The sequence below is a fragment of the Vombatus ursinus genome, unplaced genomic scaffold (assembly GCF_900497805.2).
Source record: "Vombatus ursinus unplaced genomic scaffold, bare-nosed wombat genome assembly UNPS02014779.1, whole genome shotgun sequence".
NCBI lineage: Eukaryota > Metazoa > Chordata > Mammalia > Diprotodontia > Vombatidae > Vombatus > Vombatus ursinus.
In genome coordinates, this window is record NW_020954557.1 from 21,900,769 (window position 1) to 21,972,857 (window position 72,089).

At 37.5% G+C, this 72,089-nt stretch overlaps 1 protein-coding gene across 5 annotated transcripts; it reads right to left on the reverse strand.

The window, feature by feature from the left end:
• Positions 1-692: 692 nt before the first annotated feature.
• Positions 693-58,182, reverse strand: NAB1 (NGFI-A binding protein 1). 5 transcript variants are annotated; one of them, XM_027865880.1, is made up of 8 exons: positions 57,980-58,182; positions 36,832-37,666; positions 30,652-30,785; positions 28,120-28,171; positions 15,803-15,919; positions 9,683-9,845; positions 6,899-7,021; positions 693-4,292 (listed from the first exon to the last, which is right to left on the reverse strand). In XM_027865880.1, exons 2-8 carry the CDS (start codon positions 37,648-37,650, stop codon positions 4,204-4,206), a joined length of 1,497 nt encoding a protein of 498 aa, XP_027721681.1. In that variant the 5' UTR covers positions 37,651-37,666; positions 57,980-58,182; the 3' UTR covers positions 693-4,203. The 5 variants fall into 5 exon arrangements, with proteins under 5 accessions (XP_027721681.1, XP_027721680.1, XP_027721679.1 ...); XM_027865879.1 differs by lacking the exon at positions 57,980-58,182 and adding an exon at positions 57,410-57,666 and having other exon boundaries at positions 6,899-7,018; positions 9,683-9,842; XM_027865878.1 differs by lacking the exon at positions 57,980-58,182 and adding an exon at positions 57,410-57,661 and having other exon boundaries at positions 9,683-9,842.
• Between the last annotated feature and the right edge of the window lie 13,907 nt (positions 58,183-72,089).

Genomic DNA, 72,089 nt, shown 5'->3' on the forward strand with positions numbered 1-72,089 from the left:
TGACACTAACATATCAGTTTTATGGACCTGGGAGGGAATTTCATAGCATTTTGTCTTTATGATAATATACAACCAACATCATTTCCCCAATGCATGGTTTCTAGTTGATTTTATGAAAAAGCTGCATCATTTGAAAATTTGAAGGGCCAACTCTGTTTTGAAATAAAGACTGTATTTGCTCATTTAAGAATGAATAAGAACTTCAGAAGATCTTATTCTGGGTAGATTGTACCAATTTAAAGAAACAAATCATCTGCTCTACCATGCAATAAACTGTTTTTAGATGCTTACTGAAGCATGAAAATTTATCAAGTCCAAAGGCATCAAGGGCAGAGAGAGGCATTCCTTTACTGAACAGTACTTAGGGGAAAAATAAGCAGGAAAAGGAAGGATGGCAACAAGAAATTCTTCATAAGTGGATATTGAAATTGAAGTGAAGGATTCATAGAACCGTGGTCTTTAAGTTGGAAGGAGCCTCAAGGATCAAGCTGGTGCCACTACTTCACTTTATAGATAAGTAAACAGGCACAGGGGTTAAATAACTGTCCAAAGCTTGAGAGTTCAGAGGCCCTCTAAAATTTAGCACTCTCTCCCCTGTACCATACTAGCCTCCTCAACATGTCCATTATTCACATGAATTGAAATAGAGGGGGAAAAATTTTTTTTATTGCAAATGCAACAAAATGCCTTAATTCTTGGTTAAAGGAAGTGTTTATTTGGCATATTAGAAGACTCAACCTTCAACATTTTGGGATTAACATTTCAAAGGTAAATCCTCTAAGCTAATGAATACTTATTCTCTGCCCTGGCCCCCTTCTTTTAGAGGCCAGGTAAGAATGAGCAAAAAAAGACTAAGGGAAGATAAGAGGGTTTAAATGCTTTGTTACTCTATATATAGCACATCCAAGAAAAGGCTCTGGCAGAGGCAAGCCTTTAAAATTCTTAGCTTTGTCTCTTCCCCATTGTGAAGTGCTGGCAATCTTATAAATCCACTAAATGAGTAAATGGTTTGGTTTAAAAATTAATACATTAAAAAAACTTTTAGAACATAGTATTCTACTTTTTGACACTTCAAAAAATTTCAGTAATAATGAAGATAGTTTTAATCAGATGCCCATAAGTTGACAAAGTTTAAATGAAACAGATTTCCTAAATTTCTCACATGCACAGGTGGGACATACCCTGATCTTTAGTTAAGCAGCAGCTACCATCTTTGGTCATATGCTTCAAGCTGTTGTAAATACCAAATGCTTGCCAAATTCTTGCTAACTTTAGCTATTTCCTACTTAATGAATCTGTATTCTTTAGCGAACAGAGCTGCTAGTTTGTTACAGGAGTGCCTTAATGGAATGATTCACTTCTGAAGATGTAGGTGCAGTGTTCAAATGAAAGCAGTGTTCAAATGAAATCATGACCAAAATCAGTCTAGCAGCAAAATTACTCAACAGAATTTACTGAATACCCGTGGTCAACAAAGGCCTATACTGGGAAATATAAAGTCTGCTGATTTTTTTTTTTAAAGGAATCAATCTCTAGATACTATGAAACTTACTGCTTGGAATAATAGATGTTAAACAGATAACTAGGAGTTGGAAAGGCCATTTGGTGAAAAATATTCAGTTTGTCTTAAAAGCTAGAAATACACGAAATGCTAAAACTTTTTTTTTTAAAACTACCACAGGAAGCAAATGTGCTCCTGGACATCCTCATTCTTTTCATCAGTGGACAGGCTCAATAAGTCACAGAGCTACAAACTTCACATGGTAAAGCATCATATATTGGGGCACTAACCCTCTTGAGTTGTGATACTGAAGTAACCAATAGAATTTGTTTGGAGAAAATATTCTACAACATAGTGAACTTGCTAAGACAACTGAATCATATTTACAATTCAAATAAAAATATATATTATATGCTTTAATGTATAGCAAATTTAATACATTAGTGTTTACAAAATAAAAATTATATTTTACTGAAATTTTTCTTGTGAGGTGTTCCCCTCATCATTACTTGAAAGATTAGCAAACGAAGCTAACCAATCATACATATCTATGTATTCAAAGATAAGTCTTTTGGTCCATGCACATCTTTTGATCACAGGCACTGTGACAAATATTAGAGGGAAGATTACTGCATCTTTAAAAAAAATCTGTTGCTTACTGTCTATAAACTTGAACAATAATATTCAGGTTTTTTTTTTGTAACCTCACAAAATCTCTCAAACATATTAGAATACGTGAAACGTTTCATGAAACTACTCAGATACTAACCAGTGCTAATGGCTAATATTAAAAACTGAAGAAACATTCTATTTAAATCCTACTTATACTATTTACACAAACAGTGAACAAAGACAACCATATCTGCAACCTCAAACTAGCAACAAAGTTGAAGCATACATAAAAAGCTTGGCCAATGGCCAAAACACTACATACAGTACAATGAACCATTTAGGGAGGAAAAACCACCTTTTAATAATAGAAAAGTTGTTGACTGGTGTTTCCACTATAAAGCTGTTCCACAAATCAAAAGTGATAAAACAATTATACACATTTACAGTGAGCAGGAACTACAGTGCAGACACCTCATTTAACACTGGGCTGACAAATTTTAGTATGACATACATGATGACTGAGTAATTATTACATATCTACAATGCAGAACTGAACTAGAGACAGAAAAGGTGAATTTTGTGGAGCATGTCACGTTCTCAACCAAGAGTTAAGTTACTCTGTAAAAACATGGAGATCTGCCCATTACCCATGTCCTCGTTACTATCTCTCAAAGCAATGGAGAAAATATGTTTTGGAAAAAGCCCCATTTGCATTTTATCATGGGGGAAGGATTCAAATGTGAAATTCTTATTCTTACATAGATAGGCATATATATGTTCTAAGCATGTGAATATGCTATATATATATATATGCATGCCAAAAGCCTTACATGAAACAGTGGAAATTAAAAACAGAAATGCATTCAAGTTATTATTACTCTCAGGAAAAAAAAGCATTTGAAGAGATGAAATGTATAACAAAAACTAAATTGCAAAATAAATAACAAATACAGGCACCAACTAAAAGCACATGTAGAAAAGAATGTCTGCACAGTGTCTCCAGTGATTGGTAAAAACATAGCATCATTTGGGCAGGAGGGCACCTCCTATTGGCATCTAGTCTCTCACATACACCTCTGCAGACAGAGAAAGATTTCAAGATACAGAGGAAAGTTGTTTCAGTAATAGTATATGGATCTGGCCATTATCCATCATATCTTTATCACCTTCTAGATGAACTCCTTCTGTGATCCACATTAGTGCTCTGAAACATCCATACTGAAACCAGACCATTTGCACATCAGTCTATCTGTCTCAAGTTTTCTGTCCAAGGAAGATATTCCAATCTTTTTTTTTTTTTTTAAATGCCTTAATAGTTAAGCTATGCAAAGGCCAAATGTTGTAGGTCATGTCCACATGGCAGCCACCATATTGTTTCTGGCTTTTCCCTAGTGCTTGATTAATATTTAAAAGTACACTGATGAAACCGGTAAAATGACATTACATTAATAAATGTCATATATATATATACACATATATATCTCCTCTAAAACAAGCTTGGCTTTATCAAAGGTAATAGCCATTCAAACTTCATTAAAATATGAAGTACTTGTTTTCTATTTTCCCAAATAAAGTAAACTTGCTGTTTACCTGTCACTTTAATTATCTTTCTTTCCTATAATCTCATAGATTTCTTAATTCTGATGTATAACAATCATATTTATGCTAGATACATTTAAAGCAGACGTTGAAATTTCAAGTAAAATAAACTGTATCCACATCTACTGGACTGAATACATGTTTCAACACCTAGAGTTTACTTTTATAAGTTATACAAATACATTTTACATTCTTAAATAACGGATGCCTACAATATTAATTTGTAAGCATCCCCACATAATGAAACAACTTATACAGGAATGTGTATTTACTGATATTACTGTTCTAGATTGTGATGTTTTTGTTATCCCTTCTCCCCCCCACCCTCCCCACTCAGTTTCCACAGACTAATGTACCAGTCCTTAAGCTTTGGCTATGAAATCTGTTTGACTTGAATGAGGCAACATTGGTTATTAAGGCTTGTTTTTGTATTGTAGCTTTATCCTCAGATCTGATGCCATTTTTTCCAAGGTACAGTGAGAGAATCATGGCTATCTTGTATCTTCAGGCTCTGTTTTTATGACTTTCCTTTCTAAGTTAAAAGCTGAATGAGGAAAATCTTTTAAAATCCCAAGGCTTTCTGCATGAAAATAGAAACAAAGAAAGATGTTATGAGTATTGGGATCAATTAATTATACAATAACTATATACACAAATTTTAGGAAAGAATACAAATGCTTATATCAGGATTGTCATGAAAAATACAATTGAATAACAGTTGTTTATATGACACTTTAAAGTTCAATGGATCATTGATTTAAGTGAAGTCTAACACCCTATTCTACAGGTGTGGAAATTGAGGACCAGAAAGATTAAGTATCTTTGCCCAAGGACATCAAGGTAAAAAGGAGCAGAGGTGGAATTTCACTCCAAATCCTCTAATCTCAAATTCAGCCTCACTCTTCCCAGTGTACCATACTACCTCTCACATTTTATACACACTATACCATGGGAGCATCATCACTACCCTGCAGGGGTAGGTATCTGCACTTTACAGATGAGAAAGTTCAGTAATTTGCCCAAGGCCAAAAAGGTGGAGAGTGTGAGAGGTGGCATTCAAACCTAGGTTAGCCTGACTCCAACTTCAACATTCTACCCAATCCATCATGCTGTCTCTCTAACCCATGATCTCTTTCATTTCTCTAACAGGCTATTTTCTTAAAAAAAAAAAAAAATACAAGATATAATAAAATCGAAGGGTAATATACAATTACAAAGTTTCTAGTCAAAAAACATATGGGAAAGGTTGAAAAAATTGTGAGAGGAAAACATTTTGCCCAATGAAATACAGGAATATTTTTTGGGGGGGGCTGGGCAATGGGGTTAAGTGACTTGCCCAGGGTCACACAGCTACTAAGTGTACTCCTGACTCCAGGGCCCCTACTCTATCCACTGCGCCACCTAGCTGTCCCAAAATACAGGAATATTTAAAAGATTTTCCTAACTACACAACATGAAGGTGAAGGATCTAGAGAGGCCTCTCCTTCCTTTACTAATTAAAAAGTAAACCTAACAATAAAGCATTCTATGGAATAATATATACATAATACACTTCACATTTTACACAAAGATAAAATGAAATCTTTAATTTAGTACTTAATGCTATTTTTGTTTTGGCTTACCAAGTATCCTAAAAATCCCAGCAGAAACTAACAGCTACCTTAAAATCATAGAACTCACCTTACAGAGTTTTCTGGAATATACAGGGGCTTTCCAACGGGTCAGTAACTCCTCTGCTTTGTTCTCTATCAACCCCTTAGTACAATTACGTCTATGTAACAAGTATATAAGTACATATCTATAAGGATGCAAGACATACCTAACCAAAGATATGTGAACTGTTCCTATTTAGAAAGCTTTTCACATAATGGGAATTAGGGCAAAATGTTGAGGAAAAAAAGAAGTTCTTTAAAGAAAGCAATATCATTCTTAAATGTGGTGGAATCCATGAGGGTAACAGGGAGAGAGTTTTAATCTCCCCAATTTCCTTATGGCATTCCCAGACTCTTATTAAGTGACTTACTTCCCCTCCTCCCCCAAAAAAATCCAAGAAAAAATTATGAACAGAAATCACAGCATTCAGAATTAATTAAGGCTTTCTGCCTTACCGATATCTGCTTATAGTAAAGTAAATGGCTAACCTCTCAATATCAACTACTAATAGCACACCATACAGGTATACTTAACTTTAAGGAACATGGATATTACTGACAAGTTAGGTGTAACTCTTAATTTCTGTCCTCTTAAGCATATTCCCATCCCCTCATTAAGTCACATTATAATCGCCATGTTATGATTTTTCTGAACCTCAGTTTCTTCATCTGTGATATTAAGTGTTGGAGTAGGCCAATTAACCAAATTCAATTTGCAATTTAACTAGATACTTTCTCTTTTTCTGATGGATCTTCAGTTAGCAGTGGTTTCAACAGCTATTTTAACTGTTTCCCCTCACTAAATAGTCAATAAACTCTGACATGAAAACAAACACGTGTACTATCATTAATTAGCAGTTGCTAATTAAATAAATTTTGGTACTATGAACATCCCATTTTTATTAATCTGCTTGAGAAGTTTAAATTCTTGTATACTGAGTTTTCTTAACATATAGACACACATGTAAGTGTAGTCAATTCCATATCACTTTAAAGTTACGATCCACATAAGCAGAATAATTTATTTTTGATTGGCTCTGTGATTTCATCAATATAGGAAGCTCCAGGTTAACAATTCCTTCTCAGTGCAAGTCAGCACCATTTCAGCAATTTGATGTATTAGAGAGAGTCACCAGAGGCTCTGAAAGTTTAAGTGATTTTTAACCCCAGGCTTCCTAACTCTAAGACTTGCTCTCTATCTACTATTGTCTCTAAAGATACAACATTAAAAACAATGAAATTAATGGTTAGCTTATCTATGTATATAACCATCACCAGAGAGCAGATGCAACAACACATAAAAACTGTTAACCTGCCATGTCCTAAAATCTTGTCTCTGCTATATATGTGCCCTTAATTTGGAAATGCCAATATGTAAGAATGTTTTATTATACTTGACAGACTTCCAGAAAAAAAAAAACTAGCAAAAAATCATGTGATACTTTGAGGCACAATTCTGGTTATGATTTTTTTCAAAGAAAAGAACTTAAGAGATAAGTGAAGTTCTTTCTCATCACATATCCTGTATTCTTACCTGATGACTGAGACTTGGCCTCATTACTGGAATAAAGTCTGCTCAGCTCCCCATCCATCACAAAATGTGGAGGCTGTCTATTTTGTAAACTGGACATTCGGAGATTCAAGGGTCTTTCTCCTACTGAAAAAAAGAAAACAAACCATATTAAAAATTATATTATACAAAACCAGGATTCTTTACATTAAAAAAAAAGTTTTAAGAAGGAGAAGTAAGGTGTAGAGCTACAGCAGTTTTTTTTTTTAAGGAAAAAAGTAGCACCAGAAACTTTTTGACAGTAGTTGAGAAAAAAAATCATAATTGTTTAAAAGGGGGGGAGGGAATCAAGTTCATGGAGCATAGATAACTTAAGAGCTAGAAGGAAATTTAGAGGCAACTAGACCAACACTGGGCAGGCAGGTGGTGAGGTGGATAGAGCGCCAGTCCTACAGTTAGGAGGACGTGAGTTCAAATCTGACCTCAGACACTTTGTAGCTACGTGACCCTAGGCAAGTCACTTAACTCTGTTTGCTTCAGTTTCCTGATCTGCAAAATGAATTGGAGAAGGAAATGGCAAACCACTCCAGTAACTCTGCCAAGAAAACCCCAAATGAGGTCATGGAGAGTTGGCCACAACTGAATAACAACAATCCAACATCATCACCACCACCACCATGTAAAAGTGAGGAAACAGGTCCATAGAAATTAAGTTACTTGATCTTCTTTATAGATAGCAGGGCCAGGATTCAATCTCAGGCCCTCTGATTCTTTTTGCTTGACCAAACTGCCTCTTCTGCAGGATTTTACTAAATTTTGAGAAGTATAATTCTGTTCCATGTGCTACAAATTACTAGATTTTTAACAAAATTCACAACAAATGAGCTAAAAATTGAGATTCCCAATCCTTATTCCCACTTCATATTAAAAAAAAGAAAAGATTTCCTACTTAAGGCATTTTCTTGCTACAGCTCTTGTCAAAAAGGTGTCCTAATTTTTCAGTGTATTGCAAAGTACTGCAAGTGGCTTCAAGCCAAATGCAGTTTTAAAAAAAATACCAGTTTGTTACAGAGAAAGACCACAAGAATGTGCATAAGAGAATGAGAGTCCAGAGATATGATTGAAAAATGGTACATTCCAAATTATATATATACTCCCATAAATCAAAACACATTTGCAATTCATAATACTACATTTTTTTTTACTGATTTTTTTTTTCTTCCAGAGGGGCCAACAGACTACCCATGAAAACTAAAGCTTTCTTTTAAGCCTCTGAATAGATGCTTTCCATCAGCAATGAAAGTTCTTTCCCATACTATTCCTTAACCTCATTGTAAAAGGGATTCTTTTCATTTGGCTACACATGACCTCCACATGCTGCTATCCTTTCTTCTGGGATTCTCTCTATGGATATACTAAGTTGGAAGCTATGTAAGTGTGTTTAATTTAAGTCTACTCATTTATTTTAAAAGCAAACCTGTTAGGTCTAAAATTAACAGTTCTCAAGGAAAGTAATTTTTGGTTACGGCCACTAAAATATTCAGATCTCTGACTTCATACCAATTCCTAAATTTACAATTCTTCATAAGTCTGCCTTCATTGCATATCTATTAATATTAAGCCCGTGACAGAAAAGAGAGACACGGGGAGACTTCAATGAAAACCATTTTATAAAACACAAAAAACAGAAAAGAATTTCTTTCCTTCCAGCTTTAATGCTCAAATCCTCTTCCAATAATATGTAGTGCTTTGTTTCTTCTTATTGGACTAAAACAACAACTGTGGTAGATGAAAGTGTAGTACTGATAGGTTCACAAAGAAATGATAATGGCTCTGAATCTTTATGGGGAAAGGACAGGGAAATGTAGTACAAAAACATAAATACAGACATGAGCCATTTCTCTCTTAGGAATCCTCTCCCAACTTTACACCCACCCCCCAAATCCCACACTTTAGTTTCTTTTTGAGAAAAAGAAAAAAAAAGTCCAAATCCTACTCTGATTTCTCATGATAGGGTCTCTATAGAGTCTAGATTCTTCAAGACCAGCCTGGCCACAGGGTGATAATTTTTTTCTGTGTCTGACAGCCAGTGCTGATAACCATTTATCAGGTCTAATGAGGTTATGATCATATCATTGGAGGGAGTATCCACACAGATGAAATCATGAATCTTTAAAACATGAAGCTGTATACTACATAGATCATATTTTCAGAGGACAAGTAATTTTATGTGTGCCATTGAATAAAACCTAATTTGTCCTTTACATTTGTCCATTCTAATGGAGAGGTCATACTGCTTTGGAAACAGCCACCATTACTTCCTGAGAAACTAAATACCAAAACCCAACAGGTTTCACTGTTGGCTTTTTTTTTTGAAGTCGAAGTAATACTGCCCTTTGGTCCCTCTTAGAAAAATGGGCATTCACTCTGGTCAACAAATCTTTGGGGGAAATAAGGCATCTCATTTATTCTTATTCCATTCATTAAGTCTCCCTTTTCCACCCACACATTTTACAAGATCTATGTCAATCACATGTGTCAGATAAAATTGGAGAAGATCAAAGGAAACAAAGAAAATTTTCCTATCAATAAATAAATGAATCCTAAAAACCTAAATGTCAAGCCTTTATTAAGCAGCTTTTTCTTTGTCTTTGTAAAAATGGAACAATTTATGAAAAATAATTTGAAGTAAAACCTCTAAGACACCATTTGGAAAACAAGACAAGCAGAAATAATATTCTTGTCCATTTGTCTTTGAAATTCATAATTACTCCTGGTTGTAATACCATGGCAGGGTAGCACTTCTACCTTGTCCGTCTGAATTATCTGCTAGTAAGCCATTTGGACTGTGCTCCTCCGAGCTCTGCCGATAAAGCCCTGCAGACAATCGCCTCTCTGCATGTTGTAGTCTCTCATAACCAGCTTGGGCGCAAAGGAACTCCATCTGTTTTGCCATCACCTTTTCAGGCTGCTAATAAAGCAAAAATAAAATCAGTGACTAAAAATGTCTAGATCAGGCTCTTGAAAGGTTTGAAGGTGCCAATTTAAGATTCCAAAGCAAATATATTTTGCATTCATTAAAATAAGTTCACACTTTCATATATCATACACACGCTCCATAAATATGCATGCATGCCTATATTATCATGCTACAACACCAAATGGATTTTTGGCAACCAAGCTGTCTTCCAAGGTCTATAAAAAGGATTCCTCTCTCAATTGAAAAGCAAAAGGTCTTGGGGATTGTGGTACAAGCTACTTAGTCCCCTTTAAAGATTCTTTTCCTAAGAAATCTAAATGAAACAGCAGCATCTGTTAGGAGCTTCTTCCAACACAGAGGGCGATATCCTGGCATCTTTATTTTGGGATACTACACGGATTCTGAAAATAGAGGAGGACATTATGGCTGTAGAGAGAAAAGGTGTAAAACTTCCATCTACAAAAATCAGCCCAATTTACCTCTCACAGAAATTAAACAATACAGAATGACACTGAACAACTTCCACACTGCAAGAGGATATTCCCTTTCTTTATGGAGCAGAGCAGGACTGAAGCATTTCCCTAAAAACTAATAATAGTTCAAATCTAAATAGCACTTTGCAGTTTGCAAAGTGCTTGACCTCAATTTCACTGGATCCTCACAACAAGCTTGTTAAGTAGGGGGCATATAGTTTCCGTAAATGAAGAGAGTGAGTGCTTAGCACAATGTCTGGTACATAGCAGGTGCTAAATAAATGTTTATTGAATTGAATTGTTCAGAGAGGTTAAATTATGTGCCCAAAGTCAAAAAAAAATCTTGAGATGGCAGAGCTGGGGCCCAAACTTAAAACCTCTGATTTCAAATCCCATCAAAACACTCCGCTTCCTAGATCAAGGTAAAATGTGTAATTGTTTTGCTAGTATATAGAATCATTTTTCCAAATGCTTCTTCAGCTTTTCTTCCTGCACTGTCATAAATAAAAACAGGCTGAAGCTTCATGAATTATGTTCCAAGTGGTTTATCTTTGATGTTCTGCTGAGGAGGAAACAGCTAAAATCAACCCAATATGAATTTACCTAAGATATTGAAATTAAATGAAACAGTGCTACATGTGATATAATATTTGTAAATGATGTGCTGAGTAATGAAAAGAAGTCTTGGTTTTCTTTTTTTTTGGGGGGGGACAATGGGGGTTAAGTGACTTGCCTAGGGTCACAAAGCTAGTAAGCGTTATGTGTCTGAGGCCGCATTTGAACTCAGGTCCTCCTGACTCCAGGGCCGGTGCTCTATCCATTGCGCCACTTGGCTTCCCCCAAAGTCTTGGTTTTCAATACAGAAAATACACAGTTGAAAGTCTTGCAGAGTTTTGTAATTTTTCTCTGGAAATTACTAAATGCCTTCACATAAGATACTAAAAAAAACTTCAGAAATGGAAAGCAATAATTTTTCTTTCTGTCTATATTACCTCCTAACTGTGTAAGGCCACAAGTATAAAAATATAAAATTAACAAGTAACTCAAAAGGAAAAACATACACTCCAAACAAATATATTCATATACCTGGAGGGAGTGGCTCAATAGGTAGAAAGCTGACCTTCGAGCCAAGAAGACCTGGGGTCAAGTTCTTCCTCTGATGCATAATGGCTGTGTGACCCTGGGCAAATCAATTACCTCTCAGTGCTTTGGGCAACTTTTTAAAAAATAATATCTTATTTCCCCTTCAATTACATGTAAAAACAATTTTAAACATTTTTTTTTAAAGTTTCAAGTTCTGAATTTTATCTCTCCCTCCCTCCTCTCCCCCTGCCCTAAGACGGTAAACAATCTGATATAGATTATACATGTGCAATCATGCAAAACATTTCCATCTTAGTCATTTTGTGGAAGAAAAATAGAAGAGAGAGAGAGAGAGAGAGAGAGAGAGAGAGAGTGAGAGAGAATGCTTCAGTCTATATTCAAACTCCATCAGTTCTTTCCTTGGAGATGGACACCATTTTTCATCATGAGTCCTTTGGGATTGTCTTGAATCACTGTATTGCTGAGAATAGCTAAGTCATTCACAGTTGATCATCTTACAATATTACTGTTACTATGTACAATGTTCTCCTGGTTCTGCTCACTTCATTTTACATCAGTTCATATAAGTCTTTCCAGGTTTTTCTGAAATCATACTGCTTGTCATTTCTTATAGCACAACAGTATTACATTACATTCATATCCAAAGACTTGTTCAGTCTAGGCAACTTTCTAAGACTCTCAATTGTGAAGGAAACTTCCTGCATTGGTAGAGGGAATTTCCACACCTGGGAGTTCCCTTTAACCAATGTAATCACAGGTCCAAGTCCTTATTCCTATCCTATTCATACATTCAACTCACACCTGAAAAACAATCTGCTTTATGATATAACCAACAAGTGGTCGCATACTCTTAGTTTGAAGTGTATCTAGGAAAGGGGAAATCATAACCTTCTGTGGCCGTCCATTCTATCTGTGTATAGTACTAATTATTTGGAAGTTTCTCCCCAAATCAAGCCTACATCTTCCTCTCTGTAACTTACACACACCTTCGGAGGCCACGTAGAACAAGTCATGTGACACTTTTCTACATGACTGACCTTCAAATACTTCAAGATTAAAATCCTGTTTCCCTCAAAGTCTTCTCTGCTCCAGATTACAGATCCCCAGATCCTTCAACTGATCCTCATATGATATGGCAACTAGATGGTAGAGTAGATATGAATGTGAAACCTGGAGTCAGAAAGACCTGAGTTCAAATACAGCTGCCAACATTTAACTAGTTATGTGATACATGATCAAGTCACTTAAACCTTTCTCAGCCCACAGTTTTCTCATGGGTTAAATAGATAAAATAACAGTACCTACTTCACAAGATATATACATTTATATATAGCACTTTGCAAATCTTAAAGTGCTATGTAAATGCTAACTATATAATATCTTGAGGTCATTTACCATCCTGACTGCCCTCCTCCATTCTATCTTATCAACATCTTTATTACAATACGATGCCCAGAACTGAACATAGTATTTCAGATGTGGTTGGACCAGGGCATAATACAATAGGACTATCACCTCCCTAGTACTGAACACCATACCTCCCATAATTCAGCCTAAGGTCACATCAGCTCTTTTGGCCGACATTTTACACTGTTGACTCATATTAAGCTTGCAGTCTACTAAAAATCTCATGTTTTTTTCATATGATTGTCTTGCAACTATTTTCTTTAAGATAAAAAAGCAGAGTATGCAACACTAAATATGGTCCATCAACATTTCAATGGAGGAAAGAGATCAAAGAAAAAAGAAAAGGACTTATATGTACAAAAATATTTAGAGCAGCTCTTTTTATGGTGACAAAGATTTGGAAATTGAGGGGATGCCCATCAATTGGGAAATGGCTGAATAAGTTGTAGAATATGAATGTGATGAAACACTAACATGCTATAAGAAATGATGAGTAGGATGGTTTCAGAAAAACATGGGAAGACTTATGTGAAATAATGCAAAGTTAAATGAGCAGAACCAAGAGAATGCTGTACTTGCAACAGAATAGTGTATGATGATCAACTGTGAAAGACTTAGCTGTTCTGATCAATACAATGATCTAAGACTAATTCGAAGAACTCAAGATGAAAAATGCTATCCACCTTCAGAGAAAGAACTGATGAACTCTGAGTGCAAACTGGTGCATACTTTTTAACTTTCTCTACTTCTGTTGCTTTTTTGTGATATGGCTAATATGGAAATATGTTTTCCATGATTTCACAAGTATAATTAATATTGGACTGCTAGCCTTCTCAATGGGTTGGGGAAGAGTGGGAAAGAGAGAAGGAATTTGGAACTAAAAATTCAAAAAAAAAGTTAAACATAAATAATAAGCTTGTTTTGAAAAATAAAAAACTAATTGACAACAACAATTTCAATGAAGGATATTTATCATTGTCATTGTGATAAAACATATTGATTTCTAAACCCAACTTGGAAAAATTATGTTCATGTGAAATGTCAGTTCCACTAGAAACACCTCAGTAATTTAAGAACAAACAAATACATGAAATAAGATGAAATAATGACTAAAATTTCCCCATCTTTTGACCCAGAGATCCTCCTGATAAGCATATACCTCAAAGAGTTTAAAGACAGAAAGGAAGGTCTTATATGCTCCAAAATATTCAAAGCCACACTTTTTCATGGCAGAGAGCACTAGAAACAAAGCAGGTGCTCATTGATTTGGGACTGGCTACCAGAGGTGGGGAATCTGCGGCCTAGAGGTCACAGGTTCCCCACTCCTAGGCTAAATAAATCATGGTACATAAATATAATGGAATATTACTGAACCATAAGAAATGATTAATAAGATGAATTCCAAGAAACATGGAAGATATATATAAAATGAGGGCGAGTAAAAGAAAACAGGGCAGCTAGGTGGTGCACTAAATGGAGTGCCAGGCTTGAAGTCAGAAAGACTCAAAATCCTGAGTTCAAATGTGGCCTCAGACACTTACGAGCTGTGTGACCCTGGGCAAGTCACTTAACCCCATTTACCTCAGTTTCCTCATCTATCAAATTACTAGAGAAGGAAATGGCAAATCACTCTAGTATCTTTGCCAAGAAAACCCCAAATGGGGTCACAGAGTTAGACATGACTGAAAAACAACTGAAAAAGAAAACAGACCTAGGAAATCAATATATACAATAATGCAAAAAGAAAAAAAAACCAATAAAACAAAATTGAATACAATATAATTAAAATGACCAAGGCTGACTCCAGAGAAGAGTTTATAAAATGCACCTCCTTCCTTTCACTGGAAAGGCAGAGGCCTATGCATGTGGAATGCTGCATACGTTGTCAGAAGTGGTAGATGTGTTAGTAGTGAACTAGTTTTCCTTTTTAAATCTTTTTTTTTTTCAAGGAAAGGTTCTGGGAAGGGGAAGGGGAGAAGGATACACCTGCAAATGAACATGATATCAAAACAAAAAGTATCAATAAAACAAACATCAGTACGACAGGTACGAAAAGAATCTACTATTTCATCAACTTGGAGGACTCCTAGTGTTGGAAACTCTATTCACCAATGCAAATTGCAACCTATGAGAATGGGGCAGTGTGGTATATTGAAAAGAGCTTTGGATTTGGAGTTAGAGGCCCTGGCTTCAAATCCTACCTCTGTCACCACCTATGTGACCCTTGGCAAGTGACTTTACCTCTCTGGGCCTCGGTTTCCTCATCTATAAAATGAGGTTAGACTAGATTACCTCTAAGATGTCTTCCAGTTCCAAATGCATTATTCTATGATCCTAGGAAATGGTTTGAGGCACAAGCAGTTAAAGAACTTGCCTAGGTCACATAACTAGAGTAAAGATTTGAACCCAGGCCTTCCTGACTCCAAGCCCAACACTCCATCCACTTTGCTACACAACCTATAAAAAACCCAGCATCATATAGGCATGTTGTAGTACTTGCTCTTCAACAAACATCACTTTAAAATTGTAAAGTACAGTCATAGTATTTACTGTATAGTTTACAATATTTTAAATAATACTATTATTGCTCTTTGTTTTTCAAAGTTTTAGTGCATGCAGCCATTGGAAGCAAGTGACTGTTTTGCCTTTACACAGCTAACAGTAGCTTGACTTTTCAGACTCTTTCTTCAGCCATGAATCTTCAAAACTACAAAGAATGTTTAAGTAGGACAGATTAGATTCACTTCATAAATTTAACCAAACTAAAAAGGATGTGATAGTTATCTTGTTTATACAGCTGTGGATCGGGGTAAACTTTAGAGGCAACCAGAAATCATTTCAGTCATCAAAACTTTAAAACCAAAATTGACTGAAGCAGTTACTTATTATTATTATTGTTTTTTACAAATCATCATTTCTAGGGAATGAAAAGTCAATGACTTCCAAACTGGTGGTTTCCATTACCTTTGAATTAAGTGCTGCAAATTCTTCACCTTTAGCTTTGGCCAATGCTAACTGAACTTTTACAGCATCCTGCTGGAAAAGGGTCTGCACAGTATCCTGGAAATCTGGGAACCCATCCTATTAACCAAAAAACAAACAAAGTTAACAGCATGCTTCTTTTCCCGGAAAACATCTAAGGGCTGTTCACAGAAATTTATTCATTAATTTCTTGTTTTTGTTTTTTCATCTTAGTTCACAGATTGCATTATGTATGGGGCACAAAGAGCTTAAGTGAATTTCTTAAGGTTTTAAAGTTGTAGTAGTAACTTGGAAGAAACAAAATAGAATAAGATAACAATACAGTTTAAGTATTAGTATGGCATTTTAGCTTATTTAGTGTCCAGGTTTCATCCCAGGTATAGTCTAATAGCTTTAGACATGAGACACCATGTTAAGTGAAACAACATCATCCAGGATAATTCTACAAGAATAATTAATTAATTTGCCTTGGCCTTCCTGATGCTACAGTGGAGTTTGGCTATAATGTATGAATGATATACAATGGATGTGATTGATGTCAAAGAAAGAAGTCACTTAAGATAATCATAATAAATAAATGAATAGTAGAAAAGCATTATGGTACAGTAGAAAAAGTGCTAGATTTGGAGCCAGAGGACTTGGGTTCAAATCTCACCTCTATCACTTACCACCTGGCAAAACTTGGCTAATTCAGTTAACCTCTCGAATCCTAAGTTCCATTAACTGTAAAGAGACTGGACTAGATGACCTCTATGACCCCTTTTAGGTGAAAAATAAATTCCCAAGTGACCCAGTCACCACTAAGAATTCCAAGAAAAAGGAAGCAATAAAAGAAAATTTCCAAAAAATACTGGCACTCAAAGAATGGACATCTCAGGATAAGTAGGCATTGGCTATGGAGAAAGCACTAAAATAAACACACCAAGATCAGATGTATCAATGACAGCAATACTGTAAATGAAAAGAGCACCAGGAGTTTAGTCATGTGGATTCTAGTCCAAATTCCATCATTAATGACTACATCAAATGTGTAAGACATCTAATCCCTCTATTTGGGTTTTCACAATGGTAAAATCCAGTGATACCAGCCTTCTTACTGCTCCTCAAACACAACACTATTTCCCATCCCCATGCCTTTTCACTAGCTATCCCCCATGTTTGGACTGCTGTCTCTCTTCACCTCTACCTCCTGACTTCCCTGGCTTTTTTCAAGATTCAGCTCAAATCCTACCTTCTGCAAGAGGCCTTTCCTGGTATACTTCCATCCCCAACTTTGTATGTATGTAGTTGTTTACATGGCGTCTTTCTCATTCCCTAAAAGAAAAGAGTGTGCTTTCGCCTTTCTTTTTATTCCCAAGGCCTGGCACACATTGTTTTTGTTTGGTCGTTTTCCAGTTTTGTCTGACTTCATAACTGTATTTGCAGTTTTCTTGGCAAAGTGGTTTACCATTCTCTTCTTCAGCTCATTTTACAGATGAGAAAACTGAGGCAAACAGAGTTAAGTGACTTTCCCAGGGTCACTTAAGGGACTTAGTAAGTGTCTGGGGCCAGATTTGAACTCAGGTCTTCCTGACTCCAGATCTGGCACTCGATACACTGCACTACCTAGCTGCTCCATAGTAAGTACTTAATAAATACTCATCAACTGACTGATTCTAAAATAACTCACCCTCCCTACCTCACTGCGCTGCTGGGAGGACCAAATGAAAATGATTCTAAGAGTATTTGGAAATGTAAAATTGCTGTTCAGGTGAAATGTGATATTATCATTAACATTACTGCTCTTTGGAACCCTTACTTTTCCCTCTCCACTATTATGAACAAATCTACTTTCATCTTATTCCTCTTCCTTTTGTACTCCTTCTCTTCTGACATTCATGGTGACTTGGCTTCCCTCAGTAGACACTATTCTTGGCTGTTCTTTCAGCTACTGAAAAGACTCTTTCATGCCTGCTAGCACATTGGTATAGGGAAAGATGGCATATTCCTTGTTCACCATTGTGAACACCATTCTTCTTCTATTCATGCTATTCAGATTGACTCTATTAAACCTACATGTTACCTAATCCCAACTGTCCCCCTTCCACTGCAACAATCCTTTTACTCTTCTCTAACCATTGCACTCTCTTTAACTATTGTTCTAAACCTCCTCTTCTTATGCTTGTAAGAACCTCACTTTACAGTTTAAGGAGAAAACAAAGTCCGTCTGCCATGATGTCTCTTTTCCCCTACTCTATACCTCAAAATCCCTTGACATTATCTCTTATTCTCTCTTCCTTGATTCTTGTCTCTTATGAAGAGGTGACTCTTCTCTTTACCAAAGCCAACCCTTCTACTTTTACCTTTTATCATATTTTCTTCCATTCCCTCTAACAGTTTGCCCCGTCAAAATTCCCTCTTATCTTTGATCTCTCCCTCTTTCTTTGTTCCTTCCCTGTTCCCTATAAACACACCCAGGCTTCCCTAGCCTTAAAAACTTTCCCTTGACCTTATTATCAAAACCATTTCTTCATATCATTCCTCTCTTTCACAGTCAAACTCTTAAAAAATGTTGTCTACACTCATTGTTTCCACTTCTTTCTCAACCCTTTAGAATCTTGCTTCCTAACCTTACTGCTTAACTGAAACCACTTTCTCCAAAATTACCAATGATCTTCTCTAACTGACAAATCCAATGTCCTCTTTTTGGTTCTCATCTTTCTTGACCTTTCTGAAGCATTTGATACTGTTGACTGTGTTCTCTTCATAGATACTCTCTCTTGATTCTCTTCCTACCTATCTGCCCATTCCTCAGTCCCCTTTATTAGATCATCCTCCATATCCCATCTCCTAACTATGATGTATCCCAAGGTTATGTCTTACGGGGCTCTTCTCCTCTCTATATATACTCTTTAACTTGGTGATCTCATCAGTTTTCCAAGGATTAATTTATCATCTCTATGCAAGAGACTCCAAAATCTCTATGTCCAGAATTACTGTCTCTTATGACCTCTGGTCTCACATCTCCAACTGCCTACTGGACATTTCCATCTGGATGTCTAATAGGTATCTCAAATTCAATATGTCCAAAAGAGAGCTCAGAATCTGTCCCCAGAACCACTCTTCTTCCCAAGTTCCCTATTTTCCTTGGAGATAGCACCATCCTTCCAATCACTCTGATTTGTGACACTGTAGTTACTCTTGACTCCTTATTCTCTCTTTCTCCTATATCCAATCAGTTGTCAAGTGCTGTAGGTTCTATCTCTACAAGATTTCTTGCATCTGTCCCCTCCTCTCCATTCATGTGGTCACTATCCTAGTTCAGCCCTTACCCTCTCTTGCCTAGATTATTACTGTACTAGCCTCTTAAGTGGTCTCCTTGCCTCAAGCTTTTCTCTCTAATTTATCCTCCACTTTGCTGCCAAAGTGATATTCTGAAAGTACAGATCTAATCACTCTCTTGAAAAAAATGTCCAGTGAATCTCTATTACCAGCTGAATAAAATATGAACTTTTCTCTTTGGCATTCAAAGGCCTTCAACATCTGGCTCCAGCCTACCTTTCTAAACTTTTGCCACAATCTACATTTTAGCCAAACTGGATTTCTTGTTATTCCACATACACGACATTCCATCTCTCCAGCTTGATTCAAAGTTCAGCCTATATGCTACCATTGTTAATGCTCCCCCCCAAAAAATTTTCACAAATGAAGAAACTGAGGCCTACAGAGGTTAAATGACTTGCTTAGGGTCATATAGTTAAGTGTCTAAGCAGGTTTAAAATCAGGTCTTCCTGACTCTAGGTCCAATGTTCTATATACCATACCACACCATACCACGTTGCTTTCAAAGGTAAATGTCAGTAGTACCTTGTATATATTTTTATTTATTTATGTGTACACGTTGTTTCCCTGATAGAACATAAGTTCCTTGAGGGCAGGGACTCTTCTGTATTTGTCTTTGTATTTCCAGTACCTATCACAATACCTACTATATAGTAAGCAATTAATATTTTCAATTTATTTTTCTTAGAAGATAGGACCACTTCAAAGGGGAATGGGGATGCCACTACAGCATCCATATATGAAATGTTTTAGGAAAGAGAATTTATGAATAATTACATCACCTCATGCTAGTGCCTCAAAACAAACAAACAAAAAAACTATTCAGCAAATGATATACACATAGTCATGGGTCTGTTTGCCAAGACCATCATCGCATATATTTCTGTCACTGTGTTTTCTCCAGCTTTCCATATAATTCAAGACTCCATTGGTAGAAGAGCTATGTGGGTTGGGCAGCTGTCACTCCAAAATACAAAAGGATTAAAATATCCAAAACTTTATGGCTTTAGAAATAAAGGGATGAAGATACCACAAGAATCTAGACTCTTTTCTAGCTTGCATCTCCAATGTTGAGCATAATATCTTCTATTTATCATTTGTTTTTTCATGCTTCTCCCTACTGCCCCCCCCCCACAGGCCCACCCCCTTCTACTCAGCCCCAATCATCACCTATATCAAGCTGTAGGCAATTTGTTTTGGTGCCATATTCATGGCTCCTGCAATTAATCACACTGCTCCCTTGCTAAAAAGACTTTAGGCCTAAATCCTGGGAAAATAAAAGCTACTCTTTGTTCATGACCTAATTACTCTTATCCTACTGGTTTCCAGCCCCATTCCTCCTCCTGTCTTTTCCCAAAACACTAGCAGAAAGCCTGCGTTACTTCTAGGCTGTGCTCAGTGGCCTCTAAAATGGCTTCTCAGAGCAGATGTTCTCAGTCCCACATGTGCTCTATCATTTTTTCTACTCACACTTTCTATATGAATAGCAGATTGTAGTGCTTCTGTTCTTCTGATCCAAAGGGGGAAAAATCCACATCAAATTATACTGGCTTTCTTTTTCAACCAGCTTAGTAACGGCGTAGGTGGATGCACTGCACCCTCTTCCCTCCCCCCACACAACTGGAACTGCTTGCAGATGTTTCCTGAGTCTTTCTTCTTCTGGCCCTAATTTCCCCAGGGGGTGCCCCCCCCACTCCCTGCACCCACTGAAGTTCTTTTAAAACTTCTTTGTCTTTAAATCTCTAGCTCCCTAGTCTCTATTAACCAACATTATTTCTTTTTATCCGGTTATCTCCGATTGCTTTCCATTACTTGCCCTCATGGAATCAAGGGTATCAGCACCTCCCGTCTCTCTCACCCCCCAGTTGCCAGTAATTTATGTGAAAGAAGAAAACTTATAACATGAAATCTGAACATGAACAAGAAAGCTATTTTTTCCAACCCTGGGATTAGGAGTCATATTCTCATTCACTGATGCACATCTTTTTCTAGTCTAAGAAACAACAATGATGGAGCAAGGTGTCTTCTGAGTGAAAAGACCAGATGTCATTTGTTTCTACTTACTATCTTTAAAAAGAAAAAAACAAAAAAAAAAGAAGAAACAAACAAACAAAAGAAATAAATAAACAAGACCTGAATGCCTTACCTCTTGATTTTTCTTCTCCTTTAACTTATTTTCTGGATTTGTTTCACATATATTTTCCTTTCAGACTGCCTACTTACTCATTCTAGACAAACAAAGGGGTACAATAGATATTTGAATGTCAAAAGGTAACCTGCTAAACTTAGCAACATTTTATAACTTATTTTCATTTTGTGCTCATAAATGGAGGGCCTTCCACTCAGCTAGGAGGTAAGCTTCGCTAGATAATAAACTATTACCTGATTTTTTTTTCTTTTCCTCTAAATCTTGGATGGACCTTGTCAAACTTCTGTATAAATGCTTTGACAAAGTGTGCTGGTGAAGGGAAAAAGGGAAATATATAAGCCCAGGATAGATACTCTGCATACAGAAGTCCTTTCATACATTCTTAATAGTAAGTTATCACATTTATTTTCGGTTACCACAAAACTGGATTCTGAGTTTCCAATGAAAAAGGACAAGAGAATAATTCTTGAAACTGGTATAACCATCTTTACTTAAGTCTGGGTTTTCAGTGGCAGACAAATACACCAGGGGTAGTGTCTGGGTTAGTTATTCTTCCAGATAGACTAGGGCAGTCAGGCCTTACTAAAGCACACTGTCAGAAAGGAGGTGAAGTCAGCAACATGGCTAAACTGATTTGAGACTTCACTCAAAAGTCTATATAATAAGTTGTAAGGAAAGGGAAGACAGAATATCGTGGTACTCCCTATTCCCAGCCCATTGACTATGTATTTCTATGTCAACCTCCCCTAATTCTTGGCCTTGATTACAGACATAAGTTTACAATTTTTTTTGTGAATTTTAATGACTACAATGCCTTGCACAATGGATTTGGATACAACTATAATAGATTATAATCATTGTGTTTTTATACTGAGTTCAATATGTAAAAACAATAGCTAACCAGTAGCAATGAAAAAACATGCCTAATTATAAGAAGGAAAGGTTAGACTAAGCCCTAAGTACATTTACAGAGAAAAGTGGGTCCAATACATTAAACTCAAATCTACCCTAGCTCAATAAGTACTTTCAATTTAGCCTCAAGCATTAGGAAAATATATCATCCATTCACCAAGAAACATTACTACTAAGCATGTATTAATCATGTAAAATACTTCTCCTTCTCCACATTTATTATTTCCATTCTACACCAACATTCTATTCTGTCATTTTATTCATGAAAATTTCTATTCATGTTTATTTGTAAAAATATTGAAGATGAATGAACTCTGTGAATTGTCAATTTTTTGTCAGCTACCAAGTATATTCAGAAGTGAAAAATTTCAAATTTAACATCAATAAGAAAAAAATGTGTTCATCATCAAACTTCTACATCAAGAGTTCTTAACTTTCTTGTGTCATGAACCCCTTTGGTAGTCTCATAAACCCTAAGGGCACCTCAGAACAATGTGTTTTAATTCATAATTGAAGAAATGTTCCAATTTCAATTATAGGCTAGTGAAAACAAATATGTATTTTTTTCCCTATCCCAGTTTTGGGACCCCATGAAATCTATACATGGACTCCTAGAGGAGGGGATCTACGGACCCTAGTTGAACAACCCCCGTCTAGACTGAGGGGTTGTCTATCTACCTATCTATCCATCTCTATCTATCTATCTCTATCCCCTTAGAGCTTTAATACCATAAAACTAAGTAGAGAGGTAAATCCTACTTTTAAAAGCCATCTGAACATCAATTCTTAGGTTAATAAGATTATTTAATAGCTCCAGTTTTCCAAGAGAATGATACAGTTCATTAAAGGAAACAAAAACAGATGTTTTTGGGGAAAACAATGTGTCAAAATATAAGTTACGATTTGGAAAAAAAAATTACCTGATACTTCTATCCATACACATTTGCAAATTCTTTACTTCCAAAACTTTTGTGGGATGTGAATTTTGATTTTTTTTTTATATTGGGGCAATAAAATGGGCTGTAACATGGCAAATAAGTTCATATGACTCACAAATTTTCTTCAAGACTAAGCACTAAAGCAATGTCAATAATGAAATAATGACATGGGTCTTATGCCAAATCAGAAAGCAATCTGAATGGCAATGGCTGTGTGAATGGTAGCGCCAACAATGAGTAAGGTTAGAATGCTGTTCTCCTGTTACCTGACTAGTATTTTTGATCACTTGAGCCTCATGGTGTTCCCTTTCTTCTTCAAATCCACCAAATGGGACAAAACTTTCCTAGTTTTTCTTCTATTTGCCAACCTTCCTTTCTATACCACCAGTTCCCAGTTTTTACTATAAGAAATCAATTAATTACAATTAATAAATATGGAATCTTACTTACAACATTGCCTTTAGTGGACTTCCTAGTGAGAAATTGTGCTACAAAGGCCCTTTGGGGCCACTAAGTATATCCTTGGACGGCACCTAAGATTTGACCCAATTACACTGCAGAATTAAGGGTGTTAAAATCCCAAGATAGAACTGAGAACATCAAACAAATTAAAAATAAGCAAATAAAACTTTACGTGCCCTGTGTCTGTGTCAATCATTTCCCATTTATACTTTAAAGCAAGTTCTTAGTAGAAAATGACTGCAAAATACAAAGCTATATGAATTTCTAGCAACAATTAACGAGAAAATGGGAAGTAGTCTGGTATAGTACAAAGAGAGCTGGTCTCAGCATAAAAAAAGACCTGGGTTCAAGTCACACAACTGAGACACATACCAGCTGTGTATCACTTCATCTCTCAATGCCCCTGGCAACATTTTCTAAGACTTTACATTTCAGAGAAGGTGCTAATCTGCACTGGTATAGGAAGTTCCTCACTAGGAGGAACCAAGGAAAGAGAAGAGACATAGAGACAGAGACACAGAGAACGACAGAGACAGAGACAGAGAGACACAGGGACAGAGGACAGAACAAGAAGGAGACAGAGAAAAGACAGAATCACAGTGATATATTTTGATATATTCTACATATTCACATTTAAGTACCCTTGATTCAAAATATTCCCTTAAGCGTTTGGTTTTCAATGTCCATTAGTCCTTAGAGAAAAAAATCAAGCACTTAACAAATCAGCAGACAAGTGGCATTGCACAAATAACGCTGAACCAGGAATGAAGACAGGTTCTAATCCCAGCTCTGCTTACTGACTTACAACTAACTTCATAACTTACAGCAGCACTCCACCTTTCTGAATCTCAGTTTCTTCACATGTAAAATGAAGGGTTTGGACTACAGAGATGAACTCTAAGGTCCCTCATAACTTTAGCTGAGTCCTCACTGAGGCTTGGCAATACTCCTCCTCTATCTATACTTACTGTGCCCTTTTATTACTGGCCATATGAAGAGTCGCAAACCTAGTCTTCTCCCCTGGAGCTCTCAACAGCAACCCTACCCTCCTACACTTACAAGAGATAATTTAACCTCATAAATCAATGAAAAGAGGAAGGTCAAACAATAATTCCCCCATATTTCATAGCTTAATCACCCACCACCCTCTTCCCTTCTTCCTCTCAGAGAAAGAGGCAACCCTACTTCTTACTAAGGCTCATCCTTCTACCTAAACCTTTGAATCTTACAAACTCCTCTAGGACTTTGAATTAATAATCAATTGTCTTCAATATTTCCCTCTCCGTTGGCTCCTTTCCATTTGTTTATAAGTATACTCAGGTCTCCCCAACCCTAACTGAGCCTTTCTCATCACTCATTCTCTACTTTGCAATCTTCTTTTCAGTCCTCTAAAACTGCTCAAAAGTTACCAATGGGGCAGCTAGGTGGCACAGTTGGGGCAGCTAGGTGGCGTAGTGGATAGAGCACCAGCCCTGAAGTCAGGAGGACCTGAGTTCAAATTCGGCCTCAGATCAAACATTTGACACTTACTAGCTGTGTGATCCTGGGCAAGTCACTTAACCCCAATTGCCTTAAAAAAAAATAAAAAAATAAAAGTTACCAACGACCACATAATTACTAAATCCAGCGGGCTTCACTTATCCTCCTTTTCCTCTCTGAAGTATCTGACATGGTTGAGCTACCCTTCCGTATATTCCCTCCATCGTGGCTTCAGATATCATTCAATCAGCTTCCCCCCTACCTCTCTAATCTCTGCGTCTTTTGTCCTCCATCCTCTTCTTGCTTCTCTACACTCTCTCCCTTGGCAACTTCATTTGCTCTCTACCTCACCTATCACTTTTTTTCAGAGCATTCCTAAATAACCTCTGACCCTAAGCTCTCTCAGACCCACATCTCCAACTGACTGTAGGAACATCTCTTACATGGATATCCTGCCAATGCCTCAAACTCAATACGTCCAAAACTAATTTTTATTTCTCCAAAAAATTTGCTGTTCCTTCCGACTTCACTATTTCTGTCAGTAGCACTAAATATTGACTATTCTCTCTACTTGAATCTCTTATCAATGACAAAGTCCTGCCAATTCTCTTTGATAACTCTTGCGTCTCAGATCTCATTGCCACTTCCCTAGCACAGAACCCCCTTACCAACTGTCCAAACTACTTCCTTATGACTTCTTCCTTAACATTCTCATCACCTGTATTCTCTCCCCTTCTTCAAACCACCCTTTACACTGATATAAGGCTATCTTTATGCAGAAATCTGACCATGCCACCTCTCTGCTCAAAACCTTTCAATGGCCATCTACTACTCAACTAGCAAAGTTCAATCTTCTTAGCCTAGAATTCAGAACCAACATAATTTAGTGTCAATTTACCTTAGCATTCTTAATCTCATTCTATGTTCCAGCCCAACTGGTCTTTTTTCTTACTGTACAAAACCCAAACTTTCCTGTCTCCATGACTTTGTTCCAGCTATTCCCAAAGCCTATTCAATTCAATTCAACTAATACTTATTATGCATTATTATGTGCAAGGCACAGTACTAGGTTCCAGGGAAACATTAACAAAAGTAAAATAGTCTTTTCCCTCAAGGAGCTTATAATCTACTGGAATGCCTTTCCTTGCACCTCTGAGCCCTGCATAATTCCTACACATCCTTGAAAGCCCAACTCACATGCCACCAACTTAAGGAGGCCTTACCTTTCCAACTCCTCATTAGCAATGGATATTTCTCTATCCCCTGCTCCAGACCACCCAAGGCATTTTTCTTTGCAACCCTTTAAAGTACTTATACATGTAGCAGTTAAGGGGGACCATGAGCAGTACTGACTCCAGGCCTTGTCTGGTATTGCCAATCAAGTGCTCATCCTTGGCTGTCATGCACACTCTCTAACATCAGAGGACATTCTATGGGGAACCCCCAAGTTCCCTCTGACTCCCAGAGAGCTGGCTGTCCTCATCCTGCACCTATAGCTCTGCTTATAAACCAGGTACAACCGACATCAGCATGGCAGAGACATTGGTAGTATCTTTACATATATTATTCTGTTTTAGTTCCTCCTCTGCATTTATCTGCCCTATCAGTCCCCTCTTTGTACTACAAGAATTCAATCTAATACAATTAATAAACAAAAAGACTCATGACACTGGTGTCCCATGCAGTGGGACCTACCTTGTAAGAATACCTTTTTACACTTTAGTAAATAAACCTTGGATGTGATTTTATGTATGTGTTATATCTTCCTACTACACTGTAGACTTCACAAAAAGAAGGATGGTGCCATATCTAAAATTTATATCTAATCCAGCAGGTGCCACAGATCTCTGCAACCAAAAGGTGATTATGTTGATTTGACCTCCAGCTCAAATATTCTATCAAATCTCAGCATCTTCTCTTCTACATGTGACAACATAGAAAAGACCTAAAAAACAGTACCCCTGACCAGGTGCTGATACTAACTTCTTTGTAGAGTAGCTCGGTTTAGCCTTAAGACAGGCAGCTTATTCAATACATAATTTTTAAAAAACTGATCTTGAAACCATTCTTTAGAGCTGAGGGCCCCTAAGAGAGGGAAGTACATTTCTCTTTATAAACCCCCACCTCACCACCTGCAGGACAAAAACAAGAAGTATATTCTGTTATTTTGGCTACACTCACCCCCAGAGTAGGTCTCGGTCTCACTTATTTGGGCCTAAGAATTGGAATTTGTGCACTTCAACAAGGGCTGCATTTATTTATCTTTGTATGACCTATTAACTATGTACTAAACTGATTAACTGTGTAGATAAAACTTAGGAGGAAGAGTAAAACTAAATTGGTTTTCACTCAAGCATTTAAGAAGCAACAAATCACTTATCTGCAAATTACAAGTCATTCTTCTTTGTGGACTTCTAGCAGGTGATATTTTATTAGGCCTTGCTGGTTGCCCTGTACATTCAAAAGTAATACAATTTTTAAGTAGTCTATAATTCTGACTCTAATTTACACTGTATCCTCCATAACAATTTGTTATTTAGTCATTTTCGCTCATATCTGACTTCATGATCCCCTCTGGGGTTTCCCTGGCAAAGATACTGGAATAGTCCACCACTTCTTTCTCCAGCTCATTTTACAGATGAGGAAACTGAGGCAAACAGGGTAAAGTTTCTTGCCCAGGGTCACATAGCTAGTAAGTGTCTGAGGCCAGACTTGAATTCAGGAAGAAGAGTCTTCGGTGTTCTATCCACTGCACCACCCAACTGCCATCCATAACAACAATATTGACCATTTCATTTCTTTGTCCTTTAGTTTCATCTAGAAAAAGAAAGTTGGACTAAAGGCACTTTCAAGTTTCTTTTAGTTCTTAGATCCTTATTATCTAGTCGAGCCTTACTATATCTTTTTTTAGGATGACATATTTAAAATCTATTCTATAGACAAAATTTACATTCTATAACTTTTCTCATATTTCCTTAGTGATATTAAAAAATAACTGATTTTTTTGCTTAAGAAAACATATAAAAATATAATAATACCTCTATTTTAATCCTCTTGGGGGATAATTCATCTCTTTCTCCACATTTAGACCTAGAAAAAATAAACAATAAATTAAGATTAGAATTTTTCTTCTTAAATTCATCTCATTCTACAATTATTTTATTAAAACAGATTATACAGTTGAAAGTTAGATATCTGTGGTTGTTTAAAGATACACAAATGATAAACATTAGGATAATGAAAATCATCACCTCAGTATTTTCAAGTTTACATACAGGGGGTTAATTCTACCAAGAAAAAGGTAAATAGTAGCCACCATTTAATTATGCAGAAAGGAAATGATCACTACCTATTTGTAGGCCCCAAAAAGAAAGCATTTGAAGATATTTGTTGACTGGCTGCTTCACATCTTATCATGAAAAGAATGAGAAATCAAACAGGGCTGCAATTCTTCCCTTTATAAGTAGCAGATTAATAGTGGCAAAGAATTGGAAATTGAGAAGATGCCCATCAGTTAAAAAGATCCCTCATCAATCTGGGGAATAGCTACACAAGTTGTGGTATATAATTGTGATGGAGTACTACTGTGCTATAAGAAATGATGAGCTAGACGTTCTGAGAAAAATCTGCAAAGACATAAACTGATGCAAAGTGAAATGAGTAGAACCAGGAGAAAATTGTGCACAATAACAGCAATATTGTAAGATGATCTACTATGAAACACTTAGCTATTTTCAGCAATACAATGATCCAAGAGAAGTCGGAAGGCCTTATGACGAAAAAATGTTATCCATCCCCAGAGGAAGAACTGATGGAGTCTGAATACAGATTGAAGCATACTTTTTTTACTTTATTTTTCTTGGGTTTTTTATTTTGGTCTATGTTTTCTTTTATAACATGACTAACATGGAAATATGTTTTGCACGACAACACATACATAATCTATATCAAATTTCTTGCCTTTTCAATAAGAGGGGGGAAGGAAGAGAATTTGGAACTCAATTTTAAAAATGTACGTTGAAAATTATTTTTACATGTAATTGGAGAAAAATATAATACTAAAATAAAAAAATAAGTAGCAGATGAAGAATAATTTGTTATGGGAGAACAAAACTCACATTTTCACATGAGTTCTAGGAACTCTACAGAAATATCATATAAAATAATACAGACTACTTTAGGTTAAACTTTTAATAGAGAATTGTAGAGAAAATTGAGTCTCAGTAGGTACAGTTCCTTCTGATTATCCATGCGCAGAAGCGACAGTCTGTACAATCTTAAATGCAAGATAACCTACCCCAAAAGCCTAGGTTCTTGTCCACAGAATCCAGGGTCTTTTTCCCTGAAGCTACCATTTAAATACCTTGGCTACAGAGTGAAAGCTACTTGAAAACAAACAAAATACAACGCTAAGACAGTGATTGCAAGAGGAGTGGTACTAGGTGGAAACCCATGTGAGGAGTCTTACAGGTGGGGGTTTAAGAAACGAGAGTCTAGTTAGGGTTACTGATGAATAAAAGCAAAGTGAACCTAGACCTTCAGAATTAGGTTAAGGAATCTAATGGGGATGAGCTGTGGATGAAAATAATAACAGCTCATATTTGTAAAGAGATTTAAACAGCATTTTCTTTAAACCCTGAGGTTATTTATTTAGTACAAATATTATTGTCCTCATTTTAAAAATGTGGAAAAAGCTGAAGTGATTTGCTCAGTCACACAGCTTTTAAGTGGCAGAGCTGGGACTCAAAGCCATGCCTGCAAACCCAGGACTGTTCCCATTACACCACACAACCTGTGCATATATTTCAAAGTATGATATATTTACAGGTAAAACCACCATCACTGAGATTTTTCAGTATTATGTGCTACTTTGGTCTCTCAAAAGAACTGTCATATACTTTACTTGTTAATAATAGAGCTATCTTTTCCCTCAAATACAAAGCAACAAGATCTTTATAAACAACTAAAATATTTGCTTACAAGCTCCCTGCCAATAGGTAACACCTCTTCTCCTTCTTTTGAGATCCCATGAGTACTTGGTATAGTTTCTTGCAATCAGTAACTAAGTCATGTCACTATCTATGTTAGACACTCCAGAACAGGACAGAGACAGGGGCTAAGTTGCAATTTTTTTTTTTACAAATGCAACTCACAATATGTGTCAGAAGCAGAATTTGAACCCAGGTCTTCCTGATCCTGGTGCCAGCTTTCTCCATGATGTCAAGCTCCCTCTCTAGATGCTTAAGAATATCTGTTAAATTTAATGATCACACTTGCAACAAAAGCTTCTGAAAAGGGAGAAGAATCCTTTGAGATACTCCCAAAATTACTTATATTGCTAAGAGGATAATCATAATATTTTGAAGAGCAGCATTCAATAACAGAATTCATGTTAGTAATGCTTTGAAAACTCAATGCTAAGTTTTATTTCCTGTGTTTACCACATAGTCATCTCTCTACTCCATCAGGATCACTGAATTAAAAAGGGGAAGGAAGGCATGCAGCATCTGGGGATAGTGCCTAAGCATCCTACTTTCACCCTCAGTTACTTCAGTCCCTCTAAAGCTTACTTGGTTGTTCGGTAAGTGTACTTGTAGGTGACCTCTCGAGAAATCTGCCGAGAAAGGGCAAAGAGTTCATCTCTTCTTGTCAACAGGGCATTATCTTTTACACAAAGCTGAGCGGCTGCTTCATTAACGGTCAGCTGAAAATTAAACACAGAAATGATTTTCAGACTTTTCCACTCAATCACATAAAATGTTTCACTAAGTCAATAAATTTAAATGGCATTTCACTTAAAAACAATGGTCTTATGACCCTATGGTCTTTATGTAGCTCTGAATATGTGTATATTCCTAATGTCCTAATTAACAAGAAAATACAGTCAGGTCACAGATTTAGAGCTGGAAGGGACCTTACCTTAGAGGTCATACAGTCCAATCCTCTCACTTTAATAGGTGAGAAAACTGAGGCCAAAAGGATATGTAACATGCAGATTAAGGTCACATTCGAAACAAGTGAGAAAGCCAAGATTTGAGTTCAGGTCCTCTGACGGCTGATCTGGTGCTCTTTTCATTATACCGTGATGCTTCTAGTCCTACCATGTTTTTGTTGTTTAGTTGTGTACAACTCTTCATGACCCATTTGGGGGTTTCTTGGCAAAGATACTGGACTGGTTTGCCATTTTCCATCTCCAGTTCATTTTACAGATAAGGAAAGTGAGACAAACAGAGTTAAGTGACTTGCTCACTTGGTCACACTATTAGTAAGTATCTGAGGCTACATTTGAACTCAGGAAGATGAATCTTCTTGAGTTCAGGCCCAGCACTCTATTCACTGTGCCACCTAGCTGTCCATAGTCCTGCCATACTCTCCAATTTTTATTCTCAGAAACCTTCTCAAATGAACCAAGCAAAATCAATCACAATTTTTTTATTTTATTTTGAGGTACAATCATAAGGATAGCAAGTATGTGGGCAAGAAGTAAATGGACTTTGTTTTCCTCATCTCTAAAAGGAAAGGGCCTGGCACTATATAGTATTTGAAAAGCCCTCAGCACATACTCAATAGGCAACAGTCCATTAGGCAAGCTGGTGAGCCTTTTATACAGAATACTATGGAGACCTCCCAATTGTTAAACAGTTTTGTTCTGAGCTAAGTAATCTGCTATTGACTTTTGCAATCATAAAGAGCCTAATTCTTCTATCCCAGGGCCAAAAGCTGGATACCAAAAATGTAGGTGGGAAAATTTGGCTTCATATTTATCCCCTCACCCTAAAAGAACACTGGTGGAAAATGTTTTTTCTTAAGTATTTTTGTTGAGTACACAATTATACCCCCTGAACCTAGAGCAAAAGATTAATTTTTAAAAGTATTTTCTAAATAAGCTGTTAACTTTGACCGGGTTACTGCATTAACCACTAACCTTTCCAGTATCCTCTTATGTATTTTATCCAGTTATTCTTTCTGTGAGCTCACAAGTCTAAATTACTACGAAGTCTAATTGGTCAATTAACATTTTAAAGAACTGAGAAGAAATTAGTTTGCATAGAGCCATAGAAAAATAATTCATATATAAACTAAAAACAATGTGCTTCCGTCATCATACTGAAAGCCAAAAACCAAAACCAAAACAAACAACAACAACAGAAGTCAAACAAACAAAACCTGCTACAGGTTCTCTGATTCTGAATTCAGGCTCCAAAAGACCAAAAAAATTTACTGAATTCTAAAGGTCGTCAAGGACCACCCATGAGGAAAGATCTATTGATGGTCGTCTGAATACAGCTCTGGGGGCTTTTAATGGGCGAATTCTAGATAAAATCTTCTATCAGAGATATAGAACTAGGTAGGCCAGCTCTAAAGACATCCAGTAGACCAATCTTCTCATTGAGGAGGAAACTGAGGCCCAGAGAAGTTAAGGTCACATAGGCTGCTAAACAGCAAACCTGGAATCCGAACTTAGGTCTTCTGATACCAATGCAGTAGGTCTTCCACTGCACTATCTGAATCCCATGTCCATACCCCAAATCACCAAAATGAAATTAATGCAATAAATCACAACAGAAATACATATTTAGAATTTTGTTGCTGTTGTTCAATTGTTTTCAGTCATATCTGACTCCCTGTTACCCCATTTGGGATTTTCTTGGCAAAGATACTGCAGTGGTTGGCATTTTCTTCTCCTTTGACAGATGTCTTCTCATTTAACAGATGAGGAAACTGAGGTAAATAAGGTAAAGTGACTTGCCCAGGGTCATATAGCTAGTAAGTGTCTGAGGCCAGATTTGAACTCAGGAAGATAAGTCTTTCTGATTTCAGGCCCAGAGCTCTTTTCTCTGGACTACCTAGTTGCCCTCATTTAGAATACACTTAATGAATAAATGTCTTCTAAAGCAAACATTTCCTTCACTAAAAGCAGAATTTCTGATTGTTAATGTCTACAAGTAGAGACAGTGCGGTATGGCAGATAGAGATGACTTTGAGTATAAGGAGACTCGAGTTCAAGTCCTTCCTCTGACTGGCATACGTGACCCTGGGCAAGTCAGATAACTTGTGCTGACTAGTACTCTAGACAACCCTCTAAGACTACAAATTACAGAGTTAGTACCGCAGTCTATTGGCAGGCAGAGTTTTCCCATACTCTCCATATGAATGATTTCTATACGAATGAGTTCCTCATTCCTTTCTTCCTAATTTCCAAAATATTCAAATTTTATTTTTATAAATAAGGAAACAAAATTTTCTATCCCATCCTCAATCCCATTTCCCTCCTACTTTTTCTTTACTGGTCTTTATCATATTCTCTTTTTGGTCTTTATCGACAAAAATGTCAATATTCCATCCATATTTCCATGTAAACTATTTTTGAAATCAGCTTTCTCTCTTTCCTCAGCAATCTTTAAGCTGATCTAATGAAACTTCTTTATCAGCAATTAATTAGCATGGAGACTGATTCTACTAAGAAGATTCCATGATGGGCAGTAAAAATCATAATGTTTAAGATTTGGACCATCAATGATCATTTGATACACCTCTCTCCTGCGTGTCAACACATGGTCTACAGGGAGATCTCCATTTGAATTTTGAAATGACAATAATAGTAACCACAAATATGAGAACTAAAGCTTTAGAGCATTTGAAAGCTATATTAATATTTATTTTACACATTAATGTTTTTTCTTCCCTATTAGATTATAAGCTCCTTCAGGGCAGGGAGCACATCTTACTATTTATTTTATTACCTCATACTGCTTTGCAAATAGCAAACCTCAATAAATCTTGGTTAAATGAATAATAAAAGCTGATCTGAACTAATGAAGTCTTTTTTTGGTTGCCTCTCCAGCTTTTCACCAAATATTTGATCCAAGAATATCACTTGAAATCATATGGAGGAGAGTCAAAAAAAAAAAGGTAAGGTAATCATCAGTACAAATTGTTAGCATCCAATATCCAATGTCTCTTCTAAGTTGTCAGGCTTTGGAAATGCTCCTTGGCTTCACCAGAAAACTCAGAATAATACGTCTCTGCTAATCAATGAAATCAAAGAATTAAAAACTGTCACTGGTCCCTTAGCAAAAAGTACTTTACTAAAAAATAAAGTATAAAATACTTTTATAATCATGACTTGTTCTATAATTACTTACTTGGTTTTCTATGTTCAATAAAATCTACTTTCCTGTGTACATACACAAGAATAAATTTATGGGGCAAACACTTTTCCAACCCTTCAAGACCTGAAAAATGACAGGTATAGAGAACATAGGGGTGTGCTCATTCAGCCTGCAATATCTCTCTCTTGAAAGACAAAAATGGCATTCTAAATCACTCAGAAATCTATCTGGCAGTTAGTTATTCCTAACTCAAATTTTCCTTATTTAAAAGGTAAAACTACAACATTCTTGATCCTTAGCCTTTTGGACAAATTCAAGTAATTATTTTGAAACATAAGGCCCAAAACACTGCCATAGACAAAAAGAAATGAAGTACTAAACAAACTGTAAATTACCTTTTTTTTCCCCCTGTAATTTGCCCAGGATGCTATAATACCCTAATTCTGAAGATTAACAGCTGAAGAAACTTTACTAGCAATAAAAGTTAAGCCAGAATTGGCAGATTAATAGTTCAGCAACTTCATGGCTTCAGTATTACGGGATGAGACTCATGAACTCAAGTCAAAACTACCCAGTAGTATGAGTTTGAATTTAGAGGACTTTGCATAAAATTTTGTCAAGAACTTCCCTCCCCTACAACCTTTTAGTCATGTAGCTTGTGAATATCCTTAAATGCCCCAGAGAAAGGCAGGAGCTACTTAGAGAACAGTTTCCCAAAGGATCTACTCAAGCAGTTAGGAAAATCCCCCTTTCAGCAGTCAAGAGACACCTTTCCTGTCTTTCTTAATTTTTAAATTGAGAGTTAGAGTGGGTTCACAAAATGAATTTATTTCCACTCCTGACACCCTCTGACATTTCCCAAAATACAGCCTTTTAGTCTTGACTTTGTGTTCTACTTACATTTTTAAAATAGGTTTAAACAGGGCTAAAAAACATGGCAGACTTTAGACTTTACTGAAAACATAGTTGTCTTTTGTTTAAATTTTATGTTGTTAAGAAGATTTTTATACAGTATTTAAAAGTATTAAAGGGCTATATGATTATACCGCAACATATGCTTTCCAGAATCACTGAAAGCTCTTTCCCATTTCTAGACTGTGAATACATACAACAGCAGGTAAAGAAATTCACAGTGTGGACAGATACCTTCATTTATCTACAGGAGTTGTTTACCATTACACTACAACGTATTCTCTACTGGTTCCTAAGAATTGTTCATCAAAAACACCATCACAAGTCCATGAGATAATCTGGGTGTTGCAACTGGATTTATTACAAGAGAAAGGCACATGCATGTGTGGAGACTTGACAGAACCCATCACTAAGACAAATTTAAAAGTTCAGAATACTGTACTTTAAATCATTACCAAATTGTCCAAATTGGCACCAAATTTTATTACAAACTTAAAAACCAATTCAAATATATATAGTGAGTATTCAATTCATATATATGCTTAATTCATATTTGTTTCTTACTTCTAAAAGTAGAAATGGCTTAATCACCTGCATTTTTTTTATTTTTAAAGAATGAAGCATAATTTAACTTCTGAAAAATACATATAAATACAAGTCAGAAAAATTTTACTGGCACTCTTTGTACTTAATCAGAATAATTTTGGATATATAGAGATGCAGGGGTATAAAGCTAAGAATTTTTATGCCAAAGTCAATCTAAAATCATTTTTTAAAAAGTCATTAAAATCCTTGGAACACTGATCTAACATGAATTTTTATTGGTACAATCTGAAACTGCTTTATGTTCTGCTTATTTTCCCATATTTTTAAAAAAAAATGGTTAGTTATAAAAGTCATTAAGTATATTTATATCTATCCAAAATAATCACATACAAACTGTATTATAAATACAAAGTTTTATGTTTTCATGATCCCTTGAGCCCTGAGATTTCTTTCAAAAGTAACTTAACAACTATACCTCAAAAGCCGTCATCTTTAAGTTCAACACAAAAATAATGAGTGTGTTATAAGTACTTTAACATACTACACACCTTTTATATTCTGCCAGCCCTTTTTCCCAAAGATAATAATTAATATCAATAAAAATAGGAAGCATTTATATAGCACTTACTATGTGCCAGGCACTGTGTTGTGCTTTACAATTATTATTTCATTTCATCGTCACAACAACCCTGGAAAGGTAGTGTCTGAGGCTGGAGTCAGGAAGACTCATCTTTCTGAGTTCAAATCTGGCCTTGGACACTTACTAGCTGTGTGACACTAGGCAGGTCATTTAACCCTGCTTGCCTCAGTTTCCTCATCTGTCAAATGAGCTGGAGAAGAAAATGGCAAACTGCTCTAGTATCTTTGCCAAGAAAACCCCAAATGAGGTCAGGAAGTCGGACATGATTGAAAAATGACTAAAACAACTTCCTGAGTCTAGGCCCAGGCTCTATCCATGGTACTACCTAGTTGCCCCTATTGTTAAAAGCCTACACTTTTAAAGAGCTATCCTTTGAAAGCATTTCTAGTGTGCATTTTAAATGTCATAAATATATTTTGCTCTACAATGCTTCTAAATTTACTTTCTAGGAAAGGTAGCATTTCTTGAATGTGGAAAAGAAAGTAGAAAAGAGGAAAAAGGAAGGAAAAGCACCTAATTCACTTTTGTTCTGTTTTTACCTCATGAAGTGTGAGATGTTTGCCATCTTTCCTTTTTGAGTCAAATCTCCCATATATTGCACTATATTTCCGAATCTCTTCCTCTTTATGTGGATCATCATCATTCATCTCAAAGATGTGGCCAATCATTTTAGCCAATTTCTTGTTGGTTTTCAGCAATTCTTTCACTTCATTCAAGTCACTTTTGGGGAGCGTGGGAACCATTCGTTCCACACACTCAGCCACGGACAGAGCAGCAGCTGCATCTAGAGTCTCCGTGCTTTCCTTTGGTGAGGCTGGGGAGCCAAGGTCTGCTGGGGAGAGGCTGTGCTCGCTTTCTGTAGTGTGCTGACCTTGCCAAAGTCTGGAGTCGCTGGCACTCTGCAGTGCTAAGGTCCCCACAACATCTGACTTACCTGGCCCCAGGCTCTGCACACATGTGGTAGCAGCACATTTTGGAATCTTCAAATGAGGTTCCCGAGCATTGCTACTCCTCTCATAAGAACTACAGGACATTCCCAACCATGTAGGCGAACCCTCTGGTAATTTATAAATAGGGATGCTACTGACAGGCAAGGAAGTCAGAGGCTGATTAAAAAGGCCAGGGTTTGTAACCCAGTCCCGTAAAGCCTTCTGTAACCTTCTGACGTGAAGGGGCTTGCTAGCCATGCCCACTAGGGCCATGATTTCCAAAAACTCCTCTTCACCAGCTTCACACAGCTGCTGGACATCATCACCACCTTGTTGAATAAAGGCATCAAAATAAGAAAGAAGGTTGGCTTTTTGTAATATTCGGTACAACTGCAACTCCCCCAGGGTCCTAGGTAGAGCTGATGCCATTACTGAGAAGGCCAACCTGAAAGAGCAAAGCAGAGGAAAATTCATCAGATTATTCATTACCATTCAAAAATAACTACTCATTTTGTATAGCACTTTAGGGTTTCAATGTAATTTATAAACATTATCTAAGCTGCCCTTTATTCCTTCAACAAACTAGATATCAAAGATTTTATAGTACTAACAAAGAAGGGAGTAATCTGTATTTGGAAAGAAGATTCTATGATAGACATCATTATGTTTTTATAAGCCTTGGTACAAAAATAGTGTATAAAAATTTAAAATTCAAGTTTTTAAAACATAAAATTAAATTTGAACTAAGTTGACAAAAATGCAACATAACCAAAAAAAAAAAAGTCCTCTTAAAAACCTTCACAAGAAGCTGGGAAAAAAATCTTCGCAGTCAGTTTCTTTGATAAGGTTACCATTTCTAAGCTATATAGAAAACTGTTTCATATTTATAAGAACAAGAGCCATTCCTCAATTGATAAATGGTCAAAGGATATAAACAAGCCAGAGGAAGAAACCCAAGTTATCAATAGTCATATGAAATGTCAAGATACTATTTAGGAGACACTCTGTTTTCCAGAGCTAAGGCCCAACAAGCAGGCTGTGCTCTGAGCTTGGCATAACAACAATCCTTTGCGCTCATTCTCTGGATGATCTCAGCCACAGTAAAATTCCAGAATTGTTTCACATAATTATTGTATTGCTTTAAACAGCACCAGATGTTCTCTGAGCTTGAACAAGCACCAGACAAGCTCAGACAAGTTTCAGTCATGAAGCCCTGCTATGAATCAAACTTGTCACATTGATGCTGTCACCCTTCATTGTCAGGGCTACGACTCACTGTGTAGCCACTGGTATAAGTAATGAGATTTGCCCATACTAAAATGGGTTTCCCCACTAGGGGGGCCCCCAGCACATGTGTCTAATTTCCCTCCTTGCAAGCCATTTCCCTCACTTTGAAATTAAACTTTTGTTCGATTCCTGACTCTCCTGTCTCTAGCCTGCTTTGTTTGGCTCCAGTCATACACAGATTAGAGGCCGGTTCAGTCCAGGTGACAAAAAAATATGGTCTAAATCACTAGTAATTAAAGAAACTGAAATTAAAGCAACTCTGAGGGTCAACCTCACACCAATCATATTGGCAAAGTGGGCAAAAAAAAAAAAGGAAAATGACAAATGTTGCAGGGGTTGTGTAAAAACTCGTACCTTAATGCACTGTGGGGGTAACTGTGAACTGGTTCAGCTATTCTGGAAAGCAATTTGAAACTATGCCCAAAAAGCTATTAAACTGCATGCCCTTTGACCCAGCAATATTGTTACTAAGTCTATAGCCCAAAGAGATCAAAGAAGAGAAAAAGGACTGATATGTACACAAATATTTACAGTATTTCTTTTTTGTGGTGGCAAAGAATTAGAAACTAAGGGGGTGCTTATTATTTGGGGAACGGTTGAGTAAGTTATGGTACATGCATGAGATGGAATACCCTTGGGCTATAAAAAAAATGATGAAGGGGATTATAGAAACCTGGGGAAAAATCTGTATAAATTAATGCAAAGTGAAGTCAGGAGACTAGTTCATACAGTAACAAAAAAGACAAACAACTTTGAAAAACTTAGATATTCCCACCTACACAAAGACCAACCACAATTCCAAAGAACTCTTAATGAAATATGCTACCCAAATCCCAGAAAGAAAGGTGATGGACTCTATATTTGACATGGCCAATGTGGAAATTTGTTTTGCTTGACTAGACATGTCTGTAGAGGATTTTGTTTTTCTTGCTTTCTAAATGTTAGGGGTGACAAGGTTAGGAGAAAGTAGAAAGAAGAGAATGCAAACCTGAAAATAAAATTTTAGATTATTTTAAAATTTAATTTTTTAAAAAGCTGCCTTCAAAAATCACTCAACCAGTGCTTCTGGAATTTGTAGACCTCCCTCAATACAATCACATAAAGTGATGCACACTACCCATCAGAACAGATAAGTGGATTATTTTTTCCTAATGAATATGTTATGGCAGATACGTCCAGATGGTAATTTTTATGTGGAGTAAGCCATTTTTTCCCCTCCTAAGACATTCATCTATCTAGGCACATGCCAAAATTCACTGAATTCCATTAAAAGCTGTAGAAAATGTGACCACTATTTTTTATTTTTTAGTCAGCGACTCTTCAGATAGAATCACAAATCAAACTTATGATCATGAGATCTGGAACTGGGAAGGACCTCAGAAGCCCAACTAGTCTAATCCCCTTATTTTATAAGTGGGGAAAATGAAGCCCAGGGAAATAAAGTGACTTGCATTCCAAATAAAAATAGCTAACATTTACATAGTGTTTACTTATGTGCCAAGCACCGTGCTACATGCTTTATGATTATTATCTCATAGGATTCTCACAAAACCCTGAGAGTTGGGTGCTATTATTATCTCCATTTTACAGATGAGGAAACTGAGGCAGAGGGTGGGTAAGTGATTTGCTCAGGGTCACCCAGTTAGTGTCTGAGGCCAGATTTTATGAGTAGACAGTATTAATACAGACCTGGAATCAAGGCTAAGCATACTTGTTTTGTGGATAATGAGAACATAAGACTGGTTGGATATAGGGTTTATGTCGGAGAGGTATGACCACATTACGAGGGGCCTTGAAATCCAGGCAGAAGAATTTTGTCTTTGATGCAGTAAGAGCCATCCAGAAGTGTTTAGAAAGCCACCACATGCAAGGAGCTATGTTAGGTGCTAGGGTAAGAAGAGAAAAACAAAACACTCCTTGCCCACAGAGTTTACATTCTACTGGATATCTACAATGGGTACAGGGAAGAGTAACTATAAGGTCTATACAAAGTACATTCAACTTTGAGATGAGGGAAGAACACTGACAATGAGGGAGATCAAGGAAGGCCTGTGTGGCATCTGAGCTGAGACCTGAAGGGAGAGGGGTTCCAAGAGGCACTGGTGACTGGTTAATAACCACCACTAACACCACTGGCTATCCCTAGAGAGGCAGGGATGCTGAAGGAGCCTGTTTGGTAGGATAGGAAGACATGACAGCATTTATTTTTCACAGTATTTGGCCTAGGAAGGGACATTGAGGAAGAGAGAGAATGGGCAAATTCTTTCCTTATTACAGATTAGGAAAATGAAATACAGAGAAGACTAGAACCTGTCCTAAGGCACACGGTGAGAAAGAAGCAAAGCTGGCTCCAACCCACAGAAGGTTTCTTTCTGCCCTTAGGTATAAGGACTAGAAGAGTGAGCCCAGTTCTCCTTTCCCTCCCTTTTCCTTGGGGCTAGTTCATCCTGGCAGGTATGACTCTGCCAAGGTCCATGAGCCCACAGTGGTCACTGACATTGGTTAACCCTAACTTCCCAGGCCTTCTGAATTAGCAGAAGCTCCTTTTTCCTTTAGCCCCGCCTGCCAGGGCTCTACTGACATCTCAAGCTCAGTCCTGGGGCTGGGGAAAGGGAAGGACAGAAGAGGACAGGCAAGTCTAGCCTAATGTCCTGCTCCTTCCCTCTACCCTTTAAGTTGACATCAGGCCAAGGGAAACAGTGTTACAGCCCTCTCCATAAACACATACATACCCAAGTACACCAACATACACTTATACACAGACAAACATACGCATCTAAGAGACATAATGGTTTTAGTGCAAGGATCCTGGCCGTGAAGACAGAAAGTTGATGTTTGAGTGCTGGTCCTGTGTCACTTAGTTGTGTGACCTTGGTTGACTCACTGTGTGATCCTAAGTTTCCTCGTTGGTAAAATGAGGCAACTGGACTAGAATAAAGTGGACCAGAATAACCAGATGACCTCCAAGTTCCCTTCTACTTTTCCCTTCCCCATTCTCCACTTTCTCCTCCTTCCACCATTCCTTTCTTTCAGGGATATGCTGGAGTCAGCTCCCACCAAGAGCTAATCGCCAAATTTTCTACCTAAGCATTTACATGTAAGAAATAGTCAAACACCACAAATCAGGGCTTGATTTATTGTTTTGTTAATTGTCTAGATTTAAGAAAGTGATAGAGAAAATGTTAATAATGATCATTCAACTTTAAAGTGTGTCCTGCATACATTTTTTCCAGAGTCGTTTATTAAACATTTACCAGCACACCCCAGCTTCATGACTCTCAGATAAGTAAAGCGCTCTGTTAGCTTTAGAGTGCATACAAATTCAACTAATATTAATCATAGACCTTAAAGCTAAGCTACTCCTAGAACATAGGAAATCCATAAAACATAAATGCTGGAAGGAATCTTAGAAGTCAGAATATTAAGAGTTTAAATGAACCTCAGAGATCATGAGGGGAAGGGTAATGGGAAGAAAGAGGAATTCTCTGCCATGTCATGTTAAATCAACCACATGTAAATGACATGCAAATAAATGCTAGATTTAATGTAGTCAAATTTCCGTTTCAAACACCCTCAATTTGAGAAGACAGTGAGGCACCTAACGTAGAAATGTCAGATAGATAATTGGAAATACTGGCCTGTGGTACAGGTTATAAGTCAGAGCTGGAGTCACACATCCAGATGTCATCTGGACAGAAGTGGTAAGTAAAGCCACAAGAGTATAGAGAACAGAGCAGGGGGCTGAGGCTACAGCTATTAGAGAAGCATCTAATTAGGGGGCAGAAAGACAAAGATCAGTCATCCAGAATCAGTTAAAGAAAAAAACAGGAGTCTCAAGATGTGGGTGGCCAAGGTCAAAAGTTACAGAATGGTCTAGGAATAGAAGGACAGAGAAAAGGCCACTGGTAACTTTTCAAAGGAGCTGCTTTAATAGAATGGCAGGAACATACACCAGATCTTGATAAATTTTGGCATTATGCCAAACTTCAGTCAAAATTAGTTACCCTTAACGGTATCCTGTAATTGAGATAAGAATTGGTGAATGGCTGAGTTGGAATAGAAATACGATCCTGATCTTTGCATTTTATTTCCCATCACCTGTAAAATAAGAGGCAAGTCAAGTCAACAAACATTTATTAAGCATCAACTATGTGCAAAGAACTGTTCCACATATTGGGGATATTAAGGCAAAAATTAAAAATATTTCCTACTTTCAAGTTTACATTCTACTGAGCTGAACTAGATAAACCCTAGGGGCTTGTGTTGATCAAAAATGCTATGATTTGTGACTCCTATATTTAATAGGAAAAAAACACTAAAAATTTCTTTCAACATCTCTATGAAATTTTGTAGTCAAAATGCTAAGGACTTAAATACTACAATGAAATTTCTCAACCCAAAACTGTACAACAGACCTCTAACATAACTATTATTTTCTAACTCTGTCCACCTAATGCCCATAGCCAAGGAAGAGAAATCCAGGTTAAGAAGAGTAGAATACAGGGAGAAGGAAGAGTTAGTTATTTAAATGTATATGATTGAAGCAATAAAGACATTTGGTAGTCAAAGTTTTATGGGCCACATACTGTGAAAAAATCTTTATAGCAAAAATAATACTAAAAACCCATGAAACTGGCAAAAATAATCAAAAACAATGAAACCTAACAAGGTTGTGGAGACACAAGTACATATTGCCCATAGAATTTAAAATTTGCAAAATCTTTCTGTAAAGTAATCTGGCATTATTCAGTAAAAGTTATAAAAATAATCATACCCTTTGACCCAAAAATTCCATTGCTGGGAATATAACCTGAAAATATTATTTTTTCAAAAACTTACATGGCAATCTTGTGTGCAAAAAACTGGAAACAACCTAAATGTCTAACAGTATAATTCATTAATGTAAAATAACACTACAATGAAATTAAGGCTAAGAATTAGAGGATTTTTTTTAAAAAAAGATTTGTATTAAATAATCCAAAGCAAAAATAAAATAAAGTAAAATAACAGGCAGAACCAGAAGTATGGAATATGCACTACAACCACGCAAGAAGAAAAAATGAACAAGAGCAAATGGACAAAGATTCCTAATGGACCGAGTGACTGAAAAAACTGTTATGATATTTTTTGTATTACAAGTAAGTTGACTAATAATTATTAAATTAATTTAGTTGGATGAATTGATGTTCAGTGTTAAGTTTTTAATAAAATATTTAATTAAAATATTAATTTAATTAAATTAATATTAATTAAAAAACATTTTATGGATCACTGAAAACTGCCCATGGACTGGCAGTTGAGAAATTTTATTTTAGGAAGTAAAAAACCTTAATTCTATAATATCTTACACTATTAAAACTTAGGAGAGAAAAAAATTAAAAGAGGTGTCTACATCCTGAAAGGTCTGAATGCCAACCTAAGGCAGGAGATGCCTTAAACATCAAAACCACTATTTACAGACTTTGACAATACCAATATTAGTCAAAATACTATTAGAATATGAGCTCTTTGGGGGTATGGGACAATGTTTTTGCTTTTCTATGTGTCCCAGGTTCTTAACATAGTGCTTGGCATGAGGCAGGAATGTCACAAAAACTTGTTTGAAGAGTAGCTGACCAAAGCGTCATCAGACATTAAACATATAATTCACAAGAAACATCCAATATGTAAAGGAATGATCTAGAACTTTTCAGTAAATTTTAAGCTTTTTAAAAAATTTATTATGAACTTTTTGTTCTAACTTTACCCAAAGACACAAGGACAATTTGAATGATCTCTTCCAGAATTTGCTAATATATATGCTATATATTATATGTCACATATTTTACATATATATGTTTACTATATCTCACTTATCTCACTCGCAGTCATCTAACCTCCTTTCAGTTGCAAATAATGCCTGTGGGCCAAAGTACACCTGTATCTTGAGGCAACATAAAATACTGCTGTAAGGCAAAGTACACCAATGTCTTTAAGTAATATAAAACAGGGCAGAAGGTACCCCATCTCTTGCCAAGATTAGCTTACTCCTGGTGTCAATTGATCAGTTAGGGATTCCTAAGAATTCCTGGATCTGACCTTCCCATCCACCAATAAATAAACAATTGACACACTCTTCTTCCCTGCCTTAGTTGACGTCCAAAAACCTGACCTCTTCTTGCCAGATTGAGCCTATGGTCTACCTGCCAAATTCCTGTCTAACCAGACTCCTGTACAAAGATTTTGGGGAAAAGACCAGACAGGTCCCACTGCTGACTATGCAGCAACATAATCTCAAGGTCCTCGCTCTGTCCCTGACTGAGAGAACCATCAACTTGCTCAGCCTATGTGAACTTCGGTGAAAATGCACCTTCTATGATACCTACTCATCCTGAAAGCTAGTATTGAGTACCAGAAAGAGCATCAGGATTGGATGAGGAAGACATGAATGAGCATCTCTTTAAGACTATTAACTTTATCTGTTAAAAAAAAGGGATGATAGTAGCACTATCTGTTTCACAGGGAAGCTTTTCTATAAGGGGCTATAAAAATCTGAACTTCATTATTAGATTGTAAGGACTTTCAAAGCAGGGATTTTTTAAAATTTTGTATGTGCATCCCCAGCACCTAGCACAGTACCTGGCAGTCAATCACTCAGTCAGTCAACAAGCAATTATTAAGCACTAGTTAATATGCACCAAACACTATAAGTGCAGGGATGATAAAGACCGGCAAAGCAGCTCCTGCTCTCAGGGAGCTACCATTCTTATTAAAACACTAATGTGAAATTAACTAGATACATACAAGAAAAATGTAATGTAAATGAAAGGAAACCTTAAAAGAAAAGAACTAGTAGTGACACAGACTAGGAAAGATCTCCTGCAGAAGGCAGAATTTGAGCTGAGTCTTGAAAGTAGTCAAAATGAGGAGGGAGAACATTTCAGGCATGGAGGGGCAGCCAATGAAAAGGCATGGAATTCAGTGATGGAACACTGTGTGTAAGAAATAGCAAGGAGATCTGCATAACTTTATTGGAGAGAGAGAGAGTGTGTGTATGTATATAACATACAAACACATACACATATATATTTACACATATATTTGTGCATACATAGACATATATAGACAGATGTATGTGCCAGACTCTGTGCTAAGCACTGTACAATTATTATCCTTATGACAACGCTGGGAAGTAGGTGTTATTATTATCCCCATTTTACAGACGAGGAAGCTAAAGCAAGTAGAGATTAAGTAACTTGCTCAGGGTCACACAGCTAAGTATTGTTTGAGGACAAATTTGAACTCAGGTCTTCCTAACTCCAGGCCCAGGGTTCTATTCACTGAGCCCCCCAGCTGCTACATAGGTAGAAGTACCAGTATAGGAAGATTAGAATAGGAGGAAGAAGGCCTGGTTATGAAGGGTTTTAAGTGCCAAGTAAAGGATTTTATATTTGTTTCTGGAGGGAACAGGGAGCATTTATTAAGTGGGAGAATGACATAGTCAGACCTGAGATTTAGGAAAATCACTTTGGCAGCAGAGTGGAGGAAAGACCTGAAGCAGGCAGACCCAACGGCAGGCTATTGCAATAGCTCAGGCATAAGTTCTGCATAAAGATGATGGATTTGTGAGGGGGGAGACATAGAAAGAGAGGTATGTTAAAATAGAAACAAAACAACCTGTCAACAGATTGGATGCAAGAGGTGGGGGCCTGCACTAAGACGGTGGATTCGTAAGGGGAGAGACTTATGAAGAGATATATGATGGAGATGCTATGAAGGTAGAAACAAAACAACCTGTCAACAGATTGGATAAAGGAGATGAGTTCTTGTGCAGAATTGAGGATGAAACTAAGATTGCAAGCCTGGGGTCACTGGGAGGATGGTGACGCCTACAACAGTAACATGGGTGCTCAGAAGAGAGAAAGGTGTGAGGGGAAAGAGAATGAGTTCTGTTTGAGAAAACTGCTGAATTTGAGATGCCTATGAGACATCCAATTCAACATGTCTAAAAGTCAGCTATTGATGTGGGGCTGGGCTCATTTCAAAGATGAGGACATGATATATAAATCTGGAAATCATCTGTATAGAGATGATCACTAAGTTGATGGGAGTTGACAAGATCAACAAATGAGACATTGCAGGCAGAGAAAAAAAAGAAGGTCCAGCACAGAGCCTGGGGGGGGACACCCACAGTTAGTGGGAATGACATGGATGAAAAATGAGCAAAAGAGACTGAGGAGCTGTCACACAAGGAGACTGGCAGAGAGAAGTGTAACAAAACTGTAAAGTGAAGAAGCAATTCAGGAGAAGTGTATCATCAATAGCATCAAAGGCTATACAGAGAGATCAAAAAGGAATGAAGGCAACGAAGAGATCACTGGTAATTTGGGAGAGCACTTTCATTTAAATAGTGATGTTGGAAGCCAGACTGCTGGTAATTTTCAGAGCACAGTTTTTGTTAAATGGTAGGTTGAAAATCAGCGCTTACAAGAGAATAAGAGCAACAGAAACAGAGGTTCCTGGTTTAAACATTCTTCTCAAGGAATTTAGCACAAATGGGAAGAGAGATATAAAATGAGAACCAGTGGGGGATGACAGGATCAAGAGTGGGTTGGTTTTGTTTTTTTAAGGAGGATACATGGGTGCTTATAAGCAGCAAAGAGGGAGACAATAGATAGTGAAAGATCAATGGGGATTATAGAGGGGTCAATCTGCAAAATAAGACAGAATGGAATAGAATCACAGGTGCATGTAATAATAACAATAGCTAACATTTATATAATGCTTACTGTGCCAGGCACTGTACTATGCCCTTTACAATTATTATCTTATTTCATCCTCACAACAACCTTGGAAACTAGGTACTATTCTTATCCTTATTTTACAGATGAGGAAACTGAGGGAAACAGAGGTTAAGTGACTTGCTCAAGGTCACACAGCTAGTATCTATGACTATATTCAAACTTAGGTCTTCCCAATTCCAGGCCTGGCACTCTAACCACTTGGCTACCTCATTGCCTAAAAGAGGGGTTTACTTTGGTAAGGAGGGTCATATCTTCAGGTGAGGCAAGGGAGGAGGAGGAGCACATAGTGGCAGAAGACATCTGAGTGATATAAGACAAGGAGTAGGAAGTCAAAGGCACTCTCAGTGGACTGTCCCAAATTTTTCGCGAAATAGGGATGGAGGAGTACGAGATGCTTAACGAAGGATAAAAAGGCTTGGAACAGCTACTATAGTGAGTGGGGTAGTGAAACAGCTATAGAGGCATAAAGGAATTACCGTGTTGCAGGAAGGGCCCAATTGAGATTATATAACATAAACCTGCAGGGGGCCTAGTAAATATAATTATGTGTCTTTCTCCAGCTCTATTCAGGTACGAGTGAATAGGAACGAAGGAGGGAGATGGAAGAAATAATCCAAAGTTGGGATCTGTCATGGTATAATAAGCAATAGGACAAGGAGGCATGGGATTCAACTGTAGAGGAAAGTGTTGAATTGGTTCACCAAGAGGTCAAAACAGGGTTACAGAGAAGAGTGTAGCCAGGGCAGGGTGAGATGGCCTAGGAAACAACTGAGAGGTAAAAGCACTGAAGATCAAAGTGAAAATGGAGAACATGGTTAGGGGTTATAAGGCATTGGGAAAAGATGGAATGATAAAATGTTATGATCTGATGGAGAAATTGCATAGTTCATTATCATGGAAATGGAACAACTGTGGGTGATCACAAGATCAAGGGTATGACCACTTCTGTGTGTAGCCGCAGTAAAGAGAAGGTCACAGAATCTGAGGTCAAGAAACTGGGAAGTAAGGATATCTGTGGAGTATCAATAATGTATGTTGAAGTCCCCTAGTATGAGGGCAGAAGCTGAGGTGGAGAGGAGTCTTATGAGGCAGGCACTGAACACAAAAGAAAAAGAATGTCCTGGAGAGGGTCAAGAGATAATGAACACCAGGATCTGAATAGGATGATAAGCTTGAATACAATGAACCTTAAGGGGGAGGGAAATTGCTGAATGATGGTGGCAGAGGGAAAATCTGCAAATCAAAGTGTCTTGTTGACTTATTAATTCTCTCTTGCCACCTAGACTCTGGATTTCTCCTGTATAAACCTTTAGTACCTGCCCTGAATGACTTCCATTCCCTTGAATTCTTGTCCTGTCTAGACTCACAATAGCCAATTATAATAGCACTTTCCTCCCAAACCTGTGACGATAGTACAGTTATTAGTATCTCTGTAATGCAGATGAGTAGCCCATGGTAGCACAAGTAGCATTAGATAGTAGGGGTAGGAGCTGGCATTTGAACCCAAGATTTCCTACTCCACATCTTCCAGGTGGGTCTACCTGGCTTAACTATATTCCTAGTCCTATTGCCACCTACACAGATGTGAAACAATCTAAACCTGCAGAAAAAAAAATAGTCTACAAAAAAAATAGATGTTTTTTTCAGGAAAAGAGAATAAAATGTCTAACTGGATAAAAACAATTAAGTCTACCCTGGAATCAGGAGGACCTGAGTTCAAATGTGGCCTCAGACACTTATTAGCTGTGTGACTCTGGGCAAGTCACTTAACCTCAATTGCCTAAAAAAAAAAAAAAAAATTAAGTCTAGAAAACTGAATATCATTAAGTAACATTGAAATTATAAAATACCATCTGAACCTTGTGGTATTTAAGTCTATTACAAAAATTCTACTTTAATGATCACCTTTGCCATATTACTAAAAATGAAATTTGGTTTAAAAAATTAGTTTAATGGGGAAATATGTTTAACATGACTGCACATTTATAACCTGTATCAGACTGCTTACCATCTTGAGGAGGTTCTGTGGAAGGGAGGGAGGGAGAAAAATATGGAACTGAAAATCTTATAAAAATGAATATTGAAAATTGTCTGCATGTAATTGGAAAAAAATAAAACACTATTTTAAAAAATAGATTAGACTATATGGAGAAATTGGATCATGTCCACCAAGAATATTCCAAGAGAATTAGAGAATGATGATGCTGAATTGGCTATCAGAATACAGCTTCTGAATATTCATTTTAGAGAATAAGAGAAAATAGTGAATAAACTTGAGACTAATATAATCAGGAGGGCAAAAGAAATACTAAAGATCAAGTATCAGTTTCTACAGCTTCCAAATTTTCTTATTATTGCTCCTCAAAAGACTTCCTTCCTTCCTTCCTTCCAACTGGAGGAATACTGACTCAAAGAGAAGAGCATTCTCTCAGGAGAAAATATTTATGAGTTGGAAAAAGGAAGTAAATATACTACTCTCATACATAATATCAGGGCCAGGCTTTCAATTTCAAGGTAAATATGGTAACTGAAAGATAAACCAGTAAAGGTTAATGGATTTCATACAAAAGAAAACAGGATAACTCAACATCCATCTTTACTGCAAGGAAAAGGCACCTCTCACCACCCTCTCCCACCTCTCCAGCCCTCTGCTCTCGAGTTTGTTGGAATGCTTCAGTTTTACAAAGGCCATTGTGATCACTTATATACCCACTACTTACATATTAATTTATAGTTGAACATAAAGAAAATTCTATGGGACAATATTTCCCATGTTCCTGAAGCCCATGGTACAATCATTCTTTAATGAGGAGCCAATTAGGGCAAGAGAAAGCATCGATTTAGCATTCTTCTTGAATAAAGCAAAAATCAAAAGCCCCTTTACACAACCTCTGAAGCCTATGCTTCTACTGCAACTAACTGCTAACTTGTACTTTGCTTTTTAAGGGTATCCTGGAACAAGCATGCTGTGCAACCTTTTCATGAATTCCATGAGCTTAAGAGAAACCATTCACCAAGACATACTGCATTAAAAAACTAAACCAGACCGTTACTGGCACAACTATACACCAAAACCTTTTCTTACCTTCTCTTTATTACTCTCCAACCTGGTTTTTCCTAGAGAAAAGAATACTGTTGGCTCAAACAGAGTTTAAAAACCTTTCCCATTAAGGACTGGTTAAAATCCCATGTCTCTTCAAAATGCTAATGAGTAACTCTTAAATGCTAATGAATTATACTTTAGTTATTTGGAGTAAGAAACATGAGGGACCATGACATATTTGCCAAATTCCAGAGGAAGGAAAAGTCAATTTTAGTTCATAAAATCCCCCAGGGGCCAATCCCCGCTGGATCCTAGGTCCATGACAAATATAGCCCAGGATCAACCAAACTTCCCCAGAAGTTCTTCATACTTGGGGTGATCTGGGGCTAGGCTGGAGAAGCCTTGGCTATCCACTCTAAAAGGTTCTTCCATTCCATTCTCAATAGGTATAAAATTCCTTCCAATCGGGCTTCTGTCCCTGCTACTCTACTAAAACTGCTCTCTAAGAAGTCACCAGTGACCTCTTAATTACCAAATCCTTTAGTAATTTTCTTCTTCCTAGTCGGTTACCCTCATCCCTCCTTGAAACTCTCTTCTTTTGTCCTCTGTAATAAATATTATACTATCCTGTTCTGTTCCCTGCCTCACCCCCTTTCTGATTTCTTTTTCTTTGGCTCTTTGCTCCCCGACTCCCCACACCTAGTCATCCTCTCTTCTCTCTCTACACTTTCTCCCTTTGCATTTTAACCTGTTCACAACCTTTCATCTATCATCTTTGTTCAACTTAAATATCTCCCCTGAGCTACAGTCTCATTTCAACCTGTCCGATAGTAATCTCAATCTGGACACATCGTCAACATTTCAAACTCATTGTGCATAAGACCAAATCCAGCATGTCCCACCCTGCTAGCTACTCACTCCATTTTACCCCACCACTAACCTCTCAAAAGGGTACTCCTAGCTTTCCTTTTTCTGTTAATTGCCCCACTATTATCTCCCAGTCATCAAGGTTCAAAGTCTTGGAGTTATTTTTTACTTCTTCATCATTCCCCCCCATTATCCAAAGAATCATTAAGTTCCGTCAGTTCTATCCCTGAATTGTCTGAAGGTCTGTTCTTCCTGATCCCATTGGCCATCACTCTAGTTCAGACCCTAATTAGCTCTACTTATCTCAACTACTTTGCAAAAGCCTCCTAACTAGTCTCCCCACTTCTAGCCTCTAATCTATTCTATCCACCTGTCAGATGAATCTTCTCAAAGTAAAACTCTGATCACTCTATTCTGCTACTTAAAAACAACAACAAAACATCTTCAATGGTGTTCTTCCCACAACACGTGGTCTACCATACAAAATCCAAACTCTGTATCGTGGCATTTGAGATCCTCTGTGATCCAACCACAAACCACCTTAGAGGTACCTTAAGTTCCAATCCAACTAGATTGCCTACCATTTCCCAAATATGACACGTGCCTTCCTTCCAGTTCACCTTTGCTCACGTTGTTCTCTGTCTAAAATAATAATAGCTGGAATTTATAGAGCACTTTAAAGTCGGCCAAGTACTTTACATTCATTATCTCATCTGAGCTTCAAAAAAATCACCAACCTGTGAAGCAGATCTGGGATCAAATTCTGCTTCAGAATTTGAACTGGATGAACCTGGATGAGTCACTTAATCTCACTTTACCTCAATATCCCCATCCGTAAAATAAGGGGGCTAGAATCTTATGGACTGTAAGGCTCCTTCCAGCTCTAAATCTATGATCCAAAGTAGGAGCTTTCAGGTACTATTATCCTAATTTAACAGAAGAGTTCATTGAGAAGTTAAGTGACTTGCCCAGGGTGACAGAGATAGTGATAGAGGCAAGATCTGAACCCACATCTTCCTAACTCCCAGTCTGGTACAGTATCTACTATGCCATTCGGCCTCTCCCTGTCTATCTCCACCTGGCAAATTCCTACCCCTCTTTCAAGGCCCAGCTTAAATGTCACTTCTTTCATAATGCCTTCCATGATCCTCTCATCTAAGAAAAAAGAGTCCCTTCCTTCTCTTAACTTCTACTTCACTTTATATTCCACTTATGGCACTTATTATGCCCTGGCATTATGATAATTTGTATAACTATCCTAGCTCCCTTATTAGTTTAGAAGATGCGTAAGGCCAATGAACCTTACTTATGTTTGTATTCCCCACAAGCCCTAACATGGTACCTTCGACACAGTAGGAGATAAAAATATTTATTGAGTGAAAGAAGGTTGAATGACTCCACCCCCTCTCCTTGTCACGACTGGGCCAGAAATCAATAAAGTTCTAGGAAGGTGTTATCCTTTGTTGGAGTTTCAATAAATCATTAGCTTAAAGTAGACTAAACTTTTTTTCTTACTTGTACCCTTTGCATCCTTCTCCATTCAACATATCCTCTTCTCCAAAATAATATTCCATAATAATAAATTATATTTATATAAATATAAAAGAATCTTCATAATAATATGGCATAGCACAGATCAAATCATGCTCCCCTAAATATAACAATAAATATAATTAAAATCTGATGAAAAACAAAACAAAACATGTTACCCTCAAATTAAGGTGGTAATAATGTCCTAGCATGCAAATTATAAAAGAGAGCTAAAGTAGTAATAAGTGATCCTGGATCTTCTTCATTTTGTAGCTACAGATCTGACATCCAGTACAGACATCCTCAATTTACAAATACCCACATACACAAACCAGACCCTGTGGTCAGAGCCCCTGTGGCTGCTGCCTCTTTAGTGACTGGAAAAACAAACACAACACAATTAGAGGTTTTGCTGAATAGATGGAATTTTCTAAAAGTGGGGGAAGGGGAGAAATCGTAAAAAGTCAAAAACAGTATCAGAAGCTAACCTTGAAGACAGACATATAACTGGAGCTGACCTAACTCTGCAGTAACCAAAAATATCTCCCCATGTGATACTATTTAAAATTCCACCAATTATAGATTAATTTGGGTTAGTGAGCATCTTTTTTTTTGAAAAATGTAGTTGGAGTATTTATACAGTCTCATTTACATGCTAGTATGAATTTGTCTGATCAAATTGTTTTCCTGCTAACGCCTAGCTTCTATGGACTTCTTCACAGAAAGAATGGACATTTTCAGAGCAGGTCAGTAAAAGCATTAATTCTGGAGCTGGAAGCACATTAGGGAAGTGGGGGGAAGAGAGTAAGGTAGATGTGATTAGACTTCTTCAGTGGGAAGTATACCACCAGTGGGCACCTAAAAACTAAAGAAATGGATGCAAAAAGGGACTCGGGAACATAAAGATAAGCATCATCTACTTTGAAATTTGTCCTAAAAGGTCCTTCTTGTACTCTACATTCTGTATTCCCAGGTCTTGGTGAATACTGTTTCTTCTACTACGTTATGGGTTAAATAAATTTTTGTGGACCAGTGAGACAACCAAACTACCATTTTATAGCACTGTTTCTATAAGAAAAATATGTTCCAAGGTTCAATCGACTAATCTACAATTGAACTTGTTATTCATCCTAAATTTAAGGCTACCTGTATTTATTATTTGACAAGCATCTTTCAATGAAATAGAAGAGTAGCCCTCAAGTTTTCCAGGTTCATTATTATTTTAACCATTCAAGGGATAAATAGTTATCAGGAAAAGCTGGTAAAGGGAGGGGTTCTGACACTGTTAGTGTTCATTATGAAAACAAGTTAGTACAATGTTTAACATTCCAGAAAAAATTAAACATACATCTCTAATGAAATAAATGGTAACATTCTGTAGAAGGAACTTTCATTTTCTGTAGCTCTAAAACAAAGGCTCGAATTTTAAAATTACTTCCTCCAGACCCCTTTAAAACACATTCATGTGTAAAATAAGATGTTAAATTGTTACCTAAAATAGGGAAAATAACACAATTAGTTTAACTAGATTAACACAATTAATTTGCACTGGCTAATTATTATTTCCATAATAATGTACTGAGAAGCAGCATGGCATAGTGGATGGAGATCCAGCCTCTAAATCAGAAAAGGCTAGGTAAGTCCCACCACAGACAACTGCTGCCTGTGTGTCCCTGGACAGGTCACTTAACCTATCAACATCAATGTTCACATGAAATTCTCTGAAAGTATAAATTGCAGAACAGGTGCCAATTTGCATTGGTAGAGGAAGTCCCCTCAATGGAAATACCTCATACCAATGAAATAAAAGGTGTGATTTTACACACACACACACACACACACCCCTATATAAATATATATATATATAGCCATTTTCTTACAGTGTAGCTAAGAACCTTATTCCATCCTCTTTAAAAGTATGTTCTATCTACCTTAGATTTTAACTTTATGAGTCCTCTGTAATTAAATACTTAAAGGAAAAACCAAATCACTCAGTGAAGACATTATGCAAATTTTGTCCAAATAAAGGACAAGAAAATGCACCCAGAGATAGCAAGCAATTCAGGAGTTTCTGATTAGCTATAAAAATTCAACAGCCACAGAATAGTATTTAGTGAAAATGAACTGAAGAATAAGGTTTTATACTCCCTTTTTTTACACACACCAGTTTCTCAACTTTCCTATTTGCTCCATTATTATATTCATATTAAATTCTAGTACTTCACTAAGGGTAGGAGGAACTGAATATGTCAGATCAAGAAGGGAATTTGCATTTAATACAATACTTGTACTATTCCTAACTCTACTACTCAAGAGAATGAAAGAAGTAGTTAAGATAAAAATAAATCCAAAGCAAACAGACTAGCATTCCTTATATGCTTGAGTGGGTGCTGATTGAGTATTTATTATGTAACATATACATATACATATATATATACACATATATGTGTGTATGTATATATAAACTTCCCCCAGCAAATATACAAGTTCAATGTGCATAAGAAAGGCCTAAATCTTTCTAAGATTTATTCAGTATGTTAATTTTCATAAAAATAACCAATCCAAAGTGTCATAATACTAGAGTATGCATAGTAAATCTTTACATTTAAGAGTCTTTAAAAAGTCTTCATTTTAAATATATAAACATAGTAGTCATAACGATCACTACAATGGAAGGTAAAGGCCTATGCCTCAGGATACTGTCTGGGTCAGCAGGCACAAAAATCCGACCTACTTTCTTTTTCCCTTCCTCCATATTCTCTCTTTACATATTTAAAGTTCATGCAACAAATGCTTCAAGCTGTTCTTTTCCTTAGTACAGATAAATAACTTCTTCCTCTAAAACATTCACAGTAAAAACCCAGAAAGTCTCTAATAATAAACCAATATGTTCATGGCTAAAGCATAATTTCAAAAATGCTCCACTACTATTCTTTAAATAGCATCTCAAGAAAAATCACATCAAGTGAGGGTTCTTTCTTTAAAAAAAAAAATACAAGATGTATCTAAAAGGTAACAGCTTTTCTTTATTGATCATAGGAGAGGAGAATTAAAAACTAATTTGGCAGGTGGTTGCTCAATTATTCTAATAATTTTCTGCATTTTGAAGTAAAACTAAAAACAAGTATGCTTATATCAGGATGTTTATTATATTCATTTATCTCAGTAACGGTATTGCAAAGAATTTTTGGTATATGATTCCTTCTGCAGTTAGTAGGCAAAATAAGAGGACTAGAGAAATCAATAATGCTTCAAATATACTGGTTTTGAATTTAATTTATTGTTCTTGATACATTCACATGCAACAAAAGGTCACCACGGCTGAATGATGACATTTAACAAAGATAACTGTTACCTCTACCTGGAAGGTGGTAGAAAGAATAAGAAAATCAAACAGGAAATCTTCCAAAAGTTCTTTGAAATGATTTCCTTTCAGAATTCCATACTCTAACTGCAAATACAAAGGGAAAGAATGCTGACCTTTCTAGCAAACTGTAAATGCATAGGAGAAGCAATCCACTTACATGGTAATAAACCTGAAGGAACAAATTAAGAATATGCTTTTACACTTACACACACACACTTAGGAGATGAAGCACAATTCTGCTCATGAAGTACAGAAAAAGAGACGCCCGGGAATATAAAATCCACTTCTAGTAGCCCTTATATTGTATCAAATGCAGTTCTCTTAGTCTTGATGAAGACAATAGCCTCCACCCAAAAATAGAAGCAAATCCTGTATACCCTTTCTTCAAATACATTTATTTAAAATGTGCAGGCACAAGGGGGAAAGTTGACAGGTTGGTAATCAGCAAGTTTTTAAAATCATTATGATGTAGGAAGAAAAAAAATCTATAACTTGTCAGGAGACTTAAGATCTAATCAGGTAATTTTGTGTATGTACACTTCTCTAACCAACAAAGCAATTAACCATTTACTACCAGTGAACCATTTGTAATTCACTCCTCAGCTTCTGTGTAATTGAGGAGCTGCCAAAATATTTCAGAACAAGGTCCTGAGAATGTCTCTGATCTTTGTCCTTCCTAAGTTTGCAGACTGAAACTGACCAAGCCTACTGATGGTGACAGGCAACCTCAAAATGAGTTTTGGGGTACAGAAATTTAAATTGGCAACTGTCCAAAATTTTTCCAAGACGTTCATATTTGGTAGGGTGATAGGAGGGTCCCTGAGTCAACAACACATTGTCATCACCTCCTTCAAAACCTGCTCTATGTTAGTGTTTAAAAATACCTGAAAGTTAGGCTGTCTGTGCCTTTTTTCCAAATTGGCTCATTAAAATGCAATCGAATGCGCTTCATACTAAAGACTTGCATGCTAAGAGTGTAGCAGGACACTGCATGTATGTTTCTAAAGATACATAAAATCATACACTAGATTTCATGTCCTTCAAGTCCTACTTGTGTTTGCCTATATATGCGTGGCTTCAGCAAGTGCAAATGAGTGTAGAATTTTTTTTAGTGGCACTTTCAACCAAAACTATAATTTTCCTCAAAGAGTCAGTAGAGGAAAAATCCAAAATAAGTTTTGGAAATAAAAAAGGTAAGGCTTTATCACACTTGTACAAAGTTTAGAGGTTTTAGAAAGTACTGTCAGGATATATCTAGAATTGCAAATAATTAGCTATGCAGCGCTCTGGAGCAGATACAAACACACATACATATTTACACGGGATTCTCCATAGCTAAAAACCGAGTAAGGAGTTCTGAGTTCCACATTCCTGGCTCTCCGAGGGCAGAAAGAGACAATGCGGGGACCTCTCAGTACTTGCCGCCTCTTCCCTAGTCCCTTTTTGAACTGGATTTTCTCTGGGAATCACCCACACAGGCAGGATTCCGCCCTCTCCTTCCGGCAATCTGCAGCAGCAGCACAAATCAACTCAGCCCAGGCAGCAAACTTGGAGGGGGGGGGGGGTTTGGGGAGACCATCTTTCTTCAAATGTCCACTTTCTCCTGTTCTCCTTCTTCCCTTTCCTCCCGATCCACAAAACTACCCTCTTTCCAGATCAACCCCAAAGCCACAAACTCAACTCCGGCGCATTGTCAAGTAAGTCCGTCCCTCCCCCCCCTTCCCAGGCCAAACAAGTGGCTCGGACTGCAGACACTTTGCAACCAAGTAGCTTAGATCGGACCTGGGGGGAGGGGGGGTTGGGAATCTTATCTTGGAGGAAGATGGGGAGGAAGCCAGGGCTTGCACACACATGCCCTGCAGAGAAGGGCTAGATACATACTTTGCAAGAGGATGCAGCTGTCTCTTTTCTCTCTCCCCGAGCTTGCCCCAACTCCGAAGTTAGTGCCAATCGTTTTCCCCCCAGCGCTCTCCGGGCAGCGGCAGCAGCGGAGACTCCTCCTGTCCCATCGAGGGGGTGAAAGTGGTGGGAGCCTCTCTCCTCCCCCCTCTTTAATGCACCCCCATTATCTCCTCCTCCTCCTCCCTTTCTCCCTTGGGCCCGGGGGGCGCGCTCTCCTCTCCGTGCCCTGGGAGCGGAGGCTCCCCGGCTCCCCGCGCGCGCCCCCACGGCTCTGGGGGACCGCTGGCGCTGGGCTGGCGGCGGAGTGCGCGGAGGAGCGGAGCGGGGCGGCAGCAGCGGCAGCAACGGCAGCAGCGGCAGCGGCAGCAGCAGCAGAAGCAGCAGCGCCTCCCTCCCTGCCTGCCAGCCACAACCCACCCCCTCCCCCACGCCCCCGCTACCCCCCTCCCCCCACCCCGCTCCCTCCTTCCCTCCCGCTCTCTCGCTCCCCTCCGCCTCCTCCTCCTCCACCCCACCCCTAGCTGTCACATTGGGAGATTCCGCTCTTGCTACATTTGCTGCTGCTCAGTCTTCCTCCCACACACGGCCCGTGTGACGCAGATCCTGGCGTGGGCAGCCGCAGGGGCGGGGGTGGCTGCCGCTGAGGCTGAAGCTGCTGCCCTCTTCCCACCACCTTCCTCCCCCCCAACCCCCACACCATCACTCCTTCGCCTTTCCTTCCCGTCCCCTCCCCTCCCCGGAATAGCGAGTGCCACCTATTCGCACCACAGAAGGGAAGGACCAAGTGAGACGCCCCGAGAGGGGAAGGGCTCCGGCTCCCACTCCCACACCCCCTGCCAATCCGACTCCCGCTGCTTCTTAAAAGGAAAAAGGGGGGGAAAAAGAGGAAGAAAGAAACAAGGAGTAGAGAGAAGGAGTTGTTGCCTCAGGCCTGGATCTGCAGCTGCTGAGATTAAGAGGGAAAATTTGCACTGCATGTTTTTTTAATTGTCTTAAACTCATAAGGTTTGCAATGACATTTCAAAGAGCACGCCCTGTCAAATCCTCCTTCCCAGAGGTGAAGGGAGGGATGTACTTCACCACCACCACCATCTCTCACACACACACACACACACACACACACACACACACACACACACACACACACACACACACACCCCACTAATCCTCCGGGATGGAATTTCCCTTCCTCCCAAGTTGAGAGGTGAGCATTACAAAAGGAGTTGTGCCAAGTTCTTGGACAAAACCGCGCGCTCTCTTTGCAAGCTGTCAAAGTGAACCCTTCCAGCCAAGAAATAAGCTTTGATGATAAAGAAGGGAGAGGGGGAGGGGGAGTGGATGGAATGGAGTGGCAGGTGTAGGGCAGTGAGGTTGGTGAATGTTGGTGAATGTTGGTGATCAGTGCTGGGAAAGGAGCAGGCAGTCCATTTGATCCGCCTATAAACTCTAACCATCCTTTGATTCTCAAGAGTGATAAACACCCTTTAGGAGAAAAACAAACTCATGTTTGGAGCCGAAGATAACTGGATAGAATTTCAGCCTTCTTATCCTTAATGAAAATCCTGCCTTTCACTTTCCTTGTTAATGTTTCTGCATTCATAGTTTAGAATCTGATGGCACCAGCAAGGTATGTGGGAAGTGTTAAAGATAGAATTTCCTATGCCCCTCCGCAGAATTTTTTGTTTTGATTTGATTTTTGTAAACTTTTCTAACCAAAGACAAGATTAAAATACCACTGACTGCATATTTCTGGTACTTAGAAAAAAAAAATTGAAGACAATGTCTATGATATTTTCCTCCTCTGACAAAATAGGAAAATGAAATAGTTTCTGAACTCCACGGTAATAAGTGATCCTTAAGCTAAAAAGGCATTGTTCGAATATGAAACCACTGTACTTGCAGGTAGAATCCTGTTTTAACAAATACCATTAAAATATACATTTTTATATGAGGCCATTTCCACATCCTGGCTGACAGCCCATACTAAACCTGCTTTGTTGATGTGGATAAAAGGAATTCTTTTGAAAGAGAAATTCTGCATAAAAGATCTTAATGTTGAAGCTGTGCCTTGAAACCGTTGTAAGAAAAAGCCATCATTAAAAACAGTTTTTCTTCGAAACAAAAGTAACTATAGGATATAATGCAACAATGGAGTAACCATAACTAGATTTTAGCTTTTTTATCCCAGTATTTGTTGAGAGATCCCAGGAATGGCAGCTTTTGTTTGGAGTAATTGAGTTGATACTGCATCGGGGACAAGATTGCTTATTTCCTGACACTGTTCTTCTGCTGGAGAAACCCCTCCTAGAGGTTAAAAGCAACCCAGACTCTAGGACCTAATCTCATTGTTTCCTTTGGCTTCCCTAATTAGGCACTTAATTACAACTGTGATCATCTTCTTGCTAAGAAGGAAGTCAATTTTTGTCACCTTTTCATTCCATATACCCTACTGTTCATATACTAAAATAAAGACACCAATAATTTCTTGGATGGATTGGAAAGTTATAGGTTAACATGTCTCTTACCAGAAGAATTACAAAGAAATGAATGTGTGGTTTCATTTTTCCAGCCCCTTGGAAGCTTGAGGTTTGGTTCAGATCACTAAGTAAAAAATAACTTTCTTCTCTATCAGAATGTTCAACCAAGGATTCATGAATCAAAACCTTAATAGTTTTACCTGGACTGTTCTAGCCGTTGGAGGATTACTTGCCAGACTCAGAGGAAGCTGCATGAAATTTTCTTTCTAGGTATGAATGTGCCTGGTCAGCACTCTGTACGTGATCCCTAAGTGCAAATGTGTTTGGGCAGGTTCTTCTTTTTTCCTCTTATGATGTGTTATAAGTTGCTTCTAAAGGTAAATGGTACAATTTCTAGTAGTTCCTCCTTGGTATTCATACATGCTATATTCCATTCACATTAATGGATACAAATGGAGTTCACATTGTTTTGAAGGAATGATGATACATCTTAAAATTTTATTTATCAATCATACTTCCCTTACAATAAATCTGCCAAGGTCAAAATATTTTTCTCCTAAAGTCAAAGAATATTAAAACGTAAATTCTAAAGAATTAGAACATCTATATGGCATCTAGCACTTAGTGGCTAATGTGGTCTCTAAAGCAGAAAGTGAGGCAATGATAGAGATAGAATCTTTATTTCCTCTTACTGATTAAGCATCTGAAAGACCTCGCTATTTGTTAAGAACACCTTTTCCTTTTAAATTTTATGCTGAACCTCTTCCATGATGGTGGCAAACAATTTTGGTGATCATCAAATGAGATAATATATGTAAAGCATTTTATACACTTTAAAGTGTTATATAAATGTGAACTGTCATTATTGTATTATGGCTAACTTGATATTAATAATCAAAGAATCTCTGAACAAATTTATCTCCATGGTTACATCTTTCAAGTAATCTCATATGATATTAACATGTATGGGAGACTTCTTGTCTGAGAAGAGCTTTTAAGATGGTATTTTGTTTTTTTTCTAGTCAGCAAACAATAAGTACAATGGGATCTTCTCTTCTCTATACCTTTCAGTATGATGTGTAACCATAAAGATGCAAGTTGCTATAGAATATCATTAGCAAAATCCTGCCTCCTCTTCTCATACCTTCCTCAAGAATGTCCTCAACAAGAGTGTGGATTAATCTTGTAAGGATTTTACAGCAATGGGAAAGTAGGCATATATGTTGGTAGTTATTGATTGTTCTTGTTTATCTTTTAGAATGTTTAAAATTTTTTGATATCTTTTGTTTTTCATCCCCTTTATTTCCTAATATATCCTTCTTCCCTTCCTCACAGAGAGCTATCCTCATAACAGAATAAAAAAAATAATAAAGAGAATAAAGCTGTTTAACAAAACTAAGCAACACATAAAACAAGTTTGACGTTGTATGAAGTGTTCTACACTCATAACCCCTGCCCCCTCTGCAAAGAATGGAGGAAGGGATTACTTTTTTAAAAATAGTAATAAGATCTATGCTTTTTTCCCCTAAATATTTAGTATCCTTCCCTTTTGCAAATATCTTGAATCCCTCAGCACCTTCAAAATTGCTTTAATTCCAGCATAAACATCCTATAAATATATTTAATCTAGTCTAGTGACTCTTCACATTTTTATTTTCTTTAGTGCCATTTCTATTTTCTTATACAGCACATCAAGACCTATGAAATTAGAGTCCAAACATGGTGGCTCCAACATCCTTGATGGAGACCTTTCCCATTTTTCTTGACCTTTTGTATAGTGAAGACTTCCCAATACTTCTGTTTGCAGATGACTTGGTGCTGATTGCTGTGCTAAATGCTTCTTTACAAATATATCTCATTTGATCCTCACAATAACCCTGAGAGATAGGTGCTATTATTATTCCCATTTTATAGTTGAGGAAACTGAAGCAAATCGTGGTTAAATGACTTGCCCAGGGTCACACAGCCTGTAAGTTTTTGAGGTATGATTTGAACTGAAGACCTCCTGACACGGGGTCTAGCATGCTGTCCACTGTGCCATCTAACTGCTTCTAGACATTTGAGGAATTAGAATTTATTGGTAAATACCTTTCTGTGTGAATGAAATATTAACCATGTGAAGTCAATGACACATAAGAAGGCTTCAAGTTTGTAAATTCCCTGCTTGACATTTTCCCATGACCTTTCTCTGCTTTATACCTCACATTCAAAGTTATTTTGCATATTTCACAAAAAATTTGTCATGATTTTTAATTTTATAATTATGTGTTTATGTTGCATATCCACCTACTAGGCTGCATGCTCAATGACAGATTCAACTTTTTCTCTCTCCTAGCACCAAATATGCTACTGTGTATACAGCAGGAGCTTAATTTCTTTGGGACATGACCTGTGATTTCATTGGTATATGGAATTCCCAGTAAGGAGACTTCCCCAATGCAGGTCAGCCCCACCTCTACAACTTATTATATAGCCTTAGAGAGTTGCTTGATATACTGATAAGTCAAGTGATTTGATGAGGATCACACAGTATGTGTCAAAAATAGGATTTAGACCCATATCTTCTTGAATATAAGACCACCTCTCTATCTGCTACTCCTTGTTGCTTCCTAAATAAATATTTGTTGAACTGGACTGAACAGATTATTTTGTATTTTCAAGAAACTCTAAAATTTGATTTAATTTGTAAAGCCATAGTCTGTATTACCCTTATTTTCCCAGATAGCTGAATTTGGAGTCAGGAATACCTGAGTCCAAAGACTGCTTCAGATACTCTAAGCAGGGGTGGGGAATCATATGTTGCCTTGAGGCCTCGGGCTCCCTACCCATGCTGAGCTGTGGGACAAGTCTTTCAACCTCTCTAAGGCTCAGTTTCCACATCTGTAATATGAGGGGGTTGGGCCTCTGAAGGCCCTTTCATATTTCAGTCGATGATTCTAGACTTTAATAAATGATATTTGTTAAGTGAGGGTCTTAAGAACACATGAAAGTTAGTAATAGATCAGGAATAGAATTCACCATGTTTCTCAGGCCCCTAAACCTCATTGCTTCTTAAGAGGCACAGTTAAATTTTCTAACACGCATGTGCCTACTGAGGTTTCAGACAGAATTCTTGATGGGGAAAGAAAGGATGCTAAAAAGTCATAAAAACAAGAAATCTGGGCTATCATATGCAAACTATCCCAGCTGACAACCAGATCAAAGCTATAAAGTAGAACCAACAAGATTTGACTTTCCTATAAAAAGTTACCCCAGTTTTCTTGACTTACCTTGCCTCAGCCTAATTGGCAAACTATTTTTTAGGATTTAGGGGTGGGTTTTTTTTTCCCATGGCACGTGTGGGAGAGACAACTCACAGCTGGTAAATATTCACATAAATATACTCGAAGACACACATAAGCACACAAACTCAGTTTTGTGTTTATAGTCATATTTTTTAAGTGTCCTCTGGATGAATTCATGAATAGAATGTTGCCAAGTCTGATGTGGATTTTGACAGTTCTCTTTTGTATTGCCATGGGAAACTGTTTTGTAGCAAGTCCTAGATACAAAATAGAATTATTTTGCTTCAGAATGAGTAGAAATATACACAGAATTGGGCATGATATACATCTCACCTTGTATCAGAGATTCTTGTGCCCAAAGGACCTGATTAGCAACTCTTGGGGAATTTATCACTCTGACTATGGCACTACCCAGAAAACTCAGGGGAAATAGGCAAAGTACAAGCCCTATCTGTTCACCACCAGTAAATACTGAAACCAAGTCCCTACTTGCAAGTAAACAATTCACATGACAAAATAAAATTTTATTAACTATAGGAAAACAAAAACAAACCTTTGAATGAGTTCTTGGAAAATAAAGACCCTCTCTACTCAGCATTCCCCTACCAAAGATCTATATAGGGTCTCAAGTCACTTTCAGGCAGGACTCCCAAAAGACATTATTTCCTGGAGTTCCTCAAATGCTATAACAGAGTCAGGTATCACTCTAACAGTCAGATGCTTCTCCATCACGGCTCTTCTTATAGTTCCACATGGCATCAGTATTGTTATCAGACCCAACAAAAAAGAAAAAACAAAACCTCTGTGGAGATAAATTGTGACCAATATTGCTCTATGCTACAAGAGCCAACTTAGAATAGCTGATAGAAAGCTGGCTGGCTTAAGTCAGGTAGATCTAACTTCAAGGCCCACCTGTCACATACACTGGCCATGTGGGTCTGGACTAATCATTTCACCTCTTCAGGGAACTCCCTAAGACTATAAGTTGTCCAAAAAAATTAAAGATCTACATTGATAAAGAAAATTTCTGATTGGGGGGTTCATTACATCAACAAACTCACAGGTCTGGTGTCTATCCCTATGTGATGGGTGCAATCTTCACCCATTTACAAAGGGAAGACTTCTAGGATGTCCCCATCTGATAGAAGATGTATCTTCTGTATCACAGCTTTAGTGTTACAGTGTCAGGAACCTCCTTTCAATCTATTTTTCATTTCTACTTTTCCTTCCAACATCTGATGGCATAAAAACCTACCCAGAAAACATGGAGCCCACCACAATTAGGCCCTCTGACTGACTGGTTCCTCCAGTCAGGTCAATCATATATTCATTCCCCCCCAGACTGTAGTGCTGACTCATCTCCACAGGACTTTCTCTACCATGCTCCAGGCAGAGGGTACCTTTAAATATCACCCCTTTTCTGCCTTCCTTTATATATTATCTTCTACCATTAGTTATATAAACTCCTTGAGGTCAGGGACTGTCTTTATTTATGCTCATCTTTATACTTGCAGCATTTAGCCCAGTGCCTGCCATTCAGTAAGGATTTAATAAATGCTTGGGATCTACAGGGTGTTCAAGGAGGACTAGCATCTCTGGTATGGGGGCTTGCAAAGCCCTTTTCAGGGTTGCTCATCCATCTTTGGTGTCTACCTGCCATCCAACTCTCACTTCTAGCTCCAAGAGGCTGTAGCATGGGCAGTAAGCACACCTTGACCATCTTGACAGATGGGCTAAACCAGGCTGAGGGTAACTGTCAGGCCTCAAATGGTGGTGAGTTAGGGGGATATCAAGATTTCCCCCAGTGGAATGGGTGGGTGAGAACAATTTGTTCCAACAGCCATAAAGGTGGCTGAAGCAGGCACTGTGGAGCACTTAGAGCTTAGTCAGACATCAGGGGTGCCAAGGTCACCCACTGTATCCCAGGCCATTGCCAGTCTTCCTGACTTTTATCTTGCCACTGGACTTTGATGATTCTGGAAGAGAGAAAGGTTGATGACTTTTTACAACTCTACCTCACTTAAATCCAATTCACAGGAAAGTCAAGACATCACCCCATAATGTCATTGGTCCTCTTCGAAAGCTAAGATGAACAACAAAAATAAATGCTTGTTGACTAGGTTCATATATAGAAACTAAAATCTAATTGCCCTTTTCCCCCTCCTATATACAGGAATTGGGTGTTTTTTGTGTCTTTTGTGTATATTTTTATTTGTGTATTTTGTGTATTTTTTCAAGATTTGACAAAACAATCCAATTTTTTCCCTAATTTTCCTTAAATTCCAAAGAATTTCACTGAGACAACTGTGTAAGATTACTCAAATCAGCCAAGACTGTGACCAGCCATGCCGAACGTAGAGAGTGTAGGTGGAAGAAGCAGGGTGTGTATCCCACCAGGGCATATAACTCCTTGGGTCAGGAGAACAACAGTCTCCCTACTGGCTACATTTATATTTTTAATATGAAATCCATTCACATGAAAGTTTATTTTTGTAAGAAAGGACGAATCAATAATAAACAAGCAATGCCAACCCCCTCCAAAAGGCAATGCTAGATAAATCCTATGTTTCAAATCCTAGCTGAAGAAAATGTCCGTAAGCATCTAGTTAATTTGTGCTTCTCTTACTCTACTCTAAGAAGCCATTCTTGGCTGCTGTGATTTCAGCCCTCCCTAATCTGAACTATTACACTGTTAATACTCATCTGAATAGCACTATGTTATTGTCATTTTTCTCATAATATTTTTCAAGTATGTTAGTATTGGCTCTCCAAACAAACATAAAAAAAACACAGGATCAGAAGATTATAGTATTTAGAACAATTCTTGGGGGGAACTGAAAATGTCTTATCAGGACATAAAAGATGGTACTTCCATAAAGCTGTGTTTATGGGTAAATTTAGGATTTCAAAAGCTTTGTTTTAAATGTTAACAAAGGACTGGCTCCAAATGACCAGTACCCCATTACATTAAAAAAAAAAGCTGATTCTTCTTTAAAACATAATGTATTTATAGTGTATTACATTAAATATACATGATGTGTTGTTATACATGATATTATATATGAAATATAAGTGTAATATATTCACACATTAAAATTCAAGACACTCAGGTGTCATACATGTTATTTCTCCATGCAGATATCTGTTCTATGTGGTATATATATATATATCCTATCTATGTGGTATATGTATGTGTACTTATATACACATATATGTATGTATTATATATTTGTGTATATATGTCTGTTTTATATAAATATATAACAGATATCTGTGTATATCTGTGTTATACATAACACAGATATACAGAGTTACATTATATATATTATTTATCAATATAACACAGATACAGACATATATAGGCATATATAAACATGTGTATATGTATATATGTATGTATATGTGTGTGTATACCACAGTATACACAGAGAACAGATATCTGTGAGGAAAAATAAAGTATCTGCCATCTAATGATTATCTAGAATTTTAATATATGCAAATATATATTATATATAAGGTATATATTATAAATATAATATTTATACTGTATTACATTATATATTATATACACATAGATATACTATATACATACATGTATATATAATATAATATATATTTGTATATGATATGTTTGAGTATTTATTATATATAATATATCTGTGTATATATCTGTACATATCTATGTATAGCATGAATATACACAGTGTTATATAGATTTATATTTATGAAACACACACACACACATATATATGTATCTACATAAACACACATATATACACATATTACTAGAAATAGTCAGCTTTTAAAAGGCTATGTTCCAAAAGTTCACAGAATCTCAAAGTTGGGAGACCTCAAAGGTCATCTAAACCAACCCACATCTGAACAGGAATCTCCTCTACAACATTAGATGAAAATTTTCATTTGTCCTCTTCTGGATAAGTTTCAATGAAGGAGAACTCACTGTCTCTTGAACACTCCATTTCACTTTTAGGTAGCCATATATTACACAATATATGTAATGTATTATATATGATATCACATATGAAATATATCATAACATAGTCATGTTTTAAAATCCCAGTCATTAGATGCCATACATTTTATTTCTCCATACAGATATCTGTCCTCTGTGTATATTTGTGTGGTATATATACATATTCATATATGTATTTGTATATATGTATGTTTCCTTCCTTCCTTCCTTACTACCTTCCTTCTTTCCTTCCTTCCTACCTTTTTTCCTTTCTTTCTTCCTACCTGCCTGCCTAAATCTAAATTGCTTAATTGATTTAAGCAAGGAATCCAATTCACTTGCAAGTTACAGCATCACCTTCCTGATGTCATGGTCCTCTTTGAGAATGAAGGACAAACAAACAATGCTTCTCTTCAATTTCTCCCCAGTTCTCCCACCCCTCCTCCTTCTTCTCTACTTCTGCAGAGGGTCCTACCATTCTTTCAGTCACCCAGGGGTGCGACACAAAAGTACTTGGGAAGGACTGTTCCATCAAGTTCACCTCTATGTATTCACTCAGATGCCAGCCTTTTCCCACCTCCACACTTTCCCTGTTCATCCCCATCTCTTTACTCACCACAATTACCCCTAAATAGCCTACTTGGTTTTTCTGCCATTCAACCTCTTCCCTCTCTCACCCATCGGCCAAACTGATTGTTCTGAAAGTAATGATCTGACCTTGTCACTGCCCTGTTCAGAGAACTTCAGTGGTTCCCTCCTTCCAAAAGGACTTGAACGGCTCTCTTTGGCATTTAAAGGCCCTCACAGTCTGGCTCTAGCCTATCTTCCCAGGCTGAGTAAACACTGCTCCCTCTCCAGCACTCTGTGTTCCAGTTAAACTGACCTGCCTGCCGTTGTGTCCCTGTTCATGACATTCCTCTCAAATTCCCGACTTTGCCAAGTCGTCCTCCAAGCCTCGAAATACCTCCCTTCCTACCTCCTCCTCTTGAACCTCCACTTCCTTTCGAAGTTCAGCCCGGGTACCACCGACTTTAAGAAATCTTTCCTGATTCTCCAAGTTGCTAGTGCACCTCCCCACCTCCGGTCATGACACTGTATTGACCTTGTATGTATCTTGCGTTTACTCATCAGTGAACATGTCATACCCATCTATCTAGTAGAATGTAAACTCCCTGAGGATAGAGATTATCTTGTTTTTTAATTTGTATTCCCAGGTCCTAGAATAGCACCTGTCACATGATTGGTATTTTCTGGCTTCCACACTACAATCCTGCAAATATATTTAAAGATCATTATCATAGTCTTGCTAAACCTTCTCCCCTCAGATTAAACACCCCCAGTTTAGCACCAGGGCCTACCTGATACAAGTGTTGTGCTATCTGTCCTCTGTGGGTGTACCATCTCACCTTTCCCTTCTCTTGTTTTTGCTGGGGACAATAATTATACCAGTACTACCATTGCAACTAAAAAGAACATGTCAATCTATTCACAATCCCTGGGACTGCCTAAAACAAAAGCCCTTTCCCTGGCTATCACTTCTCTACAATAACTGTGCCTTTGGACCCAAATCGTGCTGTCTCTCACGGATTGGCCAATACTAACACCCAGTCCAAGCCACAATTGCTCATTGTTTTAGGTTTTGATGGCTCCAAGTGAGTGTAGATGGCAGTTGTTTATTCTGGCCAGAAACTCTTGGGATCTTCCACTCCCAAACTGATCCTTTTGTGAAGGCAAACTAGGCCATCTTTTGCCTTCATTCTTACCCAGACTTTAATTGCTGATTGGATGTTGCTTCAGACAAATTGGGACCTGGGAAAGACCTTAGTTTGAAAAGGCCAAGGTCTCCCACTGCATCTGGGACCAGAACCAGGATCCTGACCCAGTCTTGCAACTGGACTCTTAATAACTCTGGAGGAGAGGGTGAGGCTTATAACTTTGCACCTCTCTGCCTCACTTGTATCCAATTGACTTACAAGTCAAGATATCACCCTACTGATGTCATTGGTCCTCTTCTAGAATGAAGGACAAACAAACACTTCCCTACATATATTATATTCTTGTATTAGAATGTAAGTATCCTGAGGGTAGAGATGGCACCAGTTTTATGTCTATTGAGCCAATTCCTCTTTTAGGAGAGGCTGTCCTGGTTGGTCAAAGCGACTAGAGCTTCAATTATTGGTTTGGCTTCCTAGCTCCCAGAGCAGTAAAAGGCCCTGCCTAAGATTAACTGATGCTCTGGAAGATTTAGCAGATGTTCTATTGCCATGCTGGAAGGTCAGCTTCACAGAACTACGGTAAAGAAAGAAGCAGAGGGAAGTAGCCTTTTATTTTATTTTAATTAGGGACTTTATCCTTCTTAATCTTATCACAAGTAAAGTTGTTTTAATTGCATTTTATGGTTCACCAGGGCCTCATCGAGTTCTAATACTAAAATTGAATCACTGGACTAGACTGAGCTAGACCTAGCTCAGAATAAACATAGAATAGGGAATTTGTAGAAAACAATACCATTATAATATCAATTACTAAAAGTAGCACAGGCTCTGAATCTACTATCCCAATTTGAACTTGAATTTGTAGGTTGGATTTCCCCAGTCCCCAACTAGTTATTCTTAAAATTCTAAGGATAATTCTGAGATGCTGGAACATTAATGTATTGCTTCTGCCAATATCAATTGCCAGTTAATATCTCCCTAATATAATTTGTAACCAATTAATATCAATTAGATTTTACAAAAGGATTTTACTGAGAAAGTTCAGCAAGGACTCAAGTACAACATTCTAAACTGGGAGCACCCCTTACCCCCCCCCCCAGCCCCCACTTACACACCTGAGTCCCTAGGGAGAATAGACTCAAACATAACACGGTTGCTCTAACAACAAAACAAAACAAAACACTCCCACACACTCAACCTAGGGTATGGGATACTTTCAGACTTTCAGGGAGTCCTCTTCTCCCTTTAAGGAGTCTCCACCAAGTTCACTTCTGGTTGTAGCACAGCCAATGGCCAAATTCCTCCCTTTTTTGCAGCATATGGTGTCTCAGCTGCTGTATTAATTCACTTAATAGTTCAGTCGAATGAATTGTTCTATAGGCTGACTCCATAAAGCTTACCTGGATTCATTGAAGTCTCACCTAAAATCCCACCTTGTGCAAGAAACCTTTCCTAGTCCTCTTTCATCTTCCCTGTGAGTCTATCTCCGGTCTATCCCACGTTTGAACATAAATGTTTGTGTGTTTTCTCCTCCATTAAACCGTGAGCTCTTTGAAATCAGGGACTGTTTTGTTGCCTTTCCTTGTATCCTTGATTTATCACAGTACCTGGAACGTGGTAGTAGATGCTTAATAAATAACTACTGAATAAGATAAAACACGTGTGAAGATTGAAGGGGATATATCTAGTAGAGGTACAAAACCTGGCTTCAAATGCCTCTGACATGTACTGGTCGTTGTTTGTCCTTCATTTTTGACAGAAACCAATGACATCACAGGTGATGTCTTGATTCGCGAGTGAATTAGATTTAAGTGAGGCAGAGCTGTGCAAAGTCATCAGCCTCACTTTCTCTTCCAGAGTCATTGAAGTCCAATGTCAGGACAAAAGTCAGGACAACGGCCGATGGCCTAAGATTCAGTGTATGACCTTGGTGTCTTTGCTGTATGACCAAGCTCTAGTTGTATTACCTTAGGCAAATCATTTTATCTCTCTGAGCCTGTTTCATCATCTGTTAAAAAGCTGTGAGTAGCAGTATTGTATTACCATTAGGTTGCTGTCAGGCTCAAATGAGATAACTTCTGCAAAACTATTTTTGAATTTTAAAATGCTGTATAAATTTAAGTTATTATTGAATGATCACATTGTATGTTCCTTGAGGGCAGGAGCTGCTTTTAATTTTTTTGTCTCTTTAACTCCAGTTACAAGTACAATGCCCTACACATTGTAAGCACTTAAAAAATGCTTGCTAAGTTTAACTGATGTTATGACATATAATTTTACTTTGAAATTTATGGGGGCAGCTAGGTGGTGGGTACAGTGAATAGAGCACTAGCCCTAGAGTCCAGAGGACCTGAGCTCAAATGCAGCCTCAGACACTTACTAGCTGTGTGACCCTGGTAGAGTCACTTAATCCCAATTGCCTTCAAAAAAAAAGACAGAAATTTATGAATTTTCTTTTCCTTACCGCAGGTCTAAAGGTAGCATGATATAGAGGCTTCAAAGCCAAGAAAATCTGAGTTCAGATCCTACCTCTGACCCATGATGGCTGTGCAAGTCAAAACCTCAATGCTGTAGGTAACTAAGACTCTCAGTTACAGAGGGGCTGACCTACACTGGTAGAGGGAATTGCCTCATCCAGGA

Coding starts and splice junctions, on each gene's coding strand:
- NAB1 (XM_027865876.1), bottom strand. Junction 30,786..36,831: donor AACATCTCACACTTCATGAG/GTAAAAACAGAA, acceptor TTTAATTTTCAG/CTGACCGTTAATGAAGCAGC. Junction 28,172..30,651: donor TACACTTACCGAACAACCAA/GTAAGCTTTAGA, acceptor TATTTTTTCTAG/GTCTAAATGTGGAGAAAGAG.